The following is a 67,950-nucleotide window of genomic DNA, read 5'->3' on the forward strand; positions in this document are numbered from 1 at the left end:
TGCTCCTGATGAGGTTTGTTGACCTCCACTGATTCTTCTTGTTATTAAAATGTGAGCGTCTCTGTGTTCTAACTACATTTTGAATATTTGTACTGATGTATTTGTATGTTGTTGTTTCTCTTCCACTGCGTGAGTCTTCAGAGAGAAAGCAGCACACCTTCATTTATTGTAGATGTTTTGTTCTGTGGAGGCTCATTTCTGCAAGAAAAATAGAAACAGAAATATGAAAACTCAAAATTGAAATGAAAACACAATTATGAGATGATTAATTGACTTTTATCTCTAATAATAACTGTTCTCAGTTCTCACCACTTTGTACAGAATTCTTTAATTACATGTATTTGTCTGATCCTCTAAATGTTGTTCTTGTCGTCTGAATCAATTTACAAATGAGGAACTATGAGGTTTTATAAAGCTGTAAATATTCTGATCATAATCAATAAGGAGATGATTGATGAATGTGTTGTTGTTCGCTGAGATCCTGCTCAAACAAACTGTTGAGATGAAGTGAATCTGTTGATGAAATCACTGAACAAGAGTCAGTGAACAGACTTTACTGATGGGACGTGTGAACAAACTGAAGCTTCACATCATGAATAAACCAACATGAACAAAGTTTCTTCTTGTCGTCATTTAGGGTTTCAAACAAAGCTGATGGAGAAAATATGAAAATGTGTGTGTGGCTCCACCTGCTGTTATTTTAATGGCAGAGGAAAATCTACACTGAATAACTTCTGCACACGTTTTAATATTTACCTTCACTTCAATGAGCCTCTGCAGCGTTATACCTTCTTTACAACATACAGAAGTGATATGCCGACATACTGCAGTACTACTTCTTGTATAATACTATCAACACACTGCAGCCAGTATTCATGTTGTCACTGCACATGTGCTCTAAATGAAATCGCTGAATTAAGCATGTTTGCATTGTTCCCAAGAGTCGCATCAACTAGAAACTTCAGAAAACTTTCTGCCATATTCACGTCATATCGTTCAAATGGTAATGTACTGCAGCCGAGAGGGAACAACTGTTTGTTTCATTCTATTTATCCACCTTATCATCAACCTACCGCTTAAATATATGTACATAATAAAAGTAGCTCATTTTATCTGGTGTGCCTAAAAATCAATGTTCTTTTTTTTCTACAGAAAAAGAATAAAATACATGTAGAACATTTGCTGAAAGAATAAAGAAATAATGCAGAATTAGTCAGAGACAGAGTTTCACAGAGTTTATAAAGTGTCTCAGACTCAAAAGATCACTAAACTGAGACAGGTTCAGATTTGACTTGACAGCTGTCAAGTCATGTCTGGTCTGTTTGGCCTCTTACTGTCAGAAACACCTGCAGCCTCATCATGAATAACCTACATTTAAAAAACACAAGCTGGTGGAGCCGTCAGAGAAGCTCCAGGAGAACATCTGCTCTCGTCATGATGAGGTGATGAAGATGTTCTGCCGTACTGATCAGCAGTGTATCTGTTATCTCTGCTCTGTGGACGAACATAAAGGCCACGACACAGTGTCAGCTGCAGCAGAGAGGACTGAGAGGCAGAGAGAGCTGGAGGGGAGTCGACACAACATCCAGCAGAGAATCCAGGACAGAGAGAAAGATGTGAAGCTGCTTCAACAGGAGGTGGAGACCATCAATGGCTCTGCTGATAAAGCAGTGGAGCACAGTGAGAAGATCTTCACCCAGCTGATCCGTCTCATGGAGAAAAGTGCTTTGCAACGATAGCAGCTCAGTGCTAACTTACTTGGTGTTCCTCAGATTATCAAGTTAGCTGGTAAGCTTTGCATCGCAGCTGCTGGTGCAAACTGATCTGGAATACTGGCAGGACCTTGTATCGCTGCAGTGAGGAGAATTTATTTTGGCCTACTCTTGTAGTAGACTAGTTGTTGAATGTAAAGACTTTTGGATAAAGTGTTCAAGATGTGAATCTCAAATTTTAGCACCGTCCAAATCATGCTGAAATTAATAGTGCACATTTATGTATGATTGTCAACAGTACATCGCCTCACACGGGGCACCATTATACAGTACTCATGGTGCATTAAAAGGGAGTTTTAGGTTAAATTTGGCTATCAATAATAATTAATGATCATCAGGGATAATTATCAATTATGATTTATAATATGATCCAATTTACATTAGATCACCTCGGGGCACCACCATTTAAGAAGGGAGAACATAGCAAATTTACCAAATTGGTCTCATAAAAAGGTACTTAACTGTTTATAACTCTGAATAATAATTAACTTAATAACTACAAACAAATTTACCATAACAGCTAGTAATGGTTGAAGGATTTTGGAGTCCTTGACAGAGTCAAGGTTAGCAACATTCACTCTTGTACAATATTAAATAGACAGTAAGAAGGTTCAAAAGTATTTTATTCATCACAAAGATGAAAACACACAATCTAACTAACATGTACTATATACAGGTGTGTGTGTGTGTGTGTGTGTGTGTGTGTGTGTGTGTATGTCTGGCAGAACGAAGAAACAGTGGTGGTCACCAGGGTGGGAATTTCGTCATTTTAGGTGCAAGGCCATCTGGCCTTCACTTTTTTTTTTTTTTAAGGGGCACCAAGGCCACATGACAGGGCACAAAGGGCCATTGAGTAAAATTCGATGATTTACCTTTCAGATCGATACCACAACATCCTAATTCATAATAAGACATGGATTATGTATTAGAACATTTTCTAATACCAATATCAAGTTAATGTTACATTAGAATTTTTTTTTTTTAAAGTAGGGTCAGAGTTAGTTGGTTTTGGTGACACTGCACTGAATATTAGTGTTATTGAATATTTCTTCCAATAGAAATTCCCCCAAATTATGGCAAAGCACATTTTTTCAAAACAAACAGGTGTAGAATAACCAGCATGAGACCATTGATGTGTTGAATGATTTTGGTGACACTACACTCTGAATAATAGCAAAGTTATTTAATATTTTTTGTAATATCTCTTTTCGGTGTAGCACTTTGTACAACTATTGTTGAATCAAAGTTGAAAAGCAAATTAGCATTAACCTGACCTGAGATCACAATAACACTCAAACAGTTGACAATCACATAAATTGAACACATATGCATTACATCAACCAGAGTTTAAAGTCCTGTCCTTAGCAGTGCCAGGCTATGCTATTAAAGTCCAGTTTAACATTACCAGTCTTTGAAGAAAAGGTTGGGTCTCATGTTGAACAACGCTGCTCTTGCTGTGTAGAGGTGGAAATATTTTGCTCCTTTCCTTGCAGGGATAACAGCTTGGTGCTAACTCGCTTGGTGTTCCTCAGATTGTAAAGTTAGCTGGCAAGCTTTGTGTCGCAGCTGCTGGTGCTCACTGATCTGGAATAATGGCAGGACCTCGTGTTGCTGCAGTGAGGAGAAGGTTTTTGGGCCTGCTGTAAATGCAGCTTGCAGCTCTCTGCAGCTGTTAGGCTCAGAAGAAGATATCTTGAAGGCAGGCAGCCCCGTGGAGGGAGATGGAGAGGAGAGCTTGATCATAAGAAGTTGAAGGAGTAGAGGGCGAGAGAATAAGCGAAGGAACAAGAAAGGCGAATTCTGGGAAGAATGGTGAATTCTGGGACACTGAGTTCAGTTCAGAGTCCATTTTGAAATCTGCAATGAATGACTTCATCTGTGGGTCCCAACATTTTACAACTTTAGTCACTTTACACGTTCAGATTTCTGCAAACAGAACTTACAAAACGTTTATAAAGTATGATATTGAGAGACTGAGAGGACCAGAGTCCTGGGAGTGGTCAGTGAACACATCATACATTTATATGATCCCTTCTAGAAAACAGATCCTGTCAGTGTTTGACTATTAAATGTGATGTGTTTGTTCTGCTGCAATATGAATCGGACAGATATTAGAAATATGTATGAAGGTAGATTGGTGTCCTTATTATTCAATCAAAAAAAAGCTTGCTTCAATCAAAATATATATTTTCAATAAAAAAAACCTTCACACAATCAAATAAACCCTTTTCAATCAAAGAAAAAAGTGTTTGAATGCAAAAATATAGCTGAGACTCAAAAAAATGCATTTGAACACTGTTTTTCTTTGATTGAAAATGTTTTCTTTGATAGAAGTAAAGGTTTTTTTTGTTTGAAGCAACGTTTTTGATTGAAGTAATGTTGTTTTGTGTTTGGGCCATATTGTGGGTAGGACATTTGTGTCTTTATAATTCAATCAAAAAAGAAGTTGCTTCAAACAAAAAGAAATGTTTTCCATAAAAAAAATCACTTCAATCAAAAAAAAACTTTTTCAATCATAGAAAAAAAGGTTTTGAATGCAAAAAAATATTTGAGACTCAAAAAATTGCATTTGAACACTTTTTTTTTATTGGAAATGTTTTCATTGATTGAAGTAATCATTTTTGTGTTTGGGCCATATTATGGGTAGGACATTTGTGTCTTAATTATTCAATCCCAAAAAAGTTGCTTCAATCAAAAAAAATATTTTCAATCAAAGAAAAAACTATTCAAATGCAAAAATAAAATTGAATCCCCCCCTAAAAATAAAAAAAAACAAAAAAACATTTGAAGTGCTTTTTATTGAACATTTTTTTTTCGATTTGAAGTGATTTTTTTTTTTTAATGAAGTGAAAAAAGTTTTGAAGTCGATTTTTTTTTTGATTGAGTTATTTTGACACAAACATCCCGCAGTGGGTGGGTGCTTCCCCATTGGTCAGACATGTTTGAGTGACAAGTGTCTACACCAACAACGTCTTTCTGACAAGCAAGTCATGGCCGCCAGCAAGCCAGGGAGCAGTGGTGGAGTTGTTGTTAACTACAGCATTAAAATGATTGGTGTCATGTTATTAGCCTACTCTGTTTGATATTTCGATTAAATATAAATCTTACTAACTTAGTTCACGTTGACTAATTTGTGTGATTGTGTTAGAAATCTAACGCCGTCATATTGTCAGGCAGGCTAGCTGATAACATTAGCCGATGACCCTGCACACTGAATGAATTGTTTATTTCACCTAAGTACAGAGGCTTGCTATGTGCTATTGCTATGTTATGTTATGATAAGAAACATCATTAGTCCAACAGTCCACAGGCCAACTGTTGCCCGCAGCGCTGCCTGTTTAGCAGCAACAGATCATGCAGAGCCTGAGTCTATCTTCTCACACAGCCCAGTGGTCAAGCCAGCCGTGGTTCGCGAATCTACTAACGTTTCTGGTAATTGTAATGAACCGCTCTGAAGAGCTGCTGGTAGTGACAGTGGGGCAGACTGCAGTCACACAGTCAGAACCGTGAAAATTACGATACTTTTACAGTAATTATTCCCGGTAATAAACAGAAGGTATCACGAAGGTATGCGTCCGGATTTCAAAGTAAAGGACGACAGAAAAAACTTAAGGATATTTCACCCAACTTTGACGTGGAATGAAAAGCTTAGTTTCCATAAGTAGTCTATGATTCATATACTGCTGAACTTAGTACTTCCAAGACTACTTGCATGCATAATTTGAAGTACTTTTACTTTGATTGAAATTCACAGAGCTGATCCTCTTCCTGGAACGACTCTCAGCTTGATAAGCCCTCCCTCTTCTCTCAAACACAACAAGCTCCACCCTACACATGTATTTCCTTTTGAATCTGCGGTCTGAAGGAGGATGTATCTTAGCTGACAGGCCTCAATCACTGCACAAACAGATGCTGTTCTGATCAGAGCTCAAACCAGTTTCTGTTATCAAGAAGTGAAACTCATACGTTCGTAGACACTTAGAGGTGAAATGGCACAAAAAGGGATTCAGCTGAACCGAGAGACTTTCTCTTGTTCGATCTGTTTGGATCTACTGAAGGATCCGGTGGCTACTCCCTGTGGACACAGCTATTGCACCAACTGTATTAAAGACCACTGGGATGAAGAGGATGAGAAGAAAACCTACAGCTGCCCTCAGTGCAGGAAGAGCTTCACACCGAGGCCTGAGCTGCTGAAAAACACCATGTTAGCAGTTTTAGAGAAGGACCTGAAGAAGACTGGACTCCAAGCTGCTCCTGCTGATCTCTGCTATGCTGGACCTGAAGATGTGGCCTGTGATGTCTGCACTGGGAGGAAACTGAGAGCAGTTAAGTCCTGTTCTGTCAGTGTGTGGCCTCTTACTGTGAGAAACACCTGCAGCCTCATTATCAATCAGCTGCTTTCAAGAAACACAAGCTGGTGGAGCCGTCAGAGAAGCTCCAGGAGAACATCTGCTCTCGTCATGATGAGGTGATGAAGATGTTCTGTCGTACTGATCAGCAGTGTATCTGTTATCTCTGCTCTGTGGAGGAACACAAAGGCCACGACACAGTGTCAGCTGCAGCAGAGAGGACTGAGAGGCAGAGAGAGCTGGAGGGGAGTCGACACAACATCCAGCAGAGAATCCAGAACAGAGAGAAAGATGTGAAGCTGCTTCAACAGGAGGTGGAGGCCATCAATGGCTCTGCTGATAAAGCAGTGGAGCACAGTGAGAAGATCTTCACCCAGCTGATCCGTCTCATGGAGGAAAGACGCTCTGATGTGAAGCAGCAGGTCAGATCCCGGCAGGAAACTGAAGTGAGTCGAGTCAAAGAGCTTCAGGAGAAGCTGGAGCAGGAGATCACTGAGCTGAAGAGGAAAGACGCTGAGCTGAAGAAGCTCTCACACACAGAGGATCACAACCAGTTTCTACACAACTACCCCTCACTGTCAGCACTCAGTGAGTCTACACACTCATCCAGCATCAAGATCCGTCCTCTCAAGTACTTTGAGGATGTGACAGCAGCTGTGTCAGAGGTCAGAGACAAACTACAGGACGTCCTGAGACAGACGGGGACAAACATCTCACTGACAGAGACTGACGTGGATGTTTTACTGTCAAACCCACAACCAGAACCCAAGACCAGAGCTGACTTCTTAAGATATTCATGTGAAATCACACTGGATCCAAACACAGCAAACACTATGCTTTTATTATCTGAGGGGAACAGAAAAGCAACATTCATGAGGGATCATCAGTCTTATTCTAGACACCCAGACAGATTCACTGGCAAGTTTTTTCAGGTCCTGAGTAGACAGAGTCTGACTGGACGTTGTTACTGGGAGGTGGAGAGGAGAGGAGGAGTTTATGTAGCAGTCGCATACAAGAATATCAGGAGAACAGGGAGGACAGATGAATCTAAATTTGGACACAATGATAAATCTTGGTCATTAAGATATGACCTTAACAGGTATATGTTTTGGTACAACAAAGTCAAAACTCCCATCTCAGGTCCTCTGCCCTCCAGAGTTGGAGTGTACCTGGATCACAGTGCAGGTATTCTGTCCTTCTACAGAGTCTCTAACACCATGACTCTCCTCTACAGAGTCCAGACCACATTCACTCAGCCTCTCTATGCTGGACTGAGGTTCTGTAACTTTGGAGCCACTGCTGAGTTGTGTAAACTGAAATAGACAGAAAAAATTTAAGGGACACTGAGTTAAATCATTCTCATGTTGTTTTCATGTTTGTCACTGATTGTTGTGTCATGTCTTCAGCTGTCAATCAAACTTTGTGGGCGGTACTTTGACGCCTCCTCGGTTTGTTGCTCTGTAAATGTTTGAGGTGTTTGTAGGTGACACTCCTTCCTGTGTCTGTTTAGCCACGGAGGCTCTCACTGCTCCTGATGAGGTTTGTTGACCTCCACTGATTCTTCTTGTTCTTAAAATGTGAGCGTCTCTGTGCTCTAACTGCATGTTGAATATTTGTACTGATGTATTTGTATGTTGTTGTTTCTCTTCCACTGCGTGAGTCTTCAGAGAGAAAGCAGCACACCTTCATTTATTGTAGATGTTTTGTTCTGTGGAAGCTCATTTCTGCCAGTAAAATAGAAACAGAAATATGAAAACTCAAAATTGAAATGAAAACACAATTATGAGATGATAAATTGACTTTTATCTCTAATAATAACTGATCATTATCACTTTTGATGTCATACTTTTGACTTTTCTCTCATAATTATGTCTCACCATGACAATATTTTTATTCTCATGTTTCCGTCTGATTGTTTTTTCTTTAGTGGCAGAAATCAGCTCCCGTACAGTTATCACCACTTTGTACAGAATTCTTTAATTACATTTATTTGTCTGATCCACTAAATGTTGTTCTTGTCGTCTGTATCGATTTACAAATGAGGAACTATGAGGTTTTATAAAGCTGTAAATATCCTGATCATAATCAATAAGGAGATGATTGATGAATGTGTTGTTGGTCGCTGAGATTCTGCTCAAACAAACTGTTGAGATGAAGTGAATCTGTTGATGAAATCACTGAACAAGAGTCAGTGAACAGACTTTACTGATGGGACGTGTGAACAAACTGAAGCTTCACATCATGAATAAACAAACATGAACAAAGTTTCTTCTTGTCGTCATTTCAGGGTTTCAAACAAAGCTGATGGAGAAAATATGAAAATGTGTGTGTGGCTCCACCTGCTGTTATTTTAATGACAGAGGAAAATCTACACTGAATAACTTCTGCACACGTTTTAATATTTACCTTCACTTCAATGAGCCTCTGCAGCGTGATACCTTCTTTACAACATACAGAAGTGATATGCCGACATACTGCAGTACTACTTCTTGTATAATACTATCAACACACTGCAGCCAGTATTCATGTTCCTACTGCACATGTGCTCTAAATGACCTCGCTGAATTAAGCATGTTTGCATCGTTCCCAAGAGTCACATCAACTAGAAACTTCAGAAAACTTTCTGCCACATTCACGTCATATCGTTCAAATGGTAATGTACTGCAGCCGAGAGGGAACAACTGTTTGTTTCATTCTATTTATCCACCTTATCATCAACCTACCGCTTAAATATATGTACATAATAGAAGTAGCTCATTTTATCTGGTGTGCCTAAAAATCAATGTTCTTTTTTTTTCTACAGAAAAAGAATAAAATACATGTAGAACATTTGCTGAAAGAATAAACAAATAATGCAGAATTAGTCAGAGACAGAGTTTCGAAGAGTCACGTCTGGTCTGTTTGGCCTCTTACTGTCAGAAACACCTGCAGCCTCATCATGAATAACCTACATTTAAAAAACACAAGCTGGTGGAGCCGTCAGAGAAGCTCCAGGAGAACATCTGCTCTCGTCATGATGAGGTGATGAAGATGTTCTGCCGTACTGATCAGCAGTGTAATTGTTATCTCTGCTCTGTGGACGAACATAAAGGCCACGACACAGTGTCAGCTGCAGCAGAGAGGACTGAGAGGCAGAGAGAGCTGGAGGGGAGTTGACACAACATCCAGCAGAGAATCCAGGACAGAGAGGAAGATGTGAAGCTGCTTCAACAGGAGGTGGAGGCCATCAATGGCTCTGCTGATAAAGCAGTGGAGCACAGTGAGAAGATCTTCACCCAGCTGATCCGTCTCAAGGAGGAAAGTGCTTGGCAAAGATAGCAGCTCAGTGCTAACTCACTTGGTGTTCCTCAGATTGTGAAGTTAGCTGGCAAGCTTTGCATCGCAGCTGCTGGTGAAAACTGATCTGGAATACTGGTATGACCTCGTGTCACTGCAGTGAGGAGAAGTTATTTTGGCCTACTCTTGTAGTAGACTAGTTGTTAAATGTAAGGACTTTTGGCTAAAGAGTTCAAGATGTGAATCTTAAATTTTGGCACTGTCCAAATTATGCTAAAATTAATATTGCACATTTATGAATGATAGTCAACACGACCCTGCCTCATATGGGGCACCATTATGTTGTGACCTTGGTTACATTAAGCACAATAAAATAGTGTTTATGCACGTTAAAAGGGAGTTTTAGATTAAATTTGGCTATTAATAACAATTAATGATCACCAGGGATAATTATTGATTATGATATATAATATGATCCAATTTACATTAGATCACCTTGGGGGAACCACCCTTGAAGAAGGGAAAACATTGCAAATTTACCAAATTGGTTCCGTAAAAAGATACTTAACTGTTTATAACTCTGGTTAATAATTTACTTAATCACTACAACCAAATTTACCATAACAGCTAGCAATGGTTGAAGGATTTTGGAGTCCTTGACAGAATCGAGGTTAGCAACATTCACTCTTGTACAATATTAAATAGACAGTAAGAAGGTTCAAAAGTCTTTTATTCATCACAAAGATGAAAACACACAATCCAACTAACATGTACTATATACAGGTGTGTGTGTGTGTGTGTGTGTGTGTGTGTGTATGTCTGGCAAGACGAAGAAACAGTGGTGGTCACCAGGGTGGGAATTTCGTCATTTTAGGGGCAAGGCCATCTGGCCTTCACTTTTTTTTTTTTTTAAGGGGCACCAAGGCCACATGACAGGGCACAAAGGGCCATTGAGTAAAATTTGATGATTTACCTTTCAGATCGATACCACAACATCCTAATTCATAATAAGACATGGATTATGTATTAGAACATTTTCTAATACCAATATCAAGTTAATGTTACATTAGAATTTTTTTTTTTTAAAGTAGGGTTAGAGTTAGTTGGTTTTGGTGACACTGCACTGAATATTAGTGTTATTGAATATTTCTTCCAATAGAAATTCCCCCAAATTATGGCAAAGCACATTTTTTCAAAACAAACAGGTGTAGAATAACCAGCATGAGACCATTGATGTGTTGAATGATTTTGGTGACACTACACTCTGAATAATAGCAAAGTTATTGAATATTTTTTGTAATATCTCTTTTCGGTGTAGCACTTTGTACAACTATTGTTGAATTAACGTTGAAAAGCAAATTAGCATTAACCTGACCTGAGATCACAATAACACTCAAACAGTTGACAAACACATAAATTGAACACATATGCATTACATCAACCAGAGTTTAAAGTCCTGTCCTTAGCAGTGCCATGCTATGCTATTAAAGCCCAGTTTAACATTACCAGTCTTTGAAGAAAAGGTTGGGTCTCATGTTGAACAACGCTGCTCTTGCTGTGTAGAGGTGGAAACATTTTGCTCCTTTCCTTGCAGGGATAACAGCTTAGTGTTAACTCGCTTGGTGTTCCTCAGATTGTAAAGTTAGCTGGCAAGCTTTGTGTCGCAGCTGCTGGTGCTCACTGATCTGGAATAATGGCAGGACCTCGTGTTGCTGCAGTGAGGAGAAGGTTTTTGGGCCTGCTGTAAATGCAGCTTGCAGCTCTCTGCAGCTGTTAGGCCCAGAAGAAGATATCTTGAAGGCAGGCAGCCCCGTGGAGGGAGATGGAGAGGAGAGCTTGAGCATAAGAAGTTGAAGGAGTAGAGGGCGAGAGAATAAGCGAAGGAACAAGAAAGGCAAATTCTGGGAAGAATGGTGAATTCTGGGACACTGAGTTCAGTTCAGAGTCCATTTTGAAATCTGCAATGAATGACTTCATCTGTGGGTCCCAACATTTTACAACTTTAGTCACTTTACACGTTCAGATTTCTGCAAACAGAACTTACAAAACGTTTATAAAGTATGATATTGAGAGACTGAGAGGACCAGAGTCCTGGGAGTGGTCAGTGAACACATCATACATTTATATGATCCCTTCTAGAAAACAGATCCTGTCAGTGTTTGACTATTAAATGTGATGTGTTTGTTCTGCTGCAATATGAAGCGGACAGATTATAGAAATATGTATGAAGGTAGATTGGTGTCCTTATTATTCAATCAAAAAAAAGCTTGCTTCAATCAAACTATATATTTTCAATAAAAAAAACCTTCACTTCAATCAAATAAACCCTTTTCAATCAAAGAAAAAAGTGTTTGAATGCAAAAATATAGCTGAGACTCAAAAAAATGCATTTGAACACTGTTTTTCTTTGATTGAAAATGTTTTCTTTGATAGAAGTAAAGGTTTTTTTTTGTTTGAAGCAACGTTTTTGATTGAAGTAATGTTGTTTTGTGTTTGGGCCATATTGTGGGTAGGACATTTGTGTCTTTATAATTCAATCAAAAAAGAAGTTGCTTCAAACAAAAAGAAATATTTTCCATAAAAAAAATCACTTCAATCAAAAAAAAACTTTTTCAATCATAGAAAAAAAGGTTTTGAATGCAAAAAAATATTTGAGACTCAAAAAATTGCATTTGAACACTTTTTTTTATTGGAAATGTTTTCTTTGATTGAAGTAATCATTTTTGTGTTTGGGCCATATTATGGGTAGGACATTTGTGTCTTAATTATTCAATCCCAAAAAAGTTGCTTCAATCAAAAAAAATATTTTCAATCAAAGAAAAAACTATTCAAATGCAAAAATAAAATTGAATCCCCCCCTAAAAATAAAAAAAAAACAAAAAAACATTTGAAGTGTTGTTGCTTTTTATTGAACATTTTTTTTTCGATTTGAAGTGATTTTTTTTTTTAATGAAGTGAAAAAAGTTTTGAAGTCGATTTTTTTTTTGATTGAGTTATTTTGACACAAACATCCCGCAGTGGGCGGGTGCTTCCCCATTGGTCAGACATGTTTGAGTGAAAAGTGTCTACACCAACAACGTCTTTCTGACAAGCAAGTCATGGCCGCCAGCAAGCCAGGGAGCAGTGGTGGAGTTGTTGTTAACTACAGCATTAAAATGATTGGTGTCATGTTATTAGCCTACTCGGTTTGATATTTTGATTAAATATAAATCTTGCTAACTTAGTTCACGTTGACTAATTTGTGTGATGGTGTTAGAAATCTAACGCCGTCATATTGTCAGGCAGGCTAGCTGATAACATTAGCCGATGGCCCTGCACACTGAATGAATTGTTTATTTCACCTAAGTACAAAGGCTTGCTATGTGCTAGTGCTATGTTATGTTATGATAAGTAACATCATTAGTGGTCAAACAACAGTCCACAGGCCAACTGTTGCCCGCAGCGCTGCCTGTTTAGCAGCAACAGATCATGCAGAGCCTGAGTCTATCTTCTCACACAGCCCAGTGGTCAAGCCAGCCCTGGTTCGCGTTTGCTTGGTCAAATCAGCCGCACGTTGTTTTCTAGTGCGCAAATCTACTAACGTTTCTGGTAATTGTAATGAACCGCTCTGAAGAGCTGCTGGTAGTGACAGTGGGGCAGACTGCAGTCACACAGTCAGAACCGTGAAAATTACGATACTTTTACAGTAATTATTCCCGGTAATAAACAGAAGGTATCACGAAGGTATGCGTCCGGATTTCAAAGTAAAGGACGACAGAAAAAACTTAAGGATATTTCACCCAACTTTGACGTGGAATGAAAAGCTTATTTTCCATAAGTAGTCTATGATTCATATACTGCTGAACTTAGTACTTCCAAGACTACTTGCATGCATAATTTGAAGTACTTTTACTTTGATTGAAATTCACAGAGCTGATCCTCTTCCTGGAACGACTCTCAGCTTGATAAGCCCTCCCTCTTCTCTCAAACACAACAAGCTCCACCCTACACATGTATTTCCTTTTGAATCTGCGGTCTGAAGGAGGATGTATCTTAGCTGACAGGCCTCATTCACTGCACAAACAGATGCTGTTCTGATCAGAGCACAAACCAGTTTCTGTTATCAAGAAGTGAAACTCATACGTTCGTAGACACTTAGAGGTGAAATGGCACAAAAAGGGATTCAGCTGAACCGAGAGACTTTCTCTTGTTCGATCTGTTTGGATCTACTGAAGGATCCGGTGGCTACTCCCTGTGGACACAGCTACTGCACCAACTGTATTAAAGACCACTGGGATGAAGAGGATGAGAAGAAAACCTACAGCTGCCCTCAGTGCAGGAAGAGCTTCACACCGAGGCCTGAGCTGCTGAAAAACACCATGTTAGCAGTTTTAGAGAAGGACCTGAAGAAGACTGGACTCCAAGCTGCTCCTGCTGATCTCTGCTATGCTGGACCTGAAGATGTGGCCTGTGATGTCTGCACTGGGAGGAAACTGAGAGCTGTCAAGTCCTGTTTGTTCTGTCTGTTGTCTTTCTGTGAGAAACACCTGCAGCCTCATTATGAATCAGCTGCTTTCAAGAAACACAAGCTGGTGGAGCCGTCAGAGAAGCTCCAGGAGAACATCTGCTCTCGTCATGATGAGGTGATGAAGATGTTCTGTCGTACTGATCAGCAGTGTATCTGTTATCTCTGCTCTGTGGAGGAACACAAAGGCCACGACACAGTGTCAGCTGCAGCAGAGAGGACTGAGAGGCAGAGAGAGCTGGAGGGGAGTCGACACAACATCCAGCAGAGAATCCAGAACAGAGAGAAAGATGTGAAGCTGCTTCAACAGGAGGTGGAGGCCATCAATGGCTCTGCTGATAAAGCAGTGGAGCACAGTGAGAAGATCTTCACCCAGCTGATCCGTCTCATGGAGGAAAGACGCTCTGATGTGAAGCAGCAGGTCAGATCCCAGCAGGAAACTGAAGTGAGTCGAGTCAAAGAGCTTCAGGAGAAGCTGGAGCAGGAGATCACTGAGCTGAAGAGGAAAGACGCTGAGCTGAAGAAGCTCTCACACACAGAGGATCACAACCAGTTTCTACACAACTACCCCTCACTGTCAGCACTCAGTGAGTCTACACACTCATCCAGCATCAAGATCCGTCCTCTCAAGTACTTTGAGGATGTGACAGCAGCTGTGTCAGAGGTCAGAGACAAACTACAGGACGTCCTGAGACAGACGGGGACAAACATCTCACTGACAGAGACTGACGTGGATGTTTTACTGTCAAACCCACAACCAGAACCCAAGACCAGAGCTGACTTCTTAAGATATTCATGTGAAATCACACTGGATCCAAACACAGCAAACACTATGCTTTTATTATCTGAGGGGAACAGAAAAGCAACATTCATGAGGGATCATCAGTCTTATTCTAGACACCCAGACAGATTCACTGGCAAGTTTTTTCAGGTCCTGAGTAGAGAGAGTCTGACTGGACGTTGTTACTGGGAGGTGGAGAGGAGAGGAGGAGTTTATGTAGCAGTCGCATACAAGAATATCAGGAGAACAGGGAGGACAGATGAATCTAAATTTGGACACAATGATAAATCTTGGTCATTAAGATATGACCTTAACAGGTATATGTTTTGGTACAACAAAGTCAAAACTCCCATCTCAGGTCCTCTGCCCTCCAGAGTTGGAGTGTACCTGGATCACAGTGCAGGTATTCTGTCCTTCTACAGAGTCTCTAACACCATGACTCTCCTCTACAGAGTCCAGACCACATTCACTCAGCCTCTCTATGCTGGACTGAGGTTCTGTAACTTTGGAGCCACTGCTGAGTTGTGTAAACTGAAATAGACAGAAAAAATTTAAGGGACACTGAGTTAAATCATTCTCATGTTGTCTTCATGTCTGTCGCTGATTGTTGTGTCATGTCTTCATCTGTCAATCAAACTTTGTGGGCGGTACTTTGACGCCTCCTGGTTTGTTGCTCTGTAAATGTTTGAGGTGTTTGTAGGTGACACTCCTTCCTGTGTCTGTTTAGCCACGGAGGCTCTCACTGCTCCTGATGAGGTTTGTTGACCTCCACTGATTCTTTTTGTTATCAAAATGTGAGCGTCTCTGTGCTCTAACTGCATGTTGAATATTTGTACTGATGTATTTGTATGTTGTTGTTTCTCTTCCACTGCGTGAGTCTTCAGAGAGAAAGCAGCACACCTTCATTTATTGTAGATGTTTTGTTTTTGGAAGCTCATTTCTGCCAGTAAAATAGAAACAGAAATATGAAAACTCAACATCGAAATGAAAACACAATTATGAGATAATAAATTGACTTTTATCTCTAATAATAACTGATCATTATCACTTTTGATGTCATACTTTTGACTTTTTCTCTCATAATTATGTCTCACCATGACAATATTTTTATTCTCATGTTTCCGTCTGATTGTTTTTTCTTTTAGTGGCAGAAATCAGTTCCTGTACAGTTCTCACCACTTTGTACAGAATTCTTTAATTACATTTATTTGTCTGATCCACTAAATGTTGTTCTTGTCGTCTGTATCGATTTACAAATGAGGAACTATGAGGTTTTATAAAGCTGTAAATATCCTGATCATAATCAATAAGGAGATGATTGATGAATGTGATGTTGGTAGCTGAGATTCTGCTCAAACAAACTGTTCAGATGAAGTGAATCTGTTGATGAAATCACTGAACAAGAGTCAGTGAACAGACTTTACTGATGGGACGTGTGAACAAACTGAAGCTTCACATCATGAATAAACAAACATGAACAAAGTTTCTTCTTGTCGTCATTTCAGGGTTTCAAACAAAGCTGATGGAGAAAATATGAAAATGTGTGTGCGGCTCCACCTGCTGTTATTTTAATGGCAGAGGAAAATCTACACTGAATAACTTCTGCACACGTTTTAATATTTACCTTCACTTCAATGAGCCTCTGCAGCGTGATACCTTCTTTACAACATACAGAAGTGATATGCCGACATACTGCAGTACTACTTCTTGTATAATACTATCAACACACTGCAGCCAGTATTCATGTTGTCACTGCACATGTGCTCTAAATGAACTCGCTGAATTAAGCATGTTTGCATTGTTCCCAAGAGTCGCATCAAGTAGAAACTTCAGAAAACTTTCTGCCATATTCACGTCATATCGTTCAAATGGTAATGTACTGCAGCCGAGAGGGAACAACTGTTTGTTTCATTCTATTTATCCACCTTATCATCAACCTACCGCTTAAAGGAGGAACATAAAGGCCACGACACAGTGTCAGCTGCAGCAGAGAGGACTGAGAGGCAGAGAGAGCTGGAGGGGAGTCGACACAACATCCAGCAGAGAATCCAGAACAGAGAGGAAGATGTGAAGCTGCTTCAACAGGAGGTGGAGGCCATCAATGGCTCTGCTGATAAAGCAGTGGAGCACAGTGAGAAGATCTTCACCCAGCTGATCCGTCTCATGGAGAAAAGTGCTTTGCAACGATAGCAGCTCAGTGCTAACTTACTTGGTGTTCCTCAGATTATCAAGTTAGCTGGTAAGCTTTGCATCGCAGCTGCTGGTGCAAACTGATCTGGAATACTGGCAGGACCTTGTATCGCTGCAGTGAGGAGAATTTATTTTGGCCTACTCTTGTAGTAGACTAGTTGTTGAATGTAAAGACTTTTGGATAAAGTGTTCAAGATGTGAATCTCAAATTTTAGCACCGTCCAAATCATGCTGAAATTAATAGTGCACATTTATGTATGATTGTCAACAGTACATCGCCTCACACAGGGCACCATTATACAGTACTCATGGTGCATTAAAAGGGAGTTTTAGGTTAAATTTGGCTATCAATAATAATTAATGATCATCAGGGATAATTATCAATTATGATATATAATATGATCCAATTTACATTAGATCACCTCGGGGCACCACCATTTAAGAAGGGAGAACATAGCAAATTTACCAAATTGGTCTCATAAAAAGGTACTTAACTGTTTATAACTCTGAATAATAATTAACTTAATAACTACAAACAAATTTACCATAACAGCTAGTAATGGTTGAAGGATTTTGGAGTCCTTGACAGAGTCGAGGTTAGCAACATTCACTCTTGTACAATATTAAATAGACAGTAAGAAGGTTCAAAAGTATGTTATTCATCACAAAGATGAAAACACACAATCTAACTAACATGTACTATATACAGGTGTGTGTGTGTGTGTGTGTGTGTGTGTCTGGCAGAACGAAGAAACAGTGGTGGTCACCAGGGTGGGAATTTTGTCATTTTAGGGGCAAGGCCATTTGGCCTACACTTTTTTTTTTTTTAAGGGGCACCAAGGCCACATGACAGGGCACAAAGGGCCATTGAGTAAATTCGATGATTTACCTTTCAGATCGATACCATAACATCCTAATTCATAATAAGACATGGATTATGTATTAAAACATTTTCTAATACCAATATCAAGTTAATGTTACATTAGAATTTTTTTTTTTAAAGTAGGGTCAGAGTTAGGTGGTTTTGGTGACACTGCACTGAATATTAGTGTTATTGAATATTTCTTCCAATAGAAATTCCCCCAAATTATGGCAAAGCACATTTTTTCAAAACAAACAGGTGTAGAATAACCAGCATGAGATCATTGATGTGTTGAATGATTTTGGTGACACTACACTCTGAATAATAGTGAAGTTATTGAATATTTTTTGTAGTATCTCTTTTCGGTGTAGCACTTTGTAGACGGTCCCTGCGCCCTCGGCTCACAGACGGCTGACCATAGAGACCAATGTTAATGTCCAGCCCGGAGGAGATCGTTTTGATGAAAATACAGTTGTAGCTCATTGTCTACCTTACTAGGGTAGGAAAGAGGCGTCGTTTGTGTTTTAACAATGTTTCACTTATGAGTTATTGATCCGGGAAGTTCAAATCTGTGAATATATTTCTAACTTTACCGAACTAAATCCTACCACATAGTCAGATAACGTTACGTATCATATCAAAACCGGCTGAGCTCGCTTGCTCACCTGTACTTTAGTGTCGTTCTTCCATTTTGAGATGCTGCTGCTGTTTCAGAGGCTTTCACGTGAGATCATCGTGATGATGAGACTCCACCTGTGCGAACCGCAAACTCACTGAAGTTACTGTAAGTGGCTACTGTGCACTCAGGTGGCTGTAATTCAAGGCAAGCTCGCTACGCTGACCGGGCCAGGGGCACAACTGCCCCTGTGGCCGTACGATGATTTTTTTTTCCACGGGGCATCAAGGCCAATGTGTGGGGCAATGGCCATTGCCGTCGTGAAATGACCACCCTGGTGGTCACTGATTTCACATGTGGGTGTAATATGCTCCAGACTCAAGGAATGTGTTTGTGTGTGTGTGTGTGTGTGATGTGATGCCAAATTAGAGAAGATGGTTAGTTGCATGCAGAGACTCTGAGTCTGTGTGAAGCATCATTCAACTATCGTTGAATTAACGTTGAAAAGCAAATTAGCAATAACCTGACCTGAGATCACAATAACACTCAAACAGTTGACAAACACATAAATTGAACACATATGCATTACATCAACCAGAGTTTAAAGTCCTGTCCTTAGCAGTTAGTCACTTTACACGTTCAGATTTCTGCAAACAGAACTTACAAAACGTTTATAAAGTATGATATTGAGAGACTGAGAGGACCAGAGTCCTGGGAGTGGTCAGTGAACACATCATACATTTATATGATCCCTTCTAGAAAACAGATCCTGTCAGTGTTTGACTATTAAATGTGATGTGTTTGTTCTGCTGCAATATGAATCGGACAGATTATAGAAATATGTATGAAGGTAGATTGGTGTCTTTATTATTCAATCAAAAAAAAGCTTGCTTCAATCAAAATATATATTTTCAATAAAAAAACCTTCACTTCAATCAAAAAAACCCTTTTCAATCAAAGAAAAAAGTGTTTGAATGCAAAAATATAGCTGAGACTCAAAAAAATGCATTTGAACACTGTTTTTCTTTGATTGAAAATGTTTTCTTTGATAGAAGTAAAGGTTTTTTTTGTTTGAAGCAACGTTTTTGATTGAAGTAATGTTGTTTTGTGTTTGGGCCATATTGTGGGTAGGACATTTGTGTCTTTATAATTCAATCAAAAAAGAAGTTGCTTCAAACAAAAAGAAATATTTTCTATAAAAAAAATCACTTCAATCAAAAAAAAAAATTTTCAATCATAGAAAAAAAGGTTTTGAGTGCAAAAAAATATTTGAGACTCAAAAAATTGCATTTGAACACTTTTTTTTTATTGGAAATGTTTTCTTTGATTGAAGTAATCTTTTTTGTGTTTGGGCCATATTATGGGTAGGACATTTGTGTCTTAATTATTCAATCCCAAAAAAGTTGCTTCAATCAAAAATAATATTTTCAATCAAAGAAAAAACTATTCAAATGCAAAAATAAAATTGAATCCCCCCCTAAAAATTAAAAAAAACAAAAAAACATTTGAAGTGTTGTTGCTTTTTATTGAAAATATTTTTTTCGATTTGAAGTGATTTTTTTTTTTTAATGAAGTGAAAAAAGTTTTGAAGTCGATTTTTTTTTTGATTGAGTTATTTTGACACAAACATCCCGCAGTGGGCGGGTGCTTCCCTATTGGTCAGACATGTTTGAGTGAAAAGTGTCTACACCAACAACGTCTTTCTGACAAGCAAGTCATGGCCGCCAGCAAGCCAGGGAGCAGTGGTGGAGTTGTTGTTAACTACAGCATTAAAATGATTGGTGTCATGTTATTATCCTACTCTGTTTGATATTTCGATTAAATATAAAGCTTGCTAACTTAGTTCACGTTGACTAATTTGTGTGATTGTGTTAGAAATCTAACGCCGTCATATTGTCAGGCAGGCTAGCTGATAACATTAGCCGATGACCCTGCACACTGAATGAATTGTTTATTTCACCTAAGTACAAAGGCTTGCTATGTGCTAGTGCTATGTTATGTTATGATAAGTAACATCATTAGTGGTCAAACAACAGTCCACAGGCCAACTGTTGCCCGCAGCGCTGCCTGTTTAGCAGCAACAGGTCATGCAGAGCCTGAGTCTATCTTCTCACACAGCGCAGTGGATTACTGCGGTCAAGCCAGCTGTGGTTCGCGTTTGCTTGGTCAAATCAGCCGCACGTTGTTTTCTATTGCGCGAATCTACTAACGTTTCTGGTAATTGTAATGAACCGCTCTGAAGAGCTGCTGGTAGTGACAGTGGGGCAGACTGCAGTCACACAGTCAGAACCGTGAAAATTACGATACTTTTACAGTAATTATTCCCGGTAATAAACAGAAGGTATCACGAAGGTATGCGTCCGGATTTCAAAGTAAAGGACGACAGAAAAAACTTAAGGATATTTCACCCAACTTTGACGTGGAATGAAAAGCTTATTTTCCATAAGTAGTCTATGATTCATATACTGCTGAACTGAGTACTTCCAAGACTACTTGCATGCATAATTTGAAGTACTTTTACTTTGATTGAAATTCACAGAGCTGATCCTCTTCCTGGAACGACTCTCAGCTTGATAAGCCCTCCCTCTTCTCTCAAACACAACAAGCTCCACCCTACACATGTATTTCCTTTTGAATCTGCGGTCTGAAGGAGGATGTATCTTAGCTGACAGGCCTCATTCACTGCACAAACAGATGCTGTTCTGATCAGAGCTCAAACCAGTTTCTGTTATCAAGAAGTGAAACTCATACGTTCGTAGACACTTAGAGGTGAAATGGCACAAAAAGGGATTCAGCTGAACCGAGAGACTTTCTCTTGTTCGATCTGTTTGGATCTACTGAAGGATCCGGTGGCTACTCCCTGTGGACACAGCTATTGCACCAACTGTATTAAAGACCACTGGGATGAAGAGGATGAGAAGAAAACCTACAGCTGCCCTCAGTGCAGGAAGAGCTTCACACCGAGGCCTGAGCTGCTGAAAAACACCATGTTAGCAGTTTTAGAGAAGGACCTGAAGAAGACTGGACTCCAAGCTGCTCCTGCTGATCTCTGCTATGCTGGACCTGAAGATGTGGCCTGTGATGTCTGCACTGGGAGGAAACTGAGAGCAGTTAAGTCCTGTCTGCAGTGTGTGGCCTCTTACTGTGAGAAACACCTGCAGCCTCATTATGAATCAGCTGCTTTCAAGAAACACAAGCTGGTGGAGCCGTCAGAGAAGCTCCAGGAGAACATCTGCTCTCGTCATGATGAGGTGATGAAGATGTTCTGTCGTACTGATCAGCAGTGTATCTGTTATCTCTGCTCTGTGGAGGAACACAAAGGCCACGACACAGTGTCAGCTGCAGCAGAGAGGACTGAGAGGCAGAGAGAGCTGGAGGGGAGTCGACACAACATCCAGCAGAGAATCCAGAACAGAGAGAAAGATGTGAAGCTGCTTCAACAGGAGGTGGAGGCCATCAATGGCTCTGCTGATAAAGCAGTGGAGCACAGTGAGAAGATCTTCACCCAGCTGATCCGTCTCATGGAGGAAAGACGCTCTGATGTGAAGCAGCAGGTCAGATCCCGGCAGGAAACTGAAGTGAGTCGAGTCAAAGAGCTTCAGGAGAAGCTGGAGCAGGAGATCACTGAGCTGAAGAGGAAAGACGCTGAGCTGAAGAAGCTCTCACACACAGAGGATCACAACCAGTTTCTACACAACTACCCCTCACTGTCAGCACTCAGTGAGTCTACACACTCATCCAGCATCAAGATCCGTCCTCTCAAGTACTTTGAGGATGTGACAGCAGCTGTGTCAGAGGTCAGAGACAAACTACAGGACGTCCTGAGACAGACGGGGACAAACATCTCACTGACAGAGACTGACGTGGATGTTTTACTGTCAAACCCACAACCAGAACCCAAGACCAGAGCTGACTTCTTAAGATATTCATGTGAAATCACACTGGATCCAAACACAGCAAACACTATGCTTTTATTATCTGAGGGGAACAGAAAAGCAACATTCATGAGGGATCATCAGTCTTATTCTAGACACCCAGACAGATTCACTGGCAAGTTTTTTCAGGTCCTGAGTAGACAGAGTCTGACTGGACGTTGTTACTGGGAGGTGGAGAGGAGAGGAGGAGTTTATGTAGCAGTCGCATACAAGAATATCAGGAGAACAGGGAGGACAGATGAATCTAAATTTGGACACAATGATAAATCTTGGTCATTAAGATATGACCTTAACAGGTATATGTTTTGGTACAACAAAGTCAAAACTCCCATCTCAGGTCCTCTGCCCTCCAGAGTTGGAGTGTACCTGGATCACAGTGCAGGTATTCTGTCCTTCTACAGAGTCTCTAACACCATGACTCTCCTCTACAGAGTCCAGACCACATTCACTCAACCTCTCTATGCTGGACTGAGGTTCTGTAACTTTGGAGCCACTGCTGAGTTGTGTAAACTGAAATAGACAGAAAAAATTTAAGGGACACTGAGTTAAATCATTCTCATGTTGTCTTCATGTCTGTCGCTGATTGTTGTGTCATGTCTTCATCTGTCAATCAAACTTTGTGGGAGGTACTTTGCCGCCTCCTGGTTTGTTGCTCTGTAAATGTTTGAGGTGTTTGTAGGTGACACTCCTTCCTGTGTCTGTTTAGCCACGGAGGCTCTCACTGCTCCTGATGAGGTTTGTTGACCTCCACTGATTCTTCTTGTTATTAAAATGTGATCGTCTCTGTGCTCTAACTGCATGTTGAATATTTGTACTGATGTATTTGTATGTTGTTGTTTCTCTTCCACTGCGTGAGTCTTCAGAGAGAAAGCAGCACACCTTCATTTATTGTAGATGTTTTGTTTTTGGAAGCTCATTTCTGCCAGTAAAATAGAAACAGAAATATGAAAACTCAACATCGAAATGAAAACACAATTATGAGATAATAAATTGACTTTTATCTCTAATAATAACTGATCATTATCACTTTTGATGTCATACTTTTGACTTTTTCTCTCATAATTATGTCTCACCATGACAATATTTTTATTCTCATGTTTCCGTCTGATTGTTTTTTCTTTTAGTGGCAGAAATCAGTTCCTGTACAGTTCTCACCACTTTGTACAGAATTCTTTAATTACATTTATTTGTCTGATCCACTAAATGTTGTTCTTGTCGTCTGTATCGATTTACAAATGAGGAACTATGAGGTTTTATAAAGCTGTAAATATCCTGATCATAATCAATAAGGAGATGATTGATGAATGTGATGTTGGTAGCTGAGATTCTGCTCAAACAAACTGTTCAGATGAAGTGAATCTGTTGATGAAATCACTGAACAAGAGTCAGTGAACAGACTTTACTGATGGGACGTGTGAACAAACTGAAGCTTCACATCATGAATAAACAAACATGAACAAAGTTTCTTCTTGTCGTCATTTCAGGGTTTCAAACAAAGCTGATGGAGAAAATATGAAAATGTGTGTGCGGCTCCACCTGCTGTTATTTTAATGGCAGAGGAAAATCTACACTGAATAACTTCTGCACACGTTTTAATATTTACCTTCACTTCAATGAGCCTCTGCAGCGTGATACCTTCTTTACAACATACAGAAGTGATATGCCGACATACTGCAGTATTGCTTCTTGTATAATACTATCAATACACTGCAGCCAGTATTCATGTTGTCACTGCACATGTGCTCTAAATGAACTCGCTGAATTAAGCATGTTTGCATTGTTCCCAAGAGTCGCATCAAGTAGAAACTTCAGAAAACTTTCTGCCATATTCACGTCATATCGTTCAAATGGTAATGTACTGCAGCCGAGAGGGAACAACTGTTTGTTTCATTCTATTTATCCACCTTATCATCAACCTACCGCTTAAAGGAGGAACATAAAGGCCACGACACAGTGTCAGCTGCAGCAGAGAGGACTGAGAGGCAGAGAGAGCTGGAGGGGAGTCGACACAACATCCAGCAGAGAATCCAGGACAGAGAGGAAGATGTGAAGCTGCTTCAACAGGAGGTGGAGGCCATCAATGGCTCTGCTGATAAAGCAGTGGAGCACAGTGAGAAGATCTTCACCCAGCTGATCCGTCTCATGGAGAAAAGACGCTCTGATGTGAAGCAGCAGGTCAGATCCCAGCAGGAAACTGAAGTGAGTCGAGTCAAAGAGCTTCAGGAGAAGCTGGAGCAGGAGATCACTGAGCTGAAGAGGAAAGACGCTGAGCTGAAGAAGCTCTCACACACAGAGGATCACAACCAGTTTCTACACAACTACCCCTCACTGTCAGCACTCAGTGAGTCTACACACTCATCCAGCATCAAGATCCGTCCTCTCAAGTACTTTGAGGATGTGACAGCAGCTGTGTCAGAGGTCAGAGACAAACTACAGGACGTCCTGAGAGAGAAACAGACAAACATCTCACTGACAGAGACTGAAGTGGATGTTTTACTGCCTCAACCAGAACCCAAGACCAGAGCTGACTTCTTAAGATATTCATGTGAAATCACACCGGATACATACACAGCACACAAAAAGCTGTTACTATCCAAGGGTAACAGAAAAGTATCATTAATGATTGGACAACAGTCTTATTCTGATCATCCAGACAGATTCACTGACTGGTCTCAGGTCCTGAGTAGAGAGAGTCTGACTGGACGTTGTTACTGGGAGGTGAAGTGGAGAGGATTTGGAGTTAATGTAGCAGTCGCATACAAGAATATCACCAGAACAGGGAGGACAAATGAATGTGCATTTGGATTTAATGAAAAATCTTGGTCAATGTATTGTGACAAAAACAGTTATAACTTTTGGTACAACAACATCAAAACTCCCGTCTCAGGTCCTCGGTCCTCCAGAGTTGGAGTGTACCTGGATCACAGTGCAGGTATTCTGTCCTTCTACAGCGTCTCTGACACCATGACTCTCCTCCACAGAGTCCAGACCACATTCACTGAACCGCTCTATGCTGGACTTTTGCTGTGTTGCGTTGGAGATTTTGCTGAGTTGTGTAAACTGAAATAGGCAGAAGACATTTAAGGGACACTGAGTTAAATCATTCTCATGTTGTCTTCATGTCTGTTGCTGATTGTTGTGTCATTTCTTCAGCTGTCAATCAAACTTTGTGGGCGGTACTTTGCCGCCTCCTGGTTTGTTGCTCTGTAAATGTTTGAGGTGTTTTTAGGTGACACTCCTTCCTGTGTCTGTTTAGCCATGGAGGCTCTCACTGCTCCTGATGAGGTTTGTTGACCTCCACTGATTCTTCTTGTTATTAAAATGTGAGCGTCTCTGTGCTCTAACTGCATGTTGAATATTTGTATTGATGTATTTGTATGTTGTTGTTTCTCTTCCACTGCGTGAGTCTTCAGAGAGAAAGCAGCACACCTTCATTTATTGTAGATGTTTTGTTTTGTGGAAGCTCATTTCTGCCAGTAAAATAGATACAGAAATATGAAAACTCAACATTGAAATGAAAACACAATTATGAGACGATAAATTGACTTTTATCTGTAATAATAATTGATCATTATCACTTTTGATGTCATACTTTTGACTCTTTCTCTCATAATTATGTCTCAACATGACAATATTTTTATTCTCAAGTTTCCATTTGATTGTTTTTTCTCTTAGTGGCAGAAATCAGCTCCCGTACAGTTCTCACCACTTTGTACAGAATTCTTTAATTACATTTATTTGTCTGATCCACTAAATGTTGTTCTTGTCGTCTGAATCGATTTACAAATGAGGAACTATGAGGTTTATAAAGCTGTAAATATCCTGATCATAATCAATAAGGAGATGATTGATGAATGTGTTGTTGGTAGCTGAGATTCTGCTCAAACAAACTGTTGAGATGAAGTGAATCTGTTGATGAAATCACTGAACAAGAGTCCGTGAACAGACTTTACTGATGGGACGTGTGAACAAACTGAAGCTTCACATCATGAATAAACCAACATGAACAAAGTTTCTTCTTGTCGTCATTTCAGGGTTTCAAACAAAGCTGATGGAGAAAATATGATAGTGTGTGTGTGGCTCCACCTGCTGTTATTTTAATGACAGAGGAAAATCTACACTGAATAACTTCTGCACACGTTTTAATATTCACCTTCACTTCGATGAGCCTCTGCAGTGTGATACCTTCTTTACAACACACAGAAGTGATATGCTGACATACTGCAGTACTACTTCTTGTATAATACTATCAACACAATGCAGCCAGTATTCATGTTGTCACTGCACATGTGCTCTAAATGAACTGTAGAACATTTGCTGAATTAACAAGAAGGTCCAAATAATGCAGAATGATGCAGAGACAGAGTTTCACAGAGTTTATAAAGTGTCTCCAGCTCAACAACTCACTAAACTGACACATTTGTTAAGGGAGTCTGGGGACTTTCTCCACGGGGACAAAGAAGTAGCCTATATTGTTACTGTTTAGTGTCTTTGTAACATGTGACATGTTTAGATCAATAACATGTTTCTTCTTTCATAAATGGAGTGTAAATGGTGAAATCAGTGTAAACAGTGTGTTCAAACAGCTGATCAATGTTGGCAGGTAAGACTTTAGCACTTTAGACACAGAAGCAGACAGGCTGGTACAGACATGCTGCCACAAACTGACACTTTTTACAAGGAGACAAACAACTTCAGCTGAAAGATTTAATGCTGAATTTACAACAAGGACACAATGAGTTACAATCTGTCACAGACACACTTTCATAATGTTTATAAAGTTTCTCCTCATGAACGAACTCTTAAAATTTAGAGATTTTTCAAGGGAGTCTGGTGACTTTCTTGACAGATGATCAAGAAGCAGCCTATATTGCAAAACTTTGATACATTCACATCAATAAAATGTTTTCTTTCATAAATGTTCTTTTTATGGTTCTTGCATTCAAGTCTGATGTTTTCATGCTACTAAACTACTGTGTGGTTCGGTTCAGAAAAAAGATACTTTGGGTTAAAATAACTGCGCTCAGGTGAGTGACATACAGTAGCTTACATCAGTTACTCACGTTAACTTACACAAATTCACTTTAAAACAAATCACGTTTGACTTTTGGTTACTGACGGGACACAAACCAGAGTCTCCGGAGAGAAAATCCACTGTGAGAGTCTCGTAAAGCAGATGTGGCCCCTGATGTCAGGAAATCTGATCTGTTTTCAGCCAAAAGTGTGGAAATAACATCTGCAGCCTGCCAGGCGACAAACACTGACGGTAACTGGGACGGACTGGATGTGAATGATTACTGGAGGGTCGGGACTGTATAAAGTCTCACCTGTCTGTGTGTCTGAGCTGTGAACCGGATCAGATCATAATCCAACATGTGTTCCTTCAGGAGGCTCCTCTGTGCTCTGGTTCTCACTCTGCTGCCTGTTTCTGTGGAGTCCTGGTCTGACGGCTGTGAGTCCCGTGTTTGTCTTTAGTACCATTGATGTTTAAAAACTGCCTCAGACGTTCCTGTTTACACGAAGCTGATGTGCTGCTGTTTCAGACCTGTCAGGTGCCGAGCTGACGCGACTCTACAACTCTAAAGTTTACAAAGCTGAGAGGATGAAGCAGCCGCTGGGCTCCAGTGCTGTCATTGTTGGACCACTGAGCCACTCTGGAGTCAGGTCAGTCCACAGTCCACTCTGAGCTGACATCATGTGTTTGTGCAGCATATTGAGTCAGCGGCGTCGTCTTCTTTGTTTCAGAGTGACGCTTGGTGACGAGTCCCAGTGGCTCATCCATAAAGGAGCTAACTTCGGCATCTCCTCCCAGACGGTGGTGACCACTGCTAAATACATGGGCTCTGACTGGAGGGTAAAGCCTCCTTATATTTTCCAGAAACACATTTTTATAATCAAAGAAACATTACCAATATCTGCTGTTTCTCTCCTCACAGGTCGTCCAAGAAGGGAACTTCCTGGGGAGGAAGACCGTCGGTGACTTTGTGGCGACCGGCGGCACCAACTACAATTTCCTCTTTGATAACTGTCACTGGGCCTCTATTCGCATGATGAATCAGTAAACATGAAAAGCTGAAGTTTATCTGCTGATCACATAATAAATGTGGAAACTCAAAGAAGACTTGTGTCATTTTTGTTCCGTACCTGTTGAAACTGGAGCTACAATGTGCTGCACAAAACAAAACAGGATACAATATATCAGATCAAAGACAGTGAATCACAGAAGAGAAACGTGAAATGCAATAAAAAAGTGGATGCATGTTCTCTCCGCCCTTTCTTTGGTTTTGCATCCTGGTCCTGGATTTGGTCCTGGTCCTGGTCCTGGTCCTCCCTCGTCATCAGCACATTCACATTTAACTGATCCTCTAGTCGGTGTCCTCGACCAGAGGCCTCAGATCTGGAGTCGGTCCCTGGGTGTGAACTGCTCCCTCAGGATGCATTTGCTAGTTTCAACATGTTGGACAATAAACCTTGTTTAAACACGGTTAAACACGGTCAGAATATCCTGTGCTGACTGCTTCTTTTGCTCATGTCTTGTTTGATAAAAAACACGATTTGGAGGTTAACAAGGTTCAAAAGTTGATTTTCATTGGAGGGGTCCAACACTGTGGAGCACTGATGTTAAGTCTCCTGTTGTAACTGTACAAAGACCTGAATATAAAGTGTCACCCAGTCTGAACATCCAGCAGACGCAGTACTGTCAGCGTCTCATTGGACCTTGCTGCTGCAACCAGAATCTCTTTATTCAGAAGTAATGCAAATGCAATTCTGGGAGCTTTTGGGAAGCACCTGAAGTCAAAGATGTCCTTAAACCCCAAATTCAAGTGAAGGGAGTTAAAGTCAAAGTTTTCTGAGGTTTTTCTGATGTGATGAAATCTGGGTATATTCACTGTGTGGAAACATCAGCTGCAGCCTGCCAGGTGACCCGTGATGGTACTCATTAACAGAGCAAGAGGACGTAAATACTGAGCAGGTCCAAACAGGGAGGAGAGTCTGGACTCTATAAATTCTGTCCAAGCTGTGAAACAAAGCAGACGTCTGCATTTGCTCCAGGTCGGTGTATATTTCAAGATTTCAGAGGCAAATAAGCTTTTTATGTCTCTACATTTCTGTGACTGCTTCAGAAGTTTAACTGCAGACATCACCACAATCACATGAATCTACTTCCTGATCTTTGCCGCTGTGTGAGTCACTCTGTAGAAGTCTTGCATGTTCACAGTACAGGTGGAGGATGACAATGGTGAGGTTTTCTGTCCTTAGTAAGAGACACAGTTTCACAACGTTGACAAAGTTTCTCCTCACATAACAACTCTTAAAATTGAGAGATTTTTTAATGGAGTCTGGTGACTCTCTCTACAGATGACAAAGAAGTAGCCTAACTTGTTTACTGTTAACTGTATTTGGAAAGATTTGACATGTTCACATCGATAAAATGTTTTCTTCCTTTAATGTTGTTGTTGTGGTTCTCGTATTTGAGTCTGATGTTTTCATGCTACTTTCTACTTCTACTACATCACATCTCTGAGGGAAATACTTTACTTTGTACTTGACTACATTTCTCTGACAAGAGAGTCGTGGGAGTGGTCAGTGAACACATCATACATTTATATTATCTCCTCTAGAAAACAGACCCTGTCAGTCAAGGACGAAATTTTGATTTCAGAGGTAGGGGGGACACAAGTTTTTATAATAAAACTCCAACTCTTTCAGTTCACTGTGTTTTCTACTAGTTCTTCTAGTTTTCTTTTGCTATTTTTAAGTTTACTGTTCCCTTTTTTGGTTTGACTGGTTGTGAAGCATGTAGCAAAACATTATTACCCAATTCTGTGTTTCACCTTGTTAGTCAACTTCACTTCAACTCAGTACCACCAATGTTACACTTATTTTTGGAATATATGGTAAACAGACCTCATTTTATAGAAGAAAAAACTTAGTTTCACAATTCTCATGAGTTTGGATGTATAAAATCACATTTGTAATCCGAGGTTTTATTGTATTTTTCCCTAAATCTTTCATTGTTGGTGTTTTTTTAAACAGTTGTGGCCTTTCAACATAAAAATAATAAATAAAAATAAGTGTATCTCTTTGGCATTAAAGGGATATTCTGGTGTATATCTGGTGTTCTGGTGGGATGTTCTAATTTACGGAGTTTTATCAACCTCAGAAACGACCGCACGACAACAATACACTGCAGTAAATGGATCCAAATATAAACCGCCACCAAGAAGCCACAAATAATGCTCAGAACAGCACCAAACTTCAGCAACAGTACAAATAGGGTCTCAGCACATAGTCCGGGGCATCTGACCTCCGCTAGCTTAGCTAGTGATTAATAATAATGATAATAATGATAATAATAATAATGATAATATTACATTTTATTTATCAGCACTTTCAATAAAACTCAAAGACACTTTACAAGATTATTGAGAGCTTTGTAACTGATGAGGAGGATCTTGAAGTGGATATGCTGCTTTATTGGGAGCCAGTGAAGGTGTTGCAGGACGGGTGTAACGCATTTCTTTGAGTACCGTAAATTACCAAACAATAGCTGGGTTTCAATTATCCGCAGGGGAGGACAGCAACAGGGCCAGGCTGCCTGGTGGAGGGAGGAAGAGCTTGAGATAAACATGCGAGAATGAGTTATCAGCAAACAGGCAGGCAACGAGAGAGTGTCCCGCAAAATGATCAGGGCGACGCCGAAACAAATGTATGCCACCGTGAGTGACAGCACAGATGAGGAGTTTCCTCCGCCGCAACAACTTCACTTGCAGAAGACGCACAACTGTTGAATTAAACGCCGGGTCTGTTAAGTGACTGAAACAAATAAACCAAACACACACACACGCAATCACGAACGCACGTACGCACATGGACACCAATTCAAACGTTAATGTAAATGAAACCTCTGATGTTACAATCCTTCTAGCTGACATGACCCAAACAGAACAAATGCCCAACTTACAGTGGCATATTAATAAGGACTCCTGGGCAACTATCAGACTGGTGTGCAAGCAAGATGGACTGACAGCGGGGACGGCCAATCACACAAGAAACGGCAGAGCCAATCGAGGAGCTTGTGGGCGGGTCTAAACTCAGGGAAATGGGCTTCAGCTTGAGCGGCCGCTTTCCGCTTCATCCTAGTGCATTACGCGTCTTTATTAAATATAGCGTAACGTGGTTTTTGGACGGTAAAAACTGCAGGGGACCAAAACAGCCTTTTGAAAAAGTGCATGGTCCCCTGTGTCCCCCCCCCAAAAAATTACGTCCGTGCTGTCAGTGTTTGACTATTAAATGTGATGTGTTTGTTCTGCTGCAATATGAATATCGGACAGATTTTAGAAATATGCAGCCATCAACAAAGTCTGCAGAGCCCAGAAGTATTTTACAACAAAAAAGAAATGTTTTCAGATGTGGAGCAGGTTTTAACTGAGGCTTCATTGTAAATTATTCACAGAGCTTCTCCTCTTCCTGGTATGACTTTCAGCTTGATAAGCCCTCCCTCTTCTCTCTGCTCACGAACACAACAAGCTCCACCCTGCACATGGGTTTCCTTTTAAATCTACAGTCTGAAGGAGGGTGTAACTGAGCTGACGAGCCTCATTCACTGCACAAACACACGCTGTTCAGATCAGAGTTCAAACCAGCTTCAGTTATCAGGAAGTGAAACTCAGACGGTCGTCGACACCGAGAAGTGAAATGGCACAAAAAGGGATTCAGCTGGACCGAGAGACTTTCTCTTGTTCGATCTGTTTGGATCTACTGAAGGATCCGGTGACTACTCCCTGTGGACACAGCTACTGCACCAACTGTATTAAAGACCACTGGGATGAAGAGGATGAGAAGAAAACCTACAGCTGCCCTCAGTGTAGACAGATCTTCCAATCAAGGCCTGTCCTGCTGAAAAACACCATGTTAGCAGTTTTATTGGAGGAGCTGAAGAAGACTGGACTCCAAGCTGCTCCTGCTGATCTCTGCTATGCTGGACCTGAAGATGTGGCCTGTGATGTCTGCACTGGGAGGAAACTGAGAGCTGTCAAGTCCTGTCTGCAGTGTGTGGCCTCTTACTGTGAGAAACACCTGCAGCCTCATTATCAATCAGCTGCTTTCAAGAAACACAAGCTGGTGGAGCCGTCAGAGAAGCTCCAGGAGAACATCTGCTCTCGTCATGATGAGGTGATGAAGATGTTCTGCCGTACTGATCAGCAGTGTATCTGTTATCTCTGCTCTGTGGACGAACATAAAGGCCACGACACAGTGTCAGCTGCAGCAGAGAGGACTGAGAGGCAGAGAGAGCTGGAGGGGAGTCGACACAACATCCAGCAGAGAATCCAGGACAGAGAGGAAGATGTGAAGCTGCTTCAACAGGAGGTGGAGGCCATCAATGGCTCTGCTGATAAAGCAGTGGAGCACAGTGAGAAGATCTTCACCCAGCTGATCCGTCTCATGGAGGAAAAGACGCTCTGATGTGAAGCAGCAGGTCAGATCCCAGCAGGAAACTGAAGTGAGTCGAGTCAAAGAGCTTCAGGAGAAGCTGGAGCAGGAGATCACTGAGCTGAAGAGGAAAGACGCTGAGCTGAAGAAGCTCTCACACACAGAGGATCACAACCAGTTTCTACACAACTACCCCTCACTGTCAGCACTCAGTGAGTCTACACACTCATCCAGCATCAAGATCCGTCCTCTCAAGTACTTTGAGGATGTGACAGCAGCTGTGTCAGAGGTCAGAGACAAACTACAGGACGTCCTGAGAGAGACATGGACCAACATCTCACTGACAGTGACTCAAGTGGATGTTTTACTGCCTCAACCAGAACCCAAGTCCAGAGCTGACTTCTTAAGATATTCATGTGAAATCACACCGGATACATACACAGTACACAAAAAGCTGTTACTATCCAAGGGTAACAGAAAAGTATCATTAATGATAGGACAACAGTCTCATTCTGATCATCCAGACAGATTCACTGACTGGTGTCAGGTCCTGAGTAGAGAGAGTCTGACTGGACGTTGTTACTGGGAGGTGAAGTGGAGAGGAGCAGGAGTTAATGTAGCAGTTGCATACAAGAATATCACCAGAACAGGGAAGACAAATGAATGTGCATTTGGATTTAATGAAAAATCTTGGTCAATGTATTGTGACAAAAACAGTTATAACTTTTGGTACAACAACATCCAAACTCCCGTCTCAGGTCCTCCGTCCTCCAGAGTTGGAGTGTACCTGGATCACAGTGCAGGTATTCTGTCCTTCTACAGCGTCTCTGACACCATGACTCTCCTCCACAGAGTCCAGACCACATTCACTCAGCCTCTCTATGCTGGACTTTTGCTGTGTTGCGTTGGAGATTTTGCTGAGTTGTGTAAACTGAAATAGACAGAAGACATTTAAGGGACACTGACTTAAATCATTCTCATGTTGTCTTCATGTCTGTCACTGATTGTTGTGGCATTTCTTCAACTGTCAAACTTCGTGGGCGGTACTTTGCCGCCTCCTGGTTTGTTGCTCTGTAAATGTTTGAGGTGTTTTCAGGTGACACTCCTTCCTGTGTCTGTTTAGCCACGGAGGCTCTCACTGCTCCTGATGAGGTTTGTTGACCTCCACTGATTCTTCTTGTTATTAAAATGTGAGCGTCTCTGTGCTCTAACTGCATGTTGAATATTTGTACTGATGTATTTGTATGTTGTTGTGTCTCTTCCACTGTGCTCACCCATATTTTAGCACTGTCCAAATTATGCTGAAATGTATATTGCACATTTATGAATTATTGTCAACGGTACATTGCCTCACACGGGGCGCCATTATATTATAAATTGCCTCACACGGGGCACCCTTTTTTTTTACAATTGTGGTGCATTAAAAGACAAACATGAACAAAGTTTCTTCTTGTCGTCATTTCAGGGTTTCAAACAAAGCTGATGGAGAAAATATGAAAATGTGTGTTTGGCTCCACCTGCTGTTATTTTAATGACTGAGGAAAATCTACACTGAATAACTTCTGCACACGTTTTAATATTTACCTTCACTTCAATGAGCCTCTGCAGCGTGATACCTTCTTTACAACATACAGAAGTGATGTGCTGACATACTGCAGTACTACTTCTTGTATAATAATATCAACACACTGCAGCCAGGATTCCTGTTGTCACTGCACATGTGCTCTAAATGAACTCGCTGCATTAAGCCTATTTATATTGTACATAACAAAAGTAGCACCTCATTTTATCTGGTGTGCCTGAATATGAATGTTTGTTGTCTTTTCACAGAGAAAGAATGAAATACATATAGAACATTTGTTGAATGAACAAGAAGGTCCAAATAATGCAGAATGAGTCAGAGACAGAGTTTCACAGAGTTTATAAAGTGTCTCCAACTCAACAACTCACTAAACTGACACATTTGTTAAGGGAGTCTGGGGACTTTCTCCACGGGGACAAAGAAGTAGCCTATATTGTTACTGTTTAGTGTCTTTGTAACATGTGACATGTTTAGATCAATAACATGTTTCTTCTTTCATAAATGGAGTGTAAATGGTGAAATCAGTGTAAACAGTGTGTTCAAACAGCTGATCAATGTTGGCAGGTAAGACTTTAGCACTTTAGACACAGAAGCAGACAGGCTGGTACAGACATGCTGCCACAAACTGACACTTTTTACAAGGAGACAAACAACTTCAGCTGAAAGATTTAATGCTGAATTTACAACAAGGACACAATGAGTTACAATCTGTCACAGACACAGTCTCACTACGTTATAAAGTTTGTTTTAACTCAACAACTCTTTAAATCACCACATTTGTTAAGGGAGTCTGGTGATGTTGTGTTACTGTGGTTCACTGTTCAGATCATATGAAACCTCAAAATTATCAGCAACACGTCTTGTCCTTCAGATTTGGACAAACCAGATCGTCTTGCTTCTCAGTAACATTTCCATGGATTCAATCTGATCTGTGCGGCAGCGAGGTGGAGTTATGCAGCGCTGCGGGTTTCAACGCTGCAGTGACGAGAGCAGAACCAGCAGCTGTCAGTTTGGTGCCACGTTTGTAGTTTTAACAGACGGAGAGAAAACAAAGAGAACGGTCACGTGTTAATGAGGACACACACACACACACACACACACACACACGACAAAGGGTTGAATAGTGTCATGGCATTCACCACTGATTTTGGTGGCTTGGCATTCCTGTGTACAAGTGTGTGTGTGTGTGTGTGTGTGTGTGTGACATATATAGGGTAGTTTGGCGGTCTGGCTCTATATGCACGCAGCCCCCCTTTTTAAGAGACTCCTGTAGAGTGAGTGTATTGTGTCAGCCTGGGAAAGCGTGGCCACACACACACACACACACACACACACTTTTACTCTGGCTCTGATGCAACATGTAATATCAGTAAGTAATATTGCCCCCAAACTTTTGCCGAGTGGAAGTTTAAAATAAACACTGGAAATGGTCAAGACGTAGACGTAAAAGCCGTAAGAAGGCGTAAACAGACAGAGAGGGAGACTGGAATGTGGAGAAAAGGCGTGTTAGTGTCTCGTATCTGCAGAGAGTTTCTGATTTTCTCTCTTTGTTGCTGCTCGGGACGCTTTACCAACCCAACATGTGTCTATTTGACGTCCTGGGAATGAGACTCAACAATCAACTGTCTTTGTGGTGCGTTCAGGAACAGCTGGGACAAATCCTACTGATTCTACCTTTAACTTTAATAGTCTTTGAATTCTATTAATATGACGTGAGCTTCAGTTAGCTTTGACCACAAATGTCCTTCAGAGGGAGACTTTTTACTCTGATACTCTGAGTACATGTCAGAGCCTGTAATCTATTACTTTACTGGAGTAAACAAGCTGAATCAGTACTTCTACTTTTACCAGAGTCTGTTTTTACACAAGTATCTGAACTTCTCCTGGAGGACAGACTGTGAGGACTGTTTCCTCCTCTGCATAAAGGCCTCCATGTCGTGTCTCATGTGACTGAAGGATTCAGTTCTAGTTCTTGAGAAGAGGCGATATTTAGTTGTGTGTGAAATTCTAAACTGGAAACGATGGAAACATATTTCAGTTGTTCAGAGTTGAAGACAGGCTGACATTGAAGAGAGGTTGATGTGAAAAAATCTCACTCTCCTCTTACGTCACCCAAAGCTGGAAGCCTCCCCTCCCCCAATCAACCCAGAACCCACTGTGGGCCCACACGTCTGACACGTAGGGGAGTAGAAGTAGTTACACAACATGAAAATACTCAAAATTATTCCAATAGAACTTAAACCACATATACTTTATACCGTCTGTCGCTGCTTATTTGTTGTGTATTTTAACCCGACCAGGAGCAGAACTCACTGAAACACATCCAGCGCCGCCCTCCTGCTATAGAGGTCAAAGACAATACAGCCAGACACAAGCTGCTGCAACCCCCAACACACACACACACACACACACACACACACACACACACACACACTCATTGTTTGTAATAAGACATATGCTTCATGTCAACTCAATGTTCACCATGTATGTGTGTCAGGCTGGAGCGGGTCAGAGGTCATCTAACCCACAAATGGTGACTAAGTGAAACTGATAATTTTTTTAAAGGAACAGTTCAACCAAAAATACAACTCTACTACCCTTCTCCTCCTGGTGATGTTAAGTCCTCCTCCACCCTACAAAAATATTCCAAAACTCAAGAAAATCTTTGCAGAATTATCTGTTAGCACTTCCTGTTAGCAGTGAACTTGTGGATGTTCAGACTTCCATCACTGGATCACTGTGATACTGAAGAAAACTTAAAAACATGATGTTTCTAAGGCAAGTTCTGCACATGTGAGGAGAGACTTTTTTGTGAATATGTGGAGTCATTGTTAACTTGCTGCACGTCATCTGAGGACAAACTGAGGAGAACATCAGTACAAGTGTAATGTAATAATAATACTGAGAATAATCATCAGTCCTGTGTAGTATCAGCACCGACCACACGGTGGCAGCGTTGCCTCACCAGGAAATCTAATCTTCTCTGTCCAGAAGGTGGAAGAAGTTATTAGGTAGAAATTTAAGTTTAAATTTAATTTAAAATACGATAACAAGAAACAGTCCTGCAAATTAAAAAGATTTAATTAAAGTGGTAAATATACATGAAAGTACACACACACACACACACACTAGTATCACATATATCCATGACAAAAAGTAAAAGTACTCATCCTGCAGAATGATACTCGTTATATTACTGGACTCAAATGATCGTGTTCAGCTGCAGTTTGTAAAAGAGGAGATGAATAAATGAATATAGCGAACACGTCCCTCTTTGTGAAGTATAAATGGAGAAGAAAATTAAAATAAGTTAACGACAAGGATAAATACTGCTTACTGGAGTATTGAGTACTTGAATATAACAAGTACTTCTCACAAAAAAACCTATATGTAATACTTACATTCAGCATTTTTTTGATTATCAAACATCAGCTTAAGATTCATTTTTGTTTACAATTGATTTAATAATGTGCTACTTTTGACTCTGATCTGGAAATTTACAAACTAAAGTTATCAAATGTAGTGGAGTAAAAACTAATATTTGCCTCCAAGATGTGGTAAAGTAGAAATATAAAGTAAACAAGAACCTTAACAAAGATTTAAATACATTACTTGAGTATCTGCACTTAGTTACTATTACTCAATTACAATCTACTTGTTTACAGTATAAAGCAAACTAAACACTTACTATTACTCTGTAAGTAAAAGTACAAATATTATACAAAAATATTACTTAGGTAAAAGTTAATAGTCCCCATATGAGAAGTATACATGTAATTTTCTGGTAATGAATGTACTCTAGTATGAAAAGTAATACTGACATGTATCTCCTGTATCAGATCTAATATTCATATATAATATAATATTCAGCATCTTCCTGATGATCTGAATGACTTTTTTCATTCGATTGCTGATAAAATACATGAATAACTTTCCTTCTTTGGCTCTGATGCAGCTTGTCATGTGTTCAGTGGAGAATAAAGTATAAAACAGCAAAAAAATAGAAATGCAGATGCAGAAATAAACTTCACAAATAACAGAACACGTTTGATATTTAATATTTTTCTGTAGCGTTCATGAGATCATTTTACTCGTTGTTTCCAGTGTGCGCACAATGCATCATGGGAAAACAGTGACCGCCACTGTGACGACACACAGACGAGATCACAGGCTTCTTTACTCTTATTTAGCTGTTTGTTTCTGTATGGAGGACTCAAACTGCCACAATCAATAACAAATAATCAAAATAAATAAATGTATCAATAAAAATATTTATATACCATTAAACACACAAATATATATAAAATGTAATAGATATAATTATTAAATAAATTATTATATATTTATAATATGTTATATTATACTAATTTAGCAGTATTAAATAACCGTATTTTAATTTCTTCCACATTTATTTTACTTATTTATTTATTTTCAGTTTATTTACGGAAAATTTTTCCGTTAGATTTTCTCTGGTTTCCCCCAAAAACAAATTCCTTAATTGTCTGTTAATTTTCCTTTTTATTGTTTTTCTGCCTCATTATGTAAATCAGGGGGGCGACGTTCATAACCAATCACAGCACAGTAGAGTCTTAATATATTTAGAAGTGAATAAATTAATATATACAATGTAAATTTAAGTTAATTCAAAACAGAAATATCAATTTATGTCACATTTTATTAAATAAAAATATTTAATAAGTGAATGATGTAATTTATTTACGTCTTTTTGATTTTGGCAGTTTCAGTCCTCCACAGTTTTTCCATCTTACTTCTTCTTCTCCTCTGAATCACAAACCTGAACGGAGCTAAAATAAAAACAGTTCTCTCAGTTATTTTGGGGAAAAAAGCCATTTTTATTAAAAGTCATATACAAAAGGAAATATTCCATATCAGGATGCTATAAAACGTCCATATGTACATCATATCATACAGATCAACACGGCTCAGTGCTGAACGACACGCTTATCAAACGCTTTAAAAACACTGTTAACACACAGCACGGGTCAAAGGTCAAAGGTCACGACACCTGGAGCTTCACATCAGCTTAGAAAAAGACACCTGTGTTATTTTTATTTGATTTTATTTGGATGCATAGCTTCGAGTACAATTCTTTGAGGGCTCGCACTTTAATTCACGTCCCAGAAGAGTGACGAACATTTCACGACCTGAACCTTTAAATATATATATCTGGATTTTTTTTCCCGCCATTTTGTGGGCGGAGGATTGAGTTTCGCACTTCTTCTGTCAGCGTCACCTGACAAACTCTCTGATTGTACTCTCTGCTCGCGCTCTCTCTTCTCTCCACGTATAAAACTACATTCATCAGGCGAGAGGTAGGCTGGGAGACGAAAAGAATCAGAACCCGGCTGGTTAAAGTCCGGCGCCGCCGCCGAACACATGCTGTCTCACACGTCCTCACATTTGGTTGGGTTGGAGCGGTTGGAGGGCCGAACACGTCTTTTTTTGGTCCAAACCTCATCGTCAGGGAGGCGTTAGAAGAAAAAAACCTCCTCTCACTGAATCAACGAAAATGAAGCTGTGGCTGAAAACAACGAGTCGTTCTGCAGGTTCAGATTCAGAGCCTGAATGTTCGCCTGAAACGTGGAACTGGTTTTAAGAAAATCAGGATTTTGTGCTCAAACTTACGTTTTCTGACCTCGTCCGTGACCTGCAGGCTGAACTCGCCTCAGCTTCACCTGATCAGGACGTCTTCAAACTAACATTTCATTCTTTACAAACACAGACGAGTGACGAGCCGACCGACCGTTACCACAAAGAAACAAACCACAAAATAAACCCCGAAAACATTTAAAGTGACGCCATCCAGCACGGTGACACGGTTCACAACCCCACAGCCTCGGGGACGTTTCTACAAGGGAGTAAAAAAATAATCTCATCTGAGAACAAACTATCAAATCTTATGTTACATGTTGTTTCACGAGGCCGCCGCCTGTCTGAGGTCTCGGAGCCTCCGCTATAGTGCAACAGGAGGGTAGAAAAGACGACTCGAAAAGCTGCTTACTGAGTTTGTTGGAGGAAAAAAAACACAGACGGCGACCGAGAAGAAGGAAAGTTCGTCCGTGTGTCGGGGTCAGAAGGAAAACTGTCGGTGTGGAGATAAAAAGATTAAAACGCTCCACTGAAACGCTGTTAGAGAGGAAAACGTACTTCTCTTTGTGAGACTCATCAAGCGAACCAGAATAATTCTCACAAGACTCCCGACACAGTCTGAAGCTAACAGAACCGGTACCGTCAGCCCGGACCCTGAAAGTCTAAACTCAGCGACCCACAGAGCTGAAGCAGAAACGCAGCACGTTGAAACGCATTAAAGGAAGAAGTAACGGGGAAATAAATAAAGATGTCTGACGTGTTTCTGTGCGGCGCTGGTTAGAAGCAGCCGCTCTCTGTGAACTGAACCAGAACTTCAGACTTTATCTGGTTTTTCTACATGAAGGAGCATCAGGACCACACGATGAACCCGGAGCTGCTGCGTTCACGTCACATCAGGTTTTAATCTTCAGGAGGTTTCGTACAAATATTCAGACTTTGTGTGCACGAATCACCAAATATCTGATCTGATGATTAATATACTGTCGGTTTGTTATCCCAGAAATCACTAAAGTGATATTTTAAAGAGGATTTTGCTCTTTTTCTTTCTCATATGTGAAATAAAAAAACTTAAGAACAAAATACGACATTCTCTGACTGGACTTTGGTCTGTGGGATCGAGCTCTTCACTCATTTCTGACATTCTAGAGACAATTTATTGAGAAACGTGTTAATGGAAAGTGAAAATAATACTTAGTTTTATCTAAACTAGTATTAAAACTAAGACACAGTCGAAATAGACTGTAAACAATGTCCTCACAACTGATTCACAGCAAAATGTGTGAAATAAACCACCAAGAAATAGAAAATATGAAGAAAACTTTAAAACTTGATGAGTTTTTTACGCTTGGTCTCTCCGTCTTGTATTTAAAAACTCATCAAACACAAACATGGAGACAATTAATCAACTAATCAATTACCAGAAAAAGAGACAGCAACTGTTTTTGTTATTAAGCAAAAATTATTTTCAGTTGTAAAGATTTGCTGTTTTTCTTTCTCTTATGTGAAAATAAATATCTTTAGGAAACAAAAAACACAACGTTTTCAGACTGGACTTTGGTCTGTTGGATCATTTCTGACGTTCTTGAGAAACTCACTGTCAGATTAAAGAACAATGAAAATGACTAAGAGTTTAAAAACTTTGTATTTTGAGTCTGAACGTGTTTGTTTCTGCATTTAAAGTTAAATCTGCTCCGTGTGAACACGACTGACTCACAGTTTCCTCGGCTGCCGGCTGAACTCAGGATTACAGTTTGAACAGTTGCTCCGCCTTTATCAGGGCCAGCAGCCAATCACAGAGGAGAGTTTGGAGGGAGCAGCCAATCACATTATGAGGAGCACCTACACAGGTGTTTTCAGTTAATGAGGCTGATTGGTTTCACAGCTGAGTGGGCGGGGCCAAAATGACTACAGGTGAAACATGACTTCTGTCATTTAGATTCATATTCTGGATGTTTTACACTAATTTATGAATTTGTAAATAAATACAAATTCATAAATAAATCTGGTTTGGCTCTGTTGAATCACCGTCAGCTAAAGATTCAAACAAACTAAATAATCAAACTCTCTTTGTTTTCATGAATGAATAAACTGTGTTTACATGTTTACACTTCTTCTGTTCTGGGACCTTGTTTTCCTCTCAGAACAGCCTGATTGTGTTATTTTCTCATTTGGTTTGAAGTTTGAGTTTGAATTTCTCCGACAGAACCACACGGAGCTCCTGTAACGGGCCCTGCAGTACCATCAGTCCTCCTCCCGGTTCTGTTGAGGAGTTGTGTGTTAAATGTTGCTTATTCATAATTAAAGTGTGTTTAAACGAATGAACACAAACACGTCGTCATAAGACGGCGCGATAATTAATTCTGTGATTAAACGTGAAACAGCATCAGAGTTGACTCGTCCCGCCTGTGTTTGGTTTGTCGGATGGGACCTGAACGCAGCACGGCTCCCCCACCCCTCCCAGTCTGTCCTGTGTGTGTGTGTGTGTGTGTGTGTGTCTGTGTGTGTGTGTGTGTGTGGCGCCCCCTAGTGGTGCTGAGGCAGCGGGTCGCGGCTGTGGCTCCTCTGCATGTACGCCACGGCGTCCCGGTACGTGAGGCCCAGCTGGGGCCGGTCGTACATATCGCTCAGAACCTGGAACTTTGGGCCCCACCGCGACAGCCTGTCGTAAACAAACTCGCTTTCGTCACCTCCCTCCTCCTCCTCTTCCTCCTCCTCCTCCTCGCAGGTGCTAATGTCCCTCCGTGACGCGGCGGAGCCCAGCGAGCTGAGGCTTCCTGCCGACGACCCCGAGCCCTCCACGCACCACACGTGGTACGCGTCCGGCGGGAACGCCTCGCCGTCGTTGTCCGCCTCCCAGATGATCCGCGACACGTAGCTTTTAAAGTCCACGTGAGAGCGTGACCCGGACGCCGCGTCCGCGTAACCTCCCCCGTCGCTCGTTTGCACGTCCATGCCGACGTGGGCGGAGAAGTTGGCGTAGGTGGCGTCGCCGGTGTAGCCGTTGGCGGCGGCGTGCTGATGGTGGTGGTGGTGGTGATGCGGGATGCTGAGGTAGGGAGCGCCCGAGCTGCAGGAGGAGCCGGACGGGTGCACCTCCTCCTGGGAGCCGGGGGAGGACTTGATGAGCGGGGCGGTGGTGCAGGACGAGGACTGAGACAGGCTGGAGCACAGCGGGCGCTTCAGCTCGGTGATGTCGTAGCCGTTCTGGAAGAGAGACACAAACATCAGCATTGTGGGTAATGTAGGCAGCAGGTTGTGTAAAAGAAGAATGTATCGAATAAAAAATGGGGACGTCTCCAATTCTACTGTATCGACTCTGATTATCTGTCAGACCAGAACCACAACGTGGAACCTGCTAAATGTTCTGATCCATGAAGTGATACAAAGAAATACACAAAGTTCCCTCTGAGAAGTCCTCGTCTAAATGAGGTGGAACAAGCTGAACGCAGCGCCTTGTATTTGAGATCTGTCTTTACGTCTTCCTTGTTGTACAGGAGTCGTACTGGACCGGTACTTTTGTGCAGCATTGCAGCTCTACTCACTGAAACATTACGGTCACCAGAGCCAGTGTTCTGGACCAGGCCGTCCTCAGATCTCTGCTGATTGTTTATTATTCTTTATTGTTCAGTAACTGAAGTCCTGGTGAAACAGAAGTTCTGAGAGGCAGGTGAAGACAGTTTCACTTTCACCTGTTCACAGGAGGGGAACACTTTGGATCACACATTTTTCTCCTCTCTCCCTCTCAGGCGTTCTGTATTGAGCCACTTTGCATCTTAACAACACAACAGCTGTTTTCTTTTTTGTGACACTAGTTTTGGCCATTTTGGCCTCAAAGGGGAAAAAGGTTTGGGCGCTCTCGTTTCCACCGGCAGCACCGAGACACGTTTCAGCAGCGTCCCAGAGGCGGCTCTCCATCTGGTTCTGACAAAAGTGGACCTTCAGCCACCTCAATCTGCACAGCGAGCTCAGACAGGAAGTAAGATGATAATAAAACACTGTGCAGACGGGCGAGAGAAAAGATCTCAGCTGTGAATCTCACTGAAGCTTCTGACTGTGTGCACGCTCCTCGTGTGTGTGTGTGTGTGTGTGTGTGTGTGTGTGTGCGTGTGTGTGTGTGTGTGTGTGTGTGTGTGTGTGTGTGTGTATGTGTGTGTGTGTGTGTGTGTGTGTGTGTGTGTGCGTACCTGGTCCTGCTCCCCTCCTCCCTCCTCGTTGTAGTTGAGGATGTTTTCTCGGATGTCCTCCCAGCTCTCGTGTTCAGCGGGGATGTGGTAAACTCCTCGCTTCCTGAACTTGTTACGGCTGCCTTTCTGGTTCCACACCGTCACCGCCACCAGCACCGCTACACACACACACACACACACACACACACACACACACAGAGGGAGAGGAAGGTATAAATATCCTCGTCATCATCGTTGTGTGAATGTGCACTTCTGCACCAGCGGGACAGATTTTCATTTCCTTCCTGCTGCAGCAGCTCATTAAAGCTGCTCGGCGGAGTCGTGTAGAATCAATAAATTAGTACGACGTTCATTTAGAAACATCAGAGTAATTATGACTAACAGGTGGAAAACAAACGAGCCTGTCAGCGGGAGAAACATCCTCCACTCTGTCAGACACAAGGTCGAATCCAGAGCAAAACAAAAAGCTCCTTCAGATTATTTCTCCTGTTCAGGTGACGGCAGGAAGCCAGAGGCCTGATGGGAAACGGAGTCTTCATGTGGGAGAAAGAACAAAACCACTGGTGTTCATCATGATCGATTAATCGGAGGTATTGATGTTTTAAAACCGACACGATTGTTCTGTAAACTTTATGTAACTCCACATCAAACACTTGACGATCGACGCTGATGGAAACAGAGATCGATCTGCTCGCTGTGACGTGAGAACGAAAGATCGACGAGTTCACTCACCAACCTCAGCAGGTCGCGTCCATCACGTCACGATCTGAGGTTATTTCCTGTTTTATGCTGAAAGGGTTGCTCTTCATGTGTCATGCTTTTACTTTTTTTGTTGTTTCACTTCCTGTATTTGTGTGTTTTTCACTCTTGTTGTCTCATCAGACTGAACACTGAGTATTATTAGGTCGGTATTTGTACCACCATCGTTCATACGCACGTAAACGATGTTGAGCTCTGTGAAAATTGGAGTTTTTCCAGCACATAAAACGATGTTTCATCAGTGTTTATATGTGGCGGACCCTGCCACCTCTCTAGCTTCAAACTGTGCTCTGGGACCTTATTTTTCCTCAGAGAACAGTTTGTTTATTCACTGATGGAAGAGATAAATATTTATGAGTTTTAATTAATTTACACTGCGTCCGTTTGTTGTTGGTTCTGATTAAGTTTTTTGCTTTAACTTCATTCATAAGTAAATAAAATAATCAATAATTCTCTCACCGAAGAAGACGAGCAGACACATGCTGATGGCGAGGATGGAGCTCGGGCTGAGGGCGGCCAGCCGGTGACCTTTGACCTGTCCCAGCTCGCAGCGCTGACCCCTGAACCCATCCTGACACCGGCACCGGTAGCTGTCGGGCGACAGCGCCTGGCAGACGCCGCCGTTACGGCAGGAAGTAGATCCGCATGGCGACGGCACACAGCGCTGCTGACCCGAGTCATCTGTCACTGTCACCTGACTGCCGGGACACCTGGGAGACGACGGAGAGAAGACGAGCTCATGACACCAGAACAGAAACAGAACATTTTGTACAAAGGTGTGAAGAGTTGTTTTGTGTCTGTACCTGCACTGGTGTTTCCTCCACAGGTCGATGCAGCGCAGCGGGCTGCGGCACGGGTGACTGCTGCAGGCGTCGCTCGAGCACCCGGGCGTCACGGCCCGCCTCTCCAGGACCGTCACCAGGTCCCGGCTCTGCCCGTCCAGAGGCAGGACCTGACCGTTAAAACGAACGTCCCGGAGACAACCTGAGGAGAAAACGTATAGTTCACTTTAGCTGGGTCTGTTACTGGCTCTGAAACGGACGCATGGTGGTGGTTCTGGAGGTAGACTGGATCTGTGATCTCAGGTCCAGTAAACACCAGAAACATCATCTCAGTACATCAGACAGTAGAAGACGAATCGGACCTTCACTGGATCTGATGACTCGCAGTCACGCTGTTCAGAAACATTTGGAGAATCCGGGTCCAGAACTCACCCTGAAAGTCGACCTTGTCTCCGGTGTTCGGGCCGCTGCCGACCATCACGCTGGCCGGGTGAACCACGATCTCCCGGCGGCTCCCCAGCCGGGCCCGGATCTCCCTCGAGCCGCCGCCCTGCTCCAGCTGCAGGGTGAACAGGTTGTCCTGACGACTCAGCCGGACCAGGACCCACTGCCCGATGTCCACCTGCTGGCCGGGGAGCCGCAGGGCGTGGGCGCCGTCGCCGAGGTTGGTCCGAACAGAGAGGTGACCCTCCATAATCTGAGAGAGAAGAAGACATCAGCGGATCAGAACATCACCTTTCCAACATGTCTGCAGTAGTTTGACTGGATTAGTGAATGATGGACGGACCTCCAGGACGATGTACTCGTTGGCCTCCCGGGACGCCACGGAGAGCAGGGTGCCCGAGGTGGCTCTGGTTCTGAGGAGCAGCTGGATGTTTGTGCGGCGAGAGCTGCCGCCTCCTCGGAGCTGATAACGTACGACGCTGCCCGAGTCGAAGGAGAACTCTGGGACGGCTGAGGGAGGAGGAGGGAGAAGTTAAAGTAACGTGGATAAAAACCAGAACTTGCCTTAGAAAAGTCATGTTTTTAAGTTTTCTTCAGTACCACAGTGATCCAGTGATAACTGTCTGAACATCCACAGGTTCACTGCTAACAGGAAGTGCTAACAGCTAATTCGGCAAAGTTTTAATTAAGTTTTGGAGTATTTTATTTATTTCTTGGTTGTTTCTCTGTTGTTTAGCAGAACGCTGCAACTCTGTTTTACTGTGAGGCTCCAGAACTGTTCTGTGGACTACCACACTTCACCTAACTTTACATCATCTTCCCTCACCCTTGTCACACTTGTGTCCGGTGTATCCGGGGTGACACTCGCAGCTGAAGGAGCCCCAGTCGGCGAGGCACGACGCCTGAACGCCGCAGGACGGACCGGCCGCTGTCACACACACGCCGTCCGTCAGCCTGCAGCCGGGGCTGCTGTCCACGCTCTCACCTGGAGACGCCAGGTCGTACACCTGAGGGGGAGGAAGGAAGAGGAGGGGTTGTTAACCATCATCATCACTGTCAATCACTTTCCTCCCGACCTGGGTGCAGCTGACAGGAAGTGACTGCTGCCCCCGAGTCATGCGATCCGGGCGGCGCTGGCAGCCGACATGATTAAAGGAGGTTTCAGTCTGAATTGGACACGCACTGAACGTCTGAACACGGCCATTGTTTCCATCTGGCAGCCGTGCAGCGCCTCCATTTTGTGGTGTGTCAAACCACCTTAACGCATGAAGTCAAGAATGTGTTTTGAATTTCTGCAGGAGTGGAGGAGCGAGCTGTGATTACTACTCTCCTCTTTCTCCTGATGTTGTGAAAGCAGCTTTTCTTCTGTCTCGGTGTGAGAGACACGTATGACCAGAACTGAGAGGAACTCTGAACCGTCCTCTCAGCACAACGTTAGATAAAATGTTGTGGAGGGACTGAATGTTGTGACTTTAACATGTGTTGAACTCTCACTCTGAAAATATGATGACCACCTGAAGACAGCAGCAGTCTGAGGACCTGGATCAGAGCCGGTGTTGACATCTGGTCCCATGTCACACATAAACACGTCCAGTACATCACTGACATTAACAGACACGTTTTCTACACAAAGAAAGACAGAAATTCCTGCAGAACATTTGCCGAATTAGCAAGAAGGTCCAAATAATGCAGAATGAGTCAGAGACAGAGTTTCACAGAGTTTATAAAGTGTCTCCAACTCAACAACTCACTAAACTGACACATTTGTTAAGGGAGTCTGGGGACTTTCTCCACGGGGACAAAGAAGTAGCCTATATTGTTACTGTTTAGTGTCTTTGTAACATGTGACATGTTTAGATCAATAACATGTTTCTTATTTCATAAATTGTAGGTAAGACGCACTTTAGACACAGTAACACAGAGCGGCTGCAACAAACTGACACTTTCTACCAGGAAACAAACAAAGTCACCAGACTCCCTTAGAGAAGTGCAACATTTAGTGAGTTGTTGAGTTGGAGACACTTTATAAACTCTGTGAAACTCTGTCTCTGACTCATTCTGCATTATTTGGACCTTCTTGTAAATTCGGCAAATGTTCTACATGAACTTCTTCCTGTCTTTGTGTAAAAACGTGTCGTTCTCTAACATCACAGCTGTGGTGGAGCTCGTCGAGAGTGATGACATGATCCTGAACTACTGAGCACAGGAGGCAACCCCAAAACACAAGGGATTGTGGGTAGAGCAGGGCAGACGCGAGTATTCTGGGATGTTCGGGAGGTCGTGAGGTTTCCAGCTGAATGAACCACAGCAGACTGACTCGTTCAGACTGACAAGGACGACGCTGCCTCTCATTTATATTATACTCAAGACTGAGATGTCGGCCAGACTCACACCACCATCTGTCCAACTGCTGTCCCCCCGGCACACACACACACACACACACACACACACACACACACACACACACACACACACACACAGATGCAGCCTTACAGACATAAATACTGCATTTAAAAAACAAGATTTGAGGAAATGTTAATGACCTCTGGGATGGAAACACACACACACATGCACACACACACAGACAGACAGACACACACACAGACACACACACACACAGGCACACACACACATGCACACACACACACACACACACAGACAGACACACACAGAGACACACACAGACATGCACACACACACTGCTGTGTTACCTGGCTGTCCACCACCAGGTTGCGGATGCAGCCAGTGAAACTGCGATACCGTCGATGAGGAGACGTTTCCTTCACTCCTCCCAACTGAAGAGGCTGGAAGACATTCAGATACCTGAAGAAGAGGAAGAAGAAGAAGAAGAAGAGGAAGAGGAGGAAGAGGAGGAAGAGGAAGAGGAGGAGTTTTTAGATCGTCATAATTAATCTCCATGATGAACAAACAGGACGTATGTTCAGGACCACGTGTCTCCGTCTCACCTCTGGTTTCCCGGCGTCTCTCCTGCAGCTCTGCAGCCGGACTCGTCCGTCTCCTGAGCGTCGGCGCCGACACCCTCCAACTCGTTCACCACCACCCCCGCACACTGATCCAGGACCAGCTGGACGACCTGAACACAGACAGCGAGACACAAACGCCACAATCAACAACTGACGCTCATCATCGTTTCTTCTTCTTGGATGTCTTCATTTCCTGTTTCCTCTTAAATAAACCTGCTGCCACTTTAACGACTAAACGATTAAATCAGGCGTCAAATTCAAACTTGACGTTGGATTTCGGTTAATGAAAACAAACAAAATATCAGCGTCAGATTCATGATGTCACTGTGATGTCAGGACGCGACGCCTGGACGATGATGGATTGAATTTTTGTCATTTAGTGTCACAGATATCAGCACTGAACAGCGTCGGTGGCCGACAGGAAGTTCGGCTCTTACAGGGGAAACTACTGTCCTACCTTTCCGTCACTGATGATGTCGAGGCGATGCCAGCGCCGGTCCGTGACGATGGACTTGGGCGGGAGCTGCAGGGTCAGCGTTCCTGATCCGTGGTTTATACTCAGAGCTGGAACCCCGTTCCTCAGTTCTGGATGGGAGGAAGACAGTCTTAGTTTTCCCTGCTCACAGTTAAATCACACCAGTAGTTTTATTTCACAGAGCAATAAAACCACATTGGAAAATATCCCCCTCGAGTAAATATACATGATAGGATAACTTTCATACCACAGATAAATGTTGTTTCCTTAAAGCTATTTTCAGTCTTTGGAGCCTGTGAACCTCCAGCGAACACGAAGAAAGATTTAGAACAAGTCGAGAACCCATCTGGTACCAGAAACACGACGTCAGTATAAAGTTCTCATGTTGTTTTTAACCCTCAGTCTCGTTTTATAATCCGTGATCATTTTTTCACTTGTAGGAACAAGATATGCTGGAGTGAAGCTCAAAGATCCACAATGACCCGGAGCGTTCACCAGAACCTCCCCGGCTTCATTCACATCACATGAACGTGATCGGATCAGAATCACAGAGGGAGGAAACGTCCTTCCCTGACATCAGCTCTGTGTGTCGATGTGAAAGCTGCAGGAATCCACCCGGTCAATTCTGTGTGTGTGTGTGTGTGTGTGTGTGCGTGCATGTGTGTGTGTGTGTGTGTGTGTGTGTGTGTGTGTGTGTGTGTGTGTAAGTGTGTGTGTGACCCGATCAACCTCACAGCCGCTCTATCGAACATGTAAGTGAAAAAAGCTTCATGGTCATCGATGCGGCAGCCATCTTTGATTTTCCGCTGCTCGGGTTCGATAGTTACGTAACGTTAATGCCACCAGATTATGCAAGAGGCGTTTGAAAGCCCGTCTGCAGGCTGATCCGTTAACACCACAGCAGGGCCGCTGGGAGCTGACATTAGAGTTTATGAAGCTCTCGGTCCGGTGAGGAAGCGTCTCTACAGCGCCGGATTGATTCGCTCTTTGTGTTCGCTGAAAAGCGCGAGCGGCGCTCCCTCCAGCGCCGGGAGATTAGCATGTTTGTTAGAACTCAGAAGGTCCAAAATACTGTTTCAACTTTCAGCAAAGGGACGCCGCGTCCAGCTGATGATGATCCAACGCTGCGTGTCATCATTTCTGTGATTGGTTGTTTGTCATCAGTCTTTGTTTTTTATTCGTCCAACAGTTTCGGTTCCGAGCAGACAGCAGCTGCATTAACACAGAACCTCGGCTGCGTTCGGCTCTTGAACAAACTTCTGTTCTGTGATCAACTGTTGATGTTATTCAGTATTTTGTACCTGTACAACTTAACACCTGTCCTGAACACTGTTAACGAGCAGCGAACTCACCGACGGCGATGAAGTCCTCTTGCTCTCCAGACTGGGCCGAACCGAGCGGCCCGTTGTAGAGCAGCAGGCCGTTTGCCGACTCAGCCAGGAACTCCAGGGAGATGTGGCTCTGGAAGCAAGGCATGATGGGAGGGAACCAGGCGTAGCCCTGACCCCCGAAGCTGTGTTTGGTCTGCTGGCACTCCGGCCCGTCGAACATGGGGGGACACTTACATCTGAGAGACGGGAGAGTTTGTTTAAGAACGACGGTCCTGCTGATTCACATCCTGAATCTGTTTCAGCTTATTTATATCAGTAGCAGCTTTAAGGAAGCAGAATATATATAATCCTGTCTGACACACTGTCTCATCTGCAGCTTTCTTTCCAGACAAGCCAACATCAATTAAAACGACCTGAGAGACACGAACAGACAGAAACCTTGACGAACACTCTTTTAATTAAAAGTAACTGTAGAGAATCTTTGCCAGTGTAAATAACATGTTTTGGAAGAAAGTGTCCGTCAGATTCAGCAGCTGAGACGTCGCAGTCGATATTCAAACCGGTAAAATGATTTGACAATTCAAAGTTAACTACTACAAACGGCTGAAAATGAGACTTTGGAGACAGAAACTCAGTTAACATGGGAAATCTCTCAGCGACGCCAACAGATCAGGAGTGAATCTGAAGAGTTTCAGCTGCTTGTTATAAAAATGCTTTTATTGGCAGTCAGATTTGTTGATCGTGTCCACAGACTCGTGAATCTAACTTGGCTGAAGGACTCGATCAGTTCCTCCTACTTCAAGACTGAACCGGTCACAGACGTCTCCTCAGATTGGACCAGAACCTACCTGTATCCCAGGGGTCCGTCCTGGCAGGTGCCCCCGTTGAGGCAGGGGTTGGTGGGGTAGGCGGAGCAGGGCAGGTGGATCGCCTCCCGGGCCTTGCAGCCACATCGGGCCGTCGATGAGGCCGACAGCGACACCAGAGACGTGTTTCCGGTGCTGAGAGCCGTCGGCGCCTGGCTGAACGTCACGTCGCTGCTGCAGCCGCCAGACTGACTGCAGTCGGTGGACGGACAGTCGTCAACACCCACCTGAGAGATGGACGCGCCCAACATGGCCTCCAGCTGCAGGGAGATAAGACAGAACACATTTAGGATTTGTTAAGAAGCAAAGTAAACATATATAACTGAGACCCCCTGTTAGCATGAAGCTAAACACACAAAGACTAGTGTGAAACTACAAGAAGGAAGGACGGTAAGCAGATTAAAACAAAAACCAGCAGGAAGCTAGTTTGAAACTACCTGGAACTAAATCTTGGAGAAGAATAAAACTGCCACAAGCTAACTGAAGCTAGCATAAAGGGACGGGAGCTAAAGCTAGCATTAAACCACCACGCTGCTCACCAAAAATTGAAGCTAGCTTGAAACTCAATCTCAAATGTAAAGTATTAGACTGAAGTTAGAAAGAAGTCAACTGAAACTTAAACTAGCATCAGCATCTTAAACTACAGATAACATGAAACTACAACTAGCAAGAAGCTAAGAAACCTAAACCTAGCGCAAAAAAACTAGCATGAAAACTAAAACCAGCATTAACCCAAATTAACACGACTAACTGAAAGTATAACCAGGATATATAACATGACACAACAATGAACGTAAGCAGCTAACGGGAAACAGAAACAGGATAAGCTAAGCTAAGTAAAACTAGCATGAAACTGTAGACTCTACACAAATGTGATTAAATCAAAAGTAAGCTCCAGAAAACAAAACTAAAAGCTCAAAGCTAACGTGTGCTAGCCTCACTGAGCTAAAAGACTAAACTGAAAGAAATACAAGAAAACTACAAGGACAATTAAAGTTGCATGAAACAAATCGACCTCCAATTAATCGTCATGACTCGACAATTAAAACGTCACACAACAGACTGAAGCTTCACACTGAAGTGTGTCTGAACACGTTAGCGAACGATCAGTTCTATCTGAATCGACTCCTTTTCCCTTCATGTTCTTTGTGCACTTTGCTGTTTCTCTGTCGTCTCTCCTCCGTTAAAGCTTCGCTGTCACTCGTTTCCCTGCTTGTCATCTCGGTTCTTCTCCCTCGTCGTGTCTTTACGGGTGAGAGGTTTTCATCAGAGTCCCTCAGGGTTTCCTGCACGTCTTTCTCTGTGTTGAAAGTTCAGTTATTCAGCTGATACTTTGTGTTTCTCTGACGTTCTCGTTGCTTTTTCCTTTTCTAACCTGAGATAATTAAAGACGCACCTTTTTACTTCTGCAGCATCTGAAGTCCGAGTTATTTTTAATCACAGTCGTTTTGCGTTTATACTAAATACTTCTGATTGTTTTTAATAAGAGAGAAATAAAGATGTGTTGTGACCGTCTGGCTACAATTATCACTTTGTATTTTCTCTTTATTTTGCGGATTTTGAGTGTAAAGGAAATACATGTTCTCATCCAAATCATCTGAGGAGACTTGTATTCACATCGTTTGTATGGACGGAACAAACATTTCTTCTTCTTCTCCTTTTTTTTTACATCTCTTCATTATTATTTTTAAATGTTCTTGTTTGTGTCTTTTATTTTCTTCCTGTTTTAGTTTCATTATGTTTTTTGTCATCTTATTAATGAAACATCTTTGCAGTGGTGGGAAAGTCAAAAAGTACATTTACTCAACTACATTTATTTGATCACTTGAGTCCCTAGTTTCTATGTTCAGTATCTGGCTGATGTCAAATAATCAATTGTACGATAACAGCGTAATAAAGAAAGTTATTGATCCTCCAGCTGAACGTGTAGCACCACCCAGCTCCACCTTCACCAGCCATCAGTAACTGTGATCTGTAATATAATAATACACATTGTTCTGCATGAGTACTTTTACTCCAAGAGTATTTTGATGTTACGTCTACATTACTTCTGTGTGTGTGTGTATGTGTGTGTGTGTGTGTGTGTGTGTGTTGTTGAACATGAGTGTTTACATGGTTCACTAGCTGTCGTCGCCTCTCTGCCACTCACAGCACTGACCTCAGGTCAGCAGCTGCTCTCCAGCTTTTAATGGATCTGAAATATTCATCAACACGTGTGTGTGTGTGTGTGTGTTTGTGTCATACGAGTGTGACCTCTGTGTTTAACCTCTCTGAGCGTGTGTGTGTGTGTGAGACGGAGTGTTAAGTGGCTGCTGTGTGAATATGATGTTTAATTGATGTGTAATTAATGTGTGGTTATCGTCGCTGTGTGCAGAGTGAACACACCTCAGTAACACTTCACACCTTCACTCACCGCTCAGCAACATACAGGATCATCTGACTCTGACGACCCTGTTCCTACTTTAAACCTTCCTCATCAACACCACGTACTCTGAAACAGTGTTCTTGTGATGCTTGAATAAGAAAAAGGTAATTTGTCCTCTTGGAAAACACCTTAAAGATCAGTAACAGCCAGTCACACCTGTGGAAACCCAGTGACGCCCTGCAGCACACGTTTCTACAGCTACACCTCTTCAGGCTGCAGCTCTCCTCACCTCGGCTTTGTTTGCTGCCACGTATCCATGCAGCTTCTCAGCCTTGTAGTACGGCGAGCCGTGAGCAGCGAACCACACGTCAAGCGCCTTCTCTCCCCGCCGGCCGCCGTCGCCAACGGAGAAGATCTGGACATTTTCCGGCAATGTCTGCAGGAGTTCAGCCAACATTCGACCCAGACGGGAGAAGCGACTCTCCTCGCCGCCATCGCCGTTAAAAAACTGCTCCACCGTCAGATCTGGAAGAAGAGAAGGGACATTAGGTTCACTAGTTTTATATCAGAGAGGAGACAAGACGGGGGAGACGAGAGGAGACGGGAGGAGACGGGAGGAGACGAGAGGAGACGGGAAGAGACGGGAGGAGACAAGAGGAGACGGGAGGAGACAAGAGGACACGGGAGGAGACAAGAGGAGACGAGAGGAGACAAGAGGAGACGGGAGGAAAAGAAAAACAATTTTTTTTCCCCATCATGCCTCTTTGTCTGTTGGTGCTGATGGAGCCTGAGGGAACTGACAGCACTTAAACCCATGACCCTGCGGCACTCCGGGATGTGAAACACCCCCCGCCCCCCCTTTACATTACAGTTACCATGGCAACCACAGGTGGGTGCACGTGTCGACAGTAAAGAGTTTTACTATCAGGTCGTGTGTTGTGATGCACGGCGTCTTGAGACTCACTGCTGATGCGCACGGAGGCGGCGTTCTGCAGAGCGTCCTGCTTCAGCTCCCTGACCTCCACCTGAGCCGTGGAGGTGACGTCGGGCCAGGTGCGGTCCGACACGCGCACCTGCAGGCGGTACCAGCCCGGAGGAGCCCCCTCCCTGATGCTGAGCTGACCCGAGCTCTGGTTCAGACTGAACAACCTGAAAGAGAGACAGACGGATGTTTTATGTACGTTCGTTCAGGCATCATGAAGCCACGTTATGGACCGTCTGACGTGGCAGTACCAGAACCAGAACCTGCAGTTCTAATGACCACTTGAGGCTCCAGAAGTGAGTCAGTCCCAATAAGAGCTCACGTTAAAACGTCTGTACGGCAGAAATAAACATGTTTACATGGTTTTGGTCTCTAAAGCTCATTTATCTCTTCATGACAACGTTTATATAACTCCATTATATATAAAATAATAATAATCAGAATACTCCAAAATGTATTAAAACTTGGCAGAATTAACCATCATCACTTCCTGTTAGCAGTGAACCTGTGGATGTTCAGACAGCTATCACTGGATCACTGTGATACTGAAGAAAACTTAAAAACATGATGTTTCTACGGCAAGTTCTGCACATGAGAGGAGAGACGTTTTGAGGATTTCTAAGCAGATTTCCATCCTCTCCTCCTGATGATATAAAGTCCCCTCCCCCGATTAGCCTCTCCTCCTCCTGATGATATAAAGTCCTCCTCTCCTCCTCCTGATGATATAAAGTCCTCCTCTCCTCCTCCTGATGATATAAAGTCCTCCTCTCCTCCTCCTGAGGATATAAAGTCCTCCTCTCCTCCTCCTGAGATATAAAGTCCTCCTCTCCTCCTCCTGATGATATAAAGTCCTCCTCTCCTCCTCCTGATGATATAAAGTCCTCCTCTCCTCCTCCTGATGATATAAAGTCCTCCTCTCCTCCTCCTGATGATATAAAGTCCTCCTCTCCTCCTCCTGATGATATAAAGTCCTCCTCTCCTCCTGATGATATAAAGTCCTCCTGATGATATAAAGTCCTCCTCTCCTCCTGATGATATAAAGTCCTCCTCTCTCCTCCTGATGATATAAAGTCCTCCTCTCCTCCTCCTGATGATATAAAGTCCTCCTCTCCTCCTCCTGATGATATAAAGTCCTCCTCCTCCTCCTGATGATATAAAGTCCTCCTCCCTCCTCACTGATGATATAAAGTCCTCTCCTCCTCCTGATGATATAAAGTCCTCCTCTCCTCCTCCTGATGATATAAAGTCCTCTCTCCTCCTCCTGATGACATAAAGTCCTCCTCTCCTCCTCCTGATGACATAAAGTCCTCCTCTCCTCCTCCTGATGATATAAAGTCCTCCTCTCCTCCTCCTGATGATAATAAAGTCCTCCTCTCCTCCTGATGATATAAAGTCCTCCTCTCCTCCTCCTGATGATATAAAGTCCTCCTCTCCTCCTCCTGATGATATAAAGTCCTCCTCTCCTCCTCCTGAGGATATAAAGTCCTCCTCTCCTCCTCCTGATGATATAAAGTCAGGTGAGGCTTCTCGGGACTTGAACTCCCGTTGTGGATCCATGTTGAGCTTTTCATCCTGTTTATTTGTCTCCAGCTCCTGCAGTTGTTTAGCAGAATGCCAGAAATGATTTTGTTGACTATAAAACTTCACCGACTTTCCATCGACGTGAGCAGAATTCAGCAGTAGTGGTTGTATTCAAACGTTTGGGTGAACTGTTCCTGTCAGTGGAACTGAACGGGTCAACTGGAGGAAAGTGTTTTATAAGCAGCAGGAATAAAATTAAATCGACGCTTCCATTCATCTATTTTTCTGTTCGATCTGAAATCTCAGTCGAGTCGTTCTCTGGCGGGATTCCTCAGATCAAACCCGGCAGACGGAGGGTTTTTTTCCGGTTCGACGTTCTTGATCTGGAAATCTTTGGCTGGCTCTGCTCTGCTGCGGCGGCGGGTCGATCCCAGGCGCTGTGGCCCGGGTCCAACACCTGGTGCTGAACGTCTGCCATCAGGCTCATGTAACTGTTTAACCTCTTTACTCCGCCGCGACCTTCACAGCTACTGATTAATTAACCGGGACTGAAGCGAGGCCGCGATCAGACCTGCTGGATCTGAGTCACATCTCACAGTCGCTCACTAACAGGAAACAAACCAGAAGATCAACAAACAAACAAGCTCGTCTTCTTCACATGTAACGTCTGTCGTGTTGTGATTGGCCCGCTGGGGCTGCTTCACCTGAACCTGAACGAGCACCACCTCCTCCACCTCCTCATCCTCCTCTTCTTCTTCTTCTTCTTCTTCTCTAGTTTGTATCACTTCTATATGTAAACAACAACCTACAGCTGATCCATACTGTGAACAAATTGCTGTTGGCGGCTGCAGGAGTGACGAGGGCTTCAGGAGCATCTCTAATTCTCCAGCGGGTTCTTTGTTCTCCATCGTCTCTTGTCGTCTCTCCTCTCCTCTCCTCTCCTCTCCCTCCTCCCTCCTTCCTCTCTTATAGGTATCTCGTTAGAAGAGAAGGTGGCAGCGAGCGCAATCAGGCTCTCCTTTCAACACGCCCGCATGAAGCCTCGCCTCATCAAACAAAACGAGCGCCCTCGCCGCGCTTCAGTGGGAATTTTCAATACCGCTGGTTATGAAGTATTAATAGCACTGTTCCTGACAAGTCAGATCCCCCGTTTTCTCTCCCTGTCCTCCATCCTTTCATTCTCTCTCACTCTTCTCTTTGTTTCCTCCTTCAAACTGCCTGTTTTCTTCTGTCCCAATTTTTCGGTGTCGCAGCACCTTTGTACTGTCTCTCCCTCTCTATTTTAAATCTGTCAGCTCTTTTATTTCCTCCCTCTTCTGTTTCCTGATGCGTCTCTCTCGCTGCGTGTCACATGAGACGGGAATCTTTTCTGCTTTAGCTCCAGAAACATCCTACAAACTGCTTCACATCTGCCGTTCTCTGGGTGCTTTTATCCCAAACTGCTCGCGGCCGACGGTGAAGACGGTCACGGCGGCAGCTTGACTCCTCCCCCTCAGGGACCAAACCTCCTCTCGTCATTTAATTACCGGCTGACTTTAATGTGACTTCAACACGTTTTCCTTCTCGATCCCACGGCTGAACTTTTCAGCTTCTGTGTTCACGTTTTCCTCACTGGAAATCTGACTTTGAGAGGGAAAGTCTGACTTTATCTTTAGATTCTGAAGTTTGTGAAGTGTGTGATTATTTCCCAAACACATCAGACACACATGATTGTTCCATGTGGACTCAATCTCCGATAATATTCACAGTATGTTCCTCTCTTACGGATGATGTCATCGCCCACATCCTCCTCGCTCTGATGACCCGACGTCGATAGATTTATAGATCGTGAACCACAAAGGATCAGAGTCGATTGTACGTCGATGCTTGTGTGTGAGAGTTTCTTTAAAATGTGGATAAACCATCTTAAAATAAGTGATTGATTCCTTTCTCACTGCCTTTCTGTTTGATCACAAACCTCATCAGAATACATCTTGAAGACGTTAAACTTGTTTTAAGAAGTCTTAATCAATAATATTCTGTATTAGACGCATCTTTTTTTCCAGGACTGATGATGGAAGTTGCTGAGGAGTGAGACATCTCTCTTCTTTCTGATCTCTGAACCGATCAGGCGGTCAGCGAGGATCAATATCGTCTTTACTTCAGTCTCTCGTTAAAAATCGTTGCCAATCAAACAATGTTCAAAAGACCGATTTAAAACCGTTAAGAAGCCTTTGCCGTTAGCTTCAACATGTTTTGTGACATCACAGGGGCAGAAGTTATCGGCGTTCACCTGGATGTTGTGTTTCCCTCACAGCCAATCAGAGCTGGAGCTGATGAACTCACCTGGGTCACCCTGTGTTTCTCCAGCTTCCTGTCTGCATTATCTCCTGACACGTCTTCACCTTTCTCTCTCTCAGATCGTCTCCTCTCTACCTTATTACCTCGTGGCCTCGCTCTCCTTCACCTCCCTTCACCTCCACACCTTCACGTCTAACTACAACTTCTCCATCACTTCCATCACATGTCACCTCTCAGCCGCCTCACAGCTTTTCACCCTGCGAGATCAAAGTACCTGGACGGTTTGCCTTCGAAGCGGTACACCTTCTCACTCCAGTCATCAAGGTCGGGGGATTGAACTCGTCCGAGCGCCGTCGTCGGGAGAATACCTGTCAGGAGGTGGGAAGCAAAAGACACACACGGAAAAAGAAAAAAAAGTCAGAAAAATGCATTTTGGCTTTGAGAGGAATTAGTTGTGAGTGCGAGGGATCCCTGCGGTACGAGCCGGATATTAAGAGTGACGGGGGAGCGAGCGGCGGCTTCTTTAAGGAGATAAGGTGGCGGGCGACGCCTCATCGGCACGCACGGTCATGGTTTGACAGCGCAGCAGGAAGATGTGCACACATTAGAATCGCTCCCACAGTGTTTTTCCCCCTCCCTGCTTCCAAAAAAGAGCCGAACGCAGCGCTGTAATCTCTTTAGCCGTGAAATCAGCTGCCTTTTAAAAATGGCTCCTGTTTATGTGCCCGTCAAACCTGGAGACGCTAAGCCGGAGTTAATTGTTTGCTTCGTGGCATGTTGTTGAGCTACGTGATGGATTCGTATTAGCGGGTTAATGTACTTTCATGTGGAAAAAGGCCCTGGAGAGGAATTCCACTAAAAATACATTACAGAAAACCTTTAGTTTTTTCCAGAAAATTACAGGAAGCTGACAGATGGTATGAAATGCTAAATAAGTGATGTGGGCTGCGAGCAGTCGACTGTGACGAGCGCCGTCTTAACAGCACCAGAACAGAACAGAGCACTCAGGAGGAGGTGGGAGCGACGCGAGCTCGTCTGGGACCAGGAACACACCAGTTTGGACCCCTCGGACCAGCTGGTGCACCGTGACGACGGAGGATAAACCTCCTCTCGTCCGTCGACTCGGAACATCAGGCCGCCCTTGAGCAAGGCGACGTGTACAGAGCAGACAGAAGAAGGTTGTCGGTTCTCAGGTGTGAAATGAAAAACAGCACGAGAACTCAGCACCATCTGCCCTGGATAAATGAAGGTTAAAGGAACAGTTCACCCAAAAATGAGGATTCAGTCAGTATCTTCTCACCCCGACGCTGATGTGAAGTTTCCTCATGATCGAGACATAATTTACAGCCGAGGTTGTTCGCCCACTTCACAGGGAATATTTCAGCTTTTAAAGAAGTGTGTAAACATCATATTTAAAGATCTCTGAGCTTTTTGGAGCCATTAAATGTTATATTTGTGGTGAACTGCTCCTTTAACAAGTGAAAAAATAAACACAAAATAAAAGTGAAATAGTGAAACGTCGACACAAACTATCATCTAAAGTGCTCTTCAGTTGTGTTGGAGCACGAGGGAGGAAATGTTGCAGCATCGACTGTATTTGTTCTGGTAGCGCTTCACTTTGATCTGCTGCTAAATCAGAGCGGCGCCCGAGGCTCGTTTCACATAACAGGGTTTCTCCGTGGGCCCGGGTCGGCCCGCTTTAGCCGCGGCACGCCGAGCCAAGCTGTGATGACATGAGTTTCCACTACAGCCTCACAGCAGGGGACCGCCGCCGCCGCCGCTGCCGCTGCTGTGGTCCAACCTGTGACGGTTTCTCACCTGAGCGACTAAACTGGTGTCTGTCTGAGACCAGAACAAATAATGTCTTCTCTATGAATCAGCTGATAGACGCTTAAATCACCAGTTTCATGAGATATTAAATCGATACATTGGATGACGGTACAATGTTTGCTGATATCACAAAACCTGCGATCACCAATTTAAAGGTGCAACATGTAAGAATCTCAATTTGCAAAAACTAAAGTTATCAACAGAACGTAAAAGATATCTGTGTATTGTGCTGCAGAGATAACTACTGTAGTTAGCATGCTAACCTGCTAGCATGGACCTGTCCTGTCTGGTGACATCACTCTGAGCTTAACTGTAGCTGCGGTTAGCTAGTTAGCCATGTAACTAAAAGTAACTATGGTAATATGCTGCCCAATATTAGTTTTGTAGTAATTGTCAGAACTCAAGCGCATTTAAGTTTCCTAACTTGAACTTGTCTCACATAAAACTTAACAAAGAATGTGAACAAAAGTATACAATTCATTTCAATAATAACTGTCAAGCTTCACCGTAATTAGCTCAAGTCTGTAGCATTTTACGCTACATAACCACATATTATTTATACTTTTTCTTGCTCACTGTTATTTTAAGTTACTGCTTGTTTTGTTTCCTCCAACATATCTGATATCCAAATATTTTGACACAGCAGACGTATTCCTGAGCGAACATACCCTCGTAACTGTAGACGATGAAGTTGCTGTGCCCTGGGGAGTGTGGGTGGTCGTTCCGGTCACCAATGACGACCGTGAGCGTGCTGGTGGAGCTCATTGGAGGAGAGCCGCTGTCAATCATGAGAATCGGGAGGTGGTACTCTTTCTGTCGCTCGCGGTCGAAGGTCCGGAGGGCGGTAACGGCTGCGCTGCCGTTTCGAAAGTCAGTCAAATTGAAGTTGGTGGCGTCTGAGGTGAGCATGAGGAGGCGTATGGAGAACGGCCCGCCGTTGGTGGAGGTGTCCCGGTCCGTGGCGTGGAGCAGGAGGGAGGTTTCGTTCATCCGGACAGCCTGCGGCGCCGGCGTGTTCTCCCAAACGACAGGCTTATAGGAGACCTCGAACTCTGGCCCGTTGTCATTGATGTCCAGAATGGTTACCATGACGATGGCAGTGCCGGTCAGTGGTGGACTCCCGGCATCCGTGGCGAGGACCATGATCCTGTGCTGCGAGATTTTCTCCCTGTCCAGAGAATCGGCCACGACCACCCAACCGGACTGGTCCACCAGAAACTGACTGTAGGGGTCCGACTCCTTCGCAATGCTGTAAGAAAAACGCCCGTTTTGACCCGAGTCCAGATCAGAAGCTGTAACCTGAGCTACAATTGTCCCCACAGGTACGTCCTCAGACATGGCGGGTGACTCATAGAATTGTGGGAAAAACACGGGGGCGTGGTCGTTGGAGTCTTCCACCTGGACGAGACAGTAGGCCAGACTGAAGAAATCGGCATCTTCGGCCTTCAGGGTCAGATTGAACGTCCTCTCGTGGGGCTTCTCGAAGTCAACCTTCTTTTTAAGTTTTATCAAGCCGCGTCGGTTCACCTTGTCCGTCTCCACGAAGAACTTCCTGTCCTCGTCACCGCCGACGATGCTGAAGGTCACCACAGCGTTCTCACCTTCATCGCCGTCCGTGGCAGAAACTACGAGAACTTCGCTGTTCACCTCGAGGTCCTCCGTCACCTGAACACCAGAGGACACAACAGAATTATTATTAGCAATGATGTGAGAGACGGTGATGGAGGTGCGTCGAATGGCTTTCGCTGAAATAAACCTGCTGGACTCACCTGAGTAGTGTAGAGCCTCTGAGTGAAGACGGGTGGGTGATCGTTGACGTCTGAAACCATGATGGTGGCTGTTCCTGTTCCCGCCAGTCCCCCTCCGTCCCTGGCTTCCACGACCACCAGATACCGGTCCTCCACCTCCCGGTCCAGGGAACGCAGCACCGTGTAGATGGTCCCCGTGCTGGCGTTGATGGAGAACAGGTTGAGGTTGATCTCATTGCGGACGTTCTTGATGATGCTGTAGGTCAGCATGGCGTTCTTGCCCTCGTTGGGGTCGTCCAGATCCATGGCGCGCATCTCCATGACGGAGGTGTCGGCGGGGGAATTTTCAGGCACTTGGCCGACAAAACATCCGTCGACTTCTAGCGCTGGACACGGGAAGAAGGGCGCATTGTCGTTGACGTCCTGAACCTCAAGGAGCACATCAGCAAACCCGGTAAGTCCCGCCCCTCCCTCATCCGTGGCGAGGACGAGGAATCTCCAGGCCGGGCGCTCCTCGCGGTCCAGACGGCGTTGTGCATAGATCCTTCCAGTTCGTTCGTCGATGGTGAACTCGCCACCAGCGCCCTGACCATGGAGGGAGTAGCGGAGGGCGGTTTGATCGGCCTCCTGGTCCGGATCTGTGGCCGAGACCTGAAAAGAACAAATCCAAACATCCGTCAGCTTCTGCTAACTTAAGTTTATGATCATATATACGGCAACAAGATGCATCAATCATCTGGAGGCTGACTTGTAAATAAATCAGGAGTGATGGGAAAGCAGAGAGAGTGGTTGTCTATATGATCACTCATTGGCTGTTGGAGGCTGTAGGGAGGGCATAGACGCTCATATCTGATAAATAAAAGCATGAAAATCATCTACGATCCCAGTTTGTCACCATTTAATTATGAATTACTGTGTTTTGGACTGAATATGTTACTGAAATGGATCTCGTGGACATTCAGGAATAAGAGAAGACTTGTAATAAGAGTTTGAAGGACTACTGAACCAGTCAGACACTTCATCTGTGAGTCTGCAAAATGTTGGACGTGCTAATTTGCTTAGCGAGTTGAGATGGTTTGCATGAATAGAATCTGAGCTTCCTAATGACGATGCCGTGACTATAAAATCAAAACTGAGGCATCTTCCTATTTGCTGAACTGTGTTTGTATTGTTTGGCGTTAAAAAATAAAAAAGGTTAGAGAAGACCAGGACAGGACTCCCTCATGAAACGGAGTCAATTTAAGGTACTTCTTACAGCAAATTGACTCGTGTAGTTGCAAAGATCCCTTAGAAGTGTTACAGAGCGGTTAATCTAAATTCTGGAGGTACTGAAAACTCTAAAAAACAACAAATATGTGAAAAACAACCAACTCAACGTTCACTCGGTAATAAAATGTCGTTACACAAAGGCTGTAATGAAACACGCTGTCACAAACAGCAGCATCAACGTTCTGCTACATAACATTTCCTCCTCTTTAAAAGGAAACTATTGCTTTTTGAGGTGTTTTCTTATCAAAAACAGTTAAATTGCTTTTTCATTATGTACAAATGTCAAGCCCGGCACACAGGACACGAGGCAGGGAGCTGATTGCACACAGGAATAAACATTTCTCTGTTGCTTTTGTCCTGTTTGCTTAATTAACCTGCCTCGCTGCTATCGCTCTGAGAACGAGAGCACAGCGACGACGCCGGCTCTCACATCTGTCACCGCAACACACACTGCAATTAAAAGTTAATAGACGCCAACAAAAGCAGGGAGAAAGTACACTTTTAGCCTTTCTTCTCCTCTCCTCTCACTAGAGGGTTTGTTTACAGAAGCCTTTGAAGTTCTTCCTCCCCTCCCCTTCCCTCCGTCGGCTCCCTGCACTCCCTGACAACGTGATGCAGGTAGACAATATTGAAGATGAGCCGTCGCGGCGCCACAGAGGACGGCTGCCGCGCAGGTGAAGTCAAGAAATATTCATTTCAAATTAGATTTTCCCCTCCGCTCGCTATCTGCTGAATGGTATTAATGCGACGGGGCTCAGAGCGGCGTGCGTTCAGGGAGGGGCCGGCAGCGGCGCCACGGAGAAACTATCCAGAGAGTTAGAGGGGAACCGAGCGTGTAGCAAATCAATTCCAGCAGGCGAGGGGGAAGCAGGCCCGGCTCGAGGACTCGGTGACACGCGCCTCTCTGACGGGGATTACTTTCCTGCCCTCTCCGACGCACTTCCACCTTTTTAATCTGATTTGGCGCGGCGGCACATGCATATTACTGTGAATTACCGGGGATAGGTGTGACGAAGGGAGGATGAAAGTCACAGGAGGAGGAGGCAGACTCTGACTTTCTCAGGAAACTTTTCAGATCCTTCCTGTCAGGAGGTTTGTCTGTGTGGAACGTCGGAGCCTCCGCCGGCTCATATTGTGTTAAACAATGTCACACATGTGTGAAGTGTTAGCATGTGGACACTGGATCTCTGCTGAGGTGTCGCTCCGGGCTAATTCACCTCTCAGTTTGAAGCGTGACCAATACTATTACATTTGTCCGTATTAAACCTGATACATTTTCACATCTTGTTCATATAAACTGACACTTTCATAACGAGCTCCTTCACGGTGACGCTGCGTTGGGACGGTACCGCTCGCTCACGTTAAACAGATTCATCTGGACCGCACCGACGTCTTTCATTTAATGCCTTTAGCTTGACAGTTGAAAACAAATAATCTGCCATCGACACATCCATCATTTTCATCCGTTCCCAGGCAGTGCAGGGTCACAGAGGGGCTGCAGCGTATCCCAGAATGCATGTTTGTTTCTCACTTTCTTTGGTTGAAATCTGTCGTCTACATGGCAACCGGCCCTGCAGCGGAGGTGAGTGTATGAAACGACCTCGCCTGATGTGTTTCACTTCGACCCTGAGCTCGTTCAAACCCTCTGTTCCACTCAGTTTGCAACTGAAAATGGATGAAACAGGTGCGACGAGGAAGAAGTACGCTCACAAATTGTACTCCACTTTGTGTGACAACTTCCCCTTCATCGATATTTGCCTCCCGTCTGATTTGCTCGTCCTCTTGCCTCAACGCTGCATCATTTCATCCGTCCTTCCACACTCTCTCATTACGTTTTGGTATTTTTGAAAGCCTAATGTTAGTAAGTATGATTGTACACAAGGCGCAAAGCTGCCCACCGATGTGTAGGTCTGACACGAGGCGAGGTCAGGTGCACAGATCAACAAAAACCTGTTCTGAAGTCACTGGGATTTTCCTCTTGTTTAAAGGACACATTGTTCAGTCAGATGGAAGGCCTGTAAACTCAGCTTTAATGACATAAAGACTGCTTTAAATCATTTTAAACGTGTCCATGCAAAACTAAGAGCTGTAGTTAGAAACTTGACAGGACAGAGGAAACTGAACCACAGCTCTGATGGAGCTCGGGATTTCTTTGGTTACTCCAAATAACAAATCTGGACTGTGTGTGTCTGATCTTTTGGACATGTGAAAGTTAAATCATGGTGGAGTCGGACACACTTCAGTCTATAGATAGATTCTCCCCTGGTGCTGGTGCACTGGGACAGTGGCAGTAGTCCAGCCTGCATGGAAACGTACTGATACTCAAATAAAAACTGACCTCCAGGATGAAAACAGGCAGCTGTGTGAGCTCCTCCGTCACGGCGGCGTGGTACTCGGTCTGGCTGAAGACGGGCGCCTCGTCGTTGCGGTTCACCACCTGAACCACCACCAGCGTCTCGTTCTCCCACTTGCCGTCGGAGGCGACCAGCCGGAGCTCGTAGCGCTGCTCCATCTCGTAGTCCAGCGGCTGAGCCACGAAGATGGTGCCCACCTCGGGCTCCACGTCGAACGTGCCCATGGTGTTCCCCGAGGTGATCTGGTAGCGCAGCTTGGCGTTGGCGCCTGCAGGGAGGAAGTGGAGATCAGGTGAGTTTGCGTTGGGTTAAATGATCGGCTGGAGGACGACGAGCTTGTTGTTGTTACTTCATTTCAGAGTTGATTGACAGATTTAATCAATCTCAGGATGAGTTTGATGGCCCGGTTTTCTGATTTCTCACAATATTTCTCATTTTGTAACATAAATGATGAATTTAAACAAAGATGGATTTGTCAGTTAATTAAAGAAAAAATAATAAATTAAAATTCGTCCCCTTTTTAGCAGGTTTTGAGAGGATATGATCAGACCGACACTCACACAGACAAATCTTTTAATCCCCTTTAAAAGAAAACATCAACAGAATTAGACTCGGCAAAAGAAATCTGAATATTTAAGTCACATATGGGCGGCGTGACGACGGTTTATTTACAGCCTGTCATCGTAAGTAACATGGCTGACATGACTCAACACACACCAAGTCATTCTACTCGACGAAAGATCCTCAGAAATCTAATATATTGGAGTCAAGGACACGACGATCCTGCAGACATGGAGCTGTCCATCATTCGGTGACAGCGGCGCTCTTATTGTGAAAAGAAACTTTTTGAATGATATTGGAGCAGATTTCCATGTAGAAACACACACACACACACACACACACACACACACACACACACACACAGGGATGACCCGGTGTGGACAGCAGCAGCAGATATAAAATATTTGGAGGAAAACAGGCGTCTGGCTCACAGAGGGGCTCATTAGACGCCTCGCTCTGCACACACACACACACACACACACACACACACAGACACACACACACACACACACACACTAACACACACAGACACACACGGGAGGTTGAAATCCTTCGATACTCATATTTCTTTCCTTCTCTCTGGTCTCTTTCAGTCCATGTCAGTTTGCTCCTGCAGCCAGCTGGCTAACTGCTAACTAGCGCTAACAGCAGCACATTAAAGATCCTTTACATTTACCTCTTACTGTTCTGTTGACTCCGCCCCAGCAGTTTGTCCACTGCTGCACATCATTTAATTCAACAAAAACTTAATGAAGTGGAAAAATGAAGCACTCAGAACGTGCGAGCTAGCCAAAATCGCTTACGTGTTTTTTGAACGTGTTGTTGGTTAAATGCCTGAATTTATTCTGTGAGATCATCAGGTTTTGTTCTATGACATAAAACAAGTCAGTGAATGTCTCACTTGTACATTTTAAAATGCTTCCGTGTCTTAAAAACAAGCGGTTGCTGACAAGCGGCTAAATGAGACGACAGAGCTGATTGTGTTCATGCTTCTCAGTCTGTTCAGATCATCTCGATGAAGAGTTTGTGTTCAACCACAGAGATTATATTCTGCAACAATCTAGAATCAAATTAACCCAGTTAGTGTTTTGTTGAGGTGAACCTGGGCGATGCTAACGTTAGCCGGTTAGCCTACAGAAACACCTGATCCCTGTTGTTCTCCATGAGCTACGAGAGACTTCCTCCATTTTGGATTCTGTGACTTCATCTATCAGAAGGTTTGACCGGACACACCTCCATCTTCTCTCCTCCATCCTCCTCTTCATTCCTCCTCTCCTCTCCTCCTTCCCTCAACAGTGTCTCCT

At 43.3% G+C, this 67,950-nt stretch overlaps 5 protein-coding genes and 2 pseudogenes across 5 annotated transcripts; 6 read left to right on the forward strand and 1 right to left on the reverse strand.

The window, feature by feature from the left end:
* Window positions 1–5,704: 5,704 nt before the first annotated feature.
* On the forward strand, window positions 5,705–6,684 carry LOC115566960 (E3 ubiquitin/ISG15 ligase TRIM25-like; annotated as a pseudogene).
* A 204-nt stretch (window positions 6,685–6,888) lies between these two features.
* On the forward strand, window positions 6,889–7,507 carry LOC115566963 (tripartite motif-containing protein 16-like protein; the record flags this gene model as incomplete). The annotated part of the gene is made up of 1 exon (XM_030393055.1): window positions 6,889–7,507. A coding segment is annotated over one exon (555 nt), but the record flags the coding sequence as incomplete, so codon positions are not given.
* A 5,923-nt stretch (window positions 7,508–13,430) lies between these two features.
* LOC115566952 (tripartite motif-containing protein 16-like) lies at window positions 13,431–16,164 on the forward strand. The gene has a single exon (XM_030393039.1). The coding sequence runs from the start codon at window positions 13,543–13,545 to the stop codon at window positions 15,220–15,222; it is 1,680 nt and encodes a 559-aa protein (XP_030248899.1). The 5' UTR covers window positions 13,431–13,542; the 3' UTR covers window positions 15,223–16,164.
* A 4,847-nt stretch (window positions 16,165–21,011) lies between these two features.
* Window positions 21,012–23,746, forward strand: LOC115566951 (tripartite motif-containing protein 16-like). Its single transcript, XM_030393038.1, has one exon. The coding sequence runs from the start codon at window positions 21,125–21,127 to the stop codon at window positions 22,802–22,804; it is 1,680 nt and encodes a 559-aa protein (XP_030248898.1). The 5' UTR covers window positions 21,012–21,124; the 3' UTR covers window positions 22,805–23,746.
* A 386-nt stretch (window positions 23,747–24,132) lies between these two features.
* On the forward strand, window positions 24,133–25,641 carry LOC115567794 (tripartite motif-containing protein 16-like). Its single transcript, XM_030394638.1, has 2 exons — window positions 24,133–24,165; window positions 24,305–25,641. Exons 1-2 carry the CDS (start codon window positions 24,133–24,135, stop codon window positions 25,352–25,354), a joined length of 1,083 nt encoding a protein of 360 aa, XP_030250498.1. The 3' UTR covers window positions 25,355–25,641.
* A 6,279-nt stretch (window positions 25,642–31,920) lies between these two features.
* Window positions 31,921–33,942, forward strand: LOC115566955 (tripartite motif-containing protein 16-like; annotated as a pseudogene).
* A 5,188-nt stretch (window positions 33,943–39,130) lies between these two features.
* LOC115567795 (neural-cadherin) lies at window positions 39,131–66,767 on the reverse strand. Its single transcript, XM_030394640.1, has 19 exons — window positions 66,758–66,767; window positions 66,070–66,353; window positions 62,484–63,113; window positions 61,383–62,379; window positions 59,159–59,252; window positions 55,066–55,250; window positions 54,391–54,626; window positions 51,719–51,996; window positions 50,892–51,106; window positions 49,522–49,649; window positions 49,047–49,174; window positions 48,792–48,903; window positions 46,907–47,087; window positions 46,424–46,590; window positions 46,069–46,333; window positions 45,658–45,838; window positions 45,314–45,564; window positions 44,096–44,253; window positions 39,131–43,115 (listed from the first exon to the last, which is right to left on the reverse strand). The coding sequence occupies exons 1-19, from the start codon at window positions 66,765–66,767 to the stop codon at window positions 42,435–42,437; spliced, it is 5,181 nt and encodes a 1,726-aa protein (XP_030250500.1). The 3' UTR covers window positions 39,131–42,434.
* Window positions 66,768–67,950: the final 1,183 nt, after the last annotated feature.

The sequence above is a fragment of the Sparus aurata genome, chromosome 17 (assembly GCF_900880675.1).
Source record: "Sparus aurata chromosome 17, fSpaAur1.1, whole genome shotgun sequence".
NCBI classification, from domain to species: Eukaryota; Metazoa; Chordata; class Actinopteri; order Spariformes; family Sparidae; genus Sparus; species Sparus aurata.

Coding starts and splice junctions, on each gene's coding strand:
- LOC115566952 (XM_030393039.1), top strand. CDS start 13,543: ATGGCACAAAAAGGGATTCAGCTGAACCGAGAGACTTTCTCTTGTTCG.
- LOC115567794 (XM_030394638.1), top strand. CDS start 24,133: ATGGTAATGTACTGCAGCCGAGAGGGAACAACT. Junction 24,166..24,304: donor GCAGCCGAGAGGGAACAACT/GTTTGTTTCATT, acceptor CACAACATCCAG/CAGAGAATCCAGGACAGAGA.
- LOC115566951 (XM_030393038.1), top strand. CDS start 21,125: ATGGCACAAAAAGGGATTCAGCTGAACCGAGAGACTTTCTCTTGTTCG.
- LOC115567795 (XM_030394640.1), bottom strand. Junction 54,627..55,065: donor CGCCTCCGTGCGCATCAGCA/GTGAGTCTCAAG, acceptor CTCTTCTTCCAG/ATCTGACGGTGGAGCAGTTT. Junction 51,107..51,718: donor GACGGACCCCTGGGATACAG/GTAGGTTCTGGT, acceptor CCCGTCTCTCAG/ATGTAAGTGTCCCCCCATGT.